The 60,948-nt window shown below is 33.2% G+C and overlaps 3 long non-coding RNA genes across 15 annotated transcripts; all 3 read left to right on the top strand.

Annotated features, from left to right (window-relative positions):
• Positions 1-4,752: 4,752 nt before the first annotated feature.
• On the top strand, positions 4,753-8,104 carry LOC141670778 (uncharacterized). 11 transcript variants are annotated; one of them, XR_012554744.1, is made up of 8 exons: positions 4,753-4,893; positions 5,340-5,429; positions 5,538-5,621; positions 5,741-5,834; positions 6,887-6,985; positions 7,183-7,443; positions 7,527-7,613; positions 7,847-8,104. It is a non-coding gene; the product is annotated as an uncharacterized LOC141670778 (long non-coding RNA). The 11 variants fall into 11 exon arrangements; XR_012554737.1 differs by having other exon boundaries at positions 5,729-5,834; XR_012554738.1 differs by having other exon boundaries at positions 5,729-5,834; positions 6,887-7,094.
• A 28,058-nt stretch (positions 8,105-36,162) lies between these two features.
• On the top strand, positions 36,163-40,365 carry LOC141670847 (uncharacterized). Of its 3 annotated transcripts, XR_012554778.1 has the most exons (9): positions 36,163-36,575; positions 36,702-36,793; positions 37,318-37,443; positions 37,520-37,694; positions 38,040-38,184; positions 38,304-38,416; positions 39,352-39,437; positions 39,537-39,713; positions 39,931-40,365. It is a non-coding gene; the product is annotated as an uncharacterized LOC141670847 (long non-coding RNA). The 3 variants fall into 3 exon arrangements; XR_012554777.1 differs by having other exon boundaries at positions 38,040-38,152; positions 39,537-40,365; XR_012554776.1 differs by having other exon boundaries at positions 39,537-40,365.
• Positions 40,366-51,538: 11,173 nt separating this feature from the next.
• Positions 51,539-53,198, top strand: LOC141671046 (uncharacterized). The gene is made up of 4 exons (XR_012554915.1): positions 51,539-51,670; positions 52,092-52,141; positions 52,262-52,333; positions 52,939-53,198. It is a non-coding gene; the product is annotated as an uncharacterized LOC141671046 (long non-coding RNA).
• Positions 53,199-60,948: the final 7,750 nt, after the last annotated feature.

The following is a 60,948-nucleotide window of genomic DNA, read 5'->3' as shown; positions in this document are numbered from 1 at the left end:
TTTCTTTTGTTTACAGTATGATGAATAATTTTTTATCTTATTTTTTGAAGTACGGTACACCAAAACATAACAACCAAATTTTTGGCATAATTCAATAAGTTTATCTTCCTCTTCCACGAACTTTTTAAAATTTCTTGTATCGTACAATCTTTTATCTTTTAGGTACCATCCTCTTGTTGGCCACATACATAACCTTTTTCCTATACAAATCCTCGTGGGTGATGATAAATCTTTTTGGTGATTTGGTCCTTTCGACGCCGTACTGGGACTCGTCTTGTAATGTAGCTATCATGGGGTGTTTGCAAAATAACACAAGGGGGTTTAAGCCCCATGGCGCCTCCGGCGTGAGAGTAACAACTTACTTTTGGATGATAAAGATATGTAATGAAAGGATGTTCTGTATGTGTATATGAGTGTGTGGTAGAGGGTACTCGTAAACCACTTTTTCTTTTTTTTGGACAATTTATAGACGAAGGACTAAGGTTTAGGGGTTGGTCCTTCAATTAGGACCACTCGTTGCTAGGAGCGGAGGACACACGACGCTCTTGAATGCTTGAAACGTGTCCAGATAGAGTTGTGTTAGAGCTTACCAAGGGTGCTCTGACATGTGTTTTGCTTATGCCAATTAATGGTTATTAATAGCTTTCATTGTCGTATGAAGTTCTCTGATGACTAGTGCTTCACGTGTCATGTCAAACGAGACTCTTTTTCTTATGGGCCGCAAGACTAGGCTGCTCCTGAATTGGGTTAGATTGAACCATGATTACATCTTGGCGGGACTGATTCATTTGGTGGGATTACCTTAGTTATATCCTATCACATGACCAATTCGACTACTTCTATATATCTTTCATCATTTTTTTTGCAGATATTTTTTCTTGCAAGGCTGGTTCAACTGGCTTATTCCTCACAATTTTTTCTTCATTAACTACAAGTCATATGATGAACTCATCACTTGTCATTTTACATAATGTGTAGCCTCTTCTAATATCGCAACTTTGTAATCAAACTTTAAGTTAAGTTAACCAAGAATTTTTTACACCAACATTTATCATTTACCTTTTCTTTATTATTTTTCATTTATTTTATAGCGAACATTAAAAAAATAATTTTAAATTAATTCAAACTTCTTTTATTTTCAAAGTGTCAAGCTCGCTATGTAATATTTGTAGCTAAACTGTTTTCACTTTAGCATCTAAAGAAGTGTTTATAATGTAGAATCATCTAAGCATTGATGACATGATCTTTTTTTCATACATGGTTCTTCTTACTTCTAATAGATCTCTTTGAGCTTGATTTAAATTTTTTTAATTTTCGGACACGCCAATTTTTTACCCACAAAACCCCACAAATTATTCTCTTTAAGGTTCACTTTCATTTGGATGCATCAATTCTTATTTGGATGAAAGATAAGAAATTTAGCTTCGAATACCATTTTATAGAAGAAATTATCTTGCTCAAATTCAGACAACTCAAAACCACGGAAAAAAACTATTTTTTATTTAATTAGTATTACATGGAAAATGACTTCATAACACAAATAATTTAGTACAAGATTTTAAATAAAAATATGTATACATTCACTTGAATGTTAAATAGGAATCTAATAGATTCACTAGAAAATTCTTTGAATAATTATAGAGATCACACACAACAAAATTAATACATTACAGGTAGAAAATAATATATGTGTTCAAAGAAAAATCTGATAACATACAGCCACACACTTCTATTATTTTGAGAGTGAAACTTTAATTTTTTTTTATTTTCAACACTTAGATCTTTTTAGTTTAACTTTAGTGCAATTGCCACCATTATTAACATATGAATAATTATTAATAATAAATTCTAAAGAGTGGAAAGAAAATTATAAATATTTTATTCTGTGTTTGTTTTCGAAAAATATTGCACTAAATATTGTTATTCTTTCAACATAATAACTTTACAAATGTTGAAAATTAAAATATTATAATAAAGGAACTGTCTAACATAATAATGTTACAAATGTTGACAATCAAATTATTATAATAGGAACTATGAAAAAATTATAATGTTTTAAATGTTAACAATTAGAATCCTATTATTTATTAGATGTTTGATTTCTCCTGCCTCCTCAACTTTAATTTGCCTTATCTAAATGCGAAGTGGTGGCTCTAGATCCCTTCCTTACTCCTAAAAAAAAGCTGTTGCTGCTGCTCAACTTCAGTTTATAATTTGTAGCGCCCATTACTATTGCTCGTCGACTGAATTAGCGAAATTTAATAGTCCAAAAACACAATAATTACAATTAAGACGGGAGCACAATTCTAGATGGATAGTAGTGATATCAAATCAAGTAATGCAAGCTTCTAAATGTAAATCCAGGAAAGATCCTATCCCAAGTCCACTCGTCTTCGTGGAGAACCTGAACCATAATGATCTTCTATGTTTACTCGCAGACCAACTGAAGCTGGAATGCATTGTTCATGTTTTGCACTGTATAACAGTATCCAAAATTCTTTGCCTACTGACACATTTGCACCAGCTTCTCCCTATTACATATTGAAAGGAGTTAAAAATTTCCTTACAAATTAATGCAATCATAAATGAAGGTTCAAGCACAAATGTTTGAGATTGTAACATGCGGTAATGAAATAAACACTAGTACAAAAAGATCTTTTTGCGTCGCACTTTTTGCGTCAGTTAAATATATAACTGAAGCTTAAACACTCTTCAAGCGTCGGTTGTAACTTTAACCGACGGCTTAACGCATTTGTGCATTATCTGTTGCGTCGGTCTTTCATACAACCGACGCTTTTAACAACCTGTAGCGTCGGGCTTTAAAAAGCCGACGCCTAAAACTCTATATAGCGTCGGTCTTTATAATGCCGATGTTGTAACTTTTACGTACAACATCAACATTTAAAATGTCGACGCTGTAGAAGTTTGGAATTAACTAACTAATTATTAAAAATAAACTAATTAATTATTACAAATAAACTAATAAATAATATTTATAAAAGGACACTTAATATTATACAATTAAAATTTAGTGACTCATCAGATTTTGAGTCATACTCCTTATCCACTAGTGATAAGGAGTATTATTGCTACACAGAGTTCTCTTGATATATTATATATATCTATGGTGGATACATTCAAATCCATCAGAAAGTTTTTAAAGACTTGTGTTTTTAATTACTTGTGTTTTGATTCATTTCAAGTTATTATTCCGCACTCTGCAAATCAATTCACACTGATATATATATTTAAGTTAGAACAATTTTTAAACCAAGAAAACGTTTCAAGAATTCCATTCAACCCCCCTTCTGTTATTCTTGTTGCATTGTTAGGGACTAACAACACTTGCTTCATAGTGCACTTGACAATGTCATGTCAAACAGGGTGATTGCATGCAAGACTGCAAAAAAAATGTGGAATGCATGGAAGTGAGATGTCAAGGAACCAATGCCATCAAAAAGAACAGGAAGACAATACTCACACAGGAGTATGAGCACTTTGACTCAAAATCTGATGAGTCACTAACTGATACATATGATAGATTCACAAAGCTGTTGAATGACCTGTCACTAGTGGATAAGGAGTATTATTAAAAAGACGAAATATTAAAATTTTGGTTGTTGGTCGTTCTATTATATTTAAAATAGGACACTTAATATTATACAATTCTTTTAAAATAGGACACTTAATATTATACAAGCCTATAACTCGTGCCATGCACATGTTATAATATTTGTAATTTCCATTATTTAATTATTTTGTAAAACTAAATAATAAAAAACAATATATATTATTAAGATTAAAGAAATTAAAACTTTTACGTATTATTTTGTATATAATATATTATTGAAAGATTCAAAATTTAAAATCTTAAAAGTCTTTCTTTTATGCCTGTAATAAAGTGGGAGTCTTGAATATTGTATGTGGATGATTTGCTATTATTTTTTAATGTTATTTTTTTTTTGATTTTTTCTTGATTTATTAAATATTTGGTTATAAAATAATTTGAATTAATAAAAATAGTTTGAAAGTGTTTGGTTCCCTACTAAGACATAATTTGAGTGCGATTAGAAATTAAGTTGGATAATAATTTATAGAGTTTGTAATCATATCATATACATGATTTAATTTTTCAGTTAATTAATATTTGCTTGAACTTTTTTAGGAATGTGTTAAGATATTTTTTAGGAAGCTCTTAATCAACCAACCAAATAAACCCATGTTTTGCTTATAATTGTATAGATTAATAAAATTAATTTGGAAGTGTTTTGTTCTCTACTAAGATATAAGTTGAGTAGGATTAGAAATTAAGTTGGATAATAATTGATAGAGTTTGTAGTTATATCATATACATGATTTAATTTTTTCAGTTAAATAATATTTGTTAGAACTTTTTTTGGAAGGTGTTAAGATATTTTTTAGGAAGTTGTTTACCAACCGACCAAACGAAACCATGTTTTTCTTATAATAGTATAATATAGATTTAAAAAAAAGACACCTAAAATTACTCGGCTATTAATTCTATAATATTTAAAATAGGACACTTATATTTAAAACAAGACACATATGTTCATATTATATTTGAAGTAGAAAGCAATTTAAAATAGAACACATATGTGCATATTATATTTGAAATAGAAAATAATATTTATTTGAAATAGAAAACAGTTTAAAATAGAACACATATATATTTGAAATAGAAAACAATTTTTATTTGTAATAGAAAAGAATTTAAAACTTTTCATATACAATTTAAATTAGAACAAAAATAGTACCACAGAAGACTCAAAAACACAACCTCTCGGCACTCATGGAGACACCACCGGCCCACATAGACGAACACTATTCGGCGGCGACAGAGACGGTCACTCATCAAAATCAAACCACTTTCAGGTAAATTTACACCACATAGTTGTATGTATCTACATATACAAGAAATTTAAACCAGAGAGTTGTATGTTTCTACATATACAATTTTATTGCAAACTGTTTGATAAAGGTCTCATAAGAAAAAAAAATCTGAATTAAAGAATCAAGGAAGAATATTGGTATGTGTCTTGCTGTATATTATTGGTATATTAGTTGTAAATAGGAAAAAAAACTGAACTAAAGATACAATATTGGTATGTGTCTTGCTGGGGCTTTTCTAGTATATTGGTATGTGTCTTGCTGGGGCTTTTGTAGTCGAGTGATGGAGGATGTGTTCGAGGTAGTCCTATATTTTGTTTGCGTTTCTTCGAGATTGGTTATCTTTTTTGGTTATAAAATTCTTGTCCTCTAGTTGTCTATTTTGTATTCTTTAATTACTTTGATTATCTATTTGTGGTTACTGTTGATAGTCCTTGCATCTGGACTTTGGTTGGCTCCCAAGGACTCTAAAGAGGTTTTGATTGCGCTTTCTCAAGCTTTAAGGAAATGTATATAGAAAGGTTACGATTTTTGCCTTTATAATTTTATTTTTATAGACAACTTCAATAAATTCTAGGCTGACATTTACTTTTTCATCTAAGTTGACATTTACTGTTCATAAATGACAGAGCTCTTGTAGGCCTTTTATATGTGAGATTCGGGGATGTGTTTTTAAGATATCATCCTTTTTTACAAAGTGAAGAACTATTCAGGTTTAAATTATAGTATGTTATGCTTGATTGCTATTGTATTGTGAAGTTGAGTATGTATATATATATATATATTTGTTTTTATTACCAAATGTCATATTTATTTTAAGGTTCAAACATAGTCAGGGCATCGAGCAAAGAGCAGCATTACTAGGAGGGGCAGTTTCGTACTCCCACTGCAAACAGTTCCTGATTTTCAGTGTAAAAAGTTATTAGGTAGGCCCTAAGAGTCTTGGATATTATTTTGAGAAAGATTACGGCAAAACAGTATGTTAGAAACCTCACTTTTTTTTGGTTGATATTGGTATGTATTTATATATATGTGTGTGTGGATCTACTAGGGTTACCAGGTTGATTTTATCATTGCAAAATAAGGACATTGGTTGATTGACCCTGCATTAATGGGAAACCAAAATGACCTACTACTTTCATAATTGATGTGGACTCTTTTTCCACTACATCTCTGCCAGCAAAGTTCTATTGATATTAACCTTGGATAGTTCTCTTTAGTTTTGCACTATGGTATACTAGCAACCCTACACCAAGGCATTAACTGCAAATCCCTTGTATGTCATGTAATGAATATAAACTACTAATTTTCTAAGTGGTCATATGTAAATTTAATAATCAGGTACAAGTAAATTTGTAAATGCAAATTACTATGCTAAGCAAATTTTAATAGTACTGGAACTAAAATATTTGGTGTTCACAAACAGAATTATGCAGAACCTGCTAAAATTGGACTTTATTAAAACCTTGCTAAATTGTCTGATTGTTGCTAGTGAGCCCGTTCATTGTATCTCAAAGTACTTCCTTTTACGGAGGATGTTCATGAGTTTCAGTTCTCGTCCTTTGGCAATTTACCGTCATCATTGCTTCCAAATGATGAACAGCGAGCGGCTGTTGATAATTTGTTAAAAATGCTTGAACTTGCACCAACTGGAAAGGAAGAGTGCTTGCAGCCTTAATTTACTCTAAATCCTGTACAAGTGGTCCTATAGTCCGAGCTTCAGCATTTGACTTCTTCCTTGACCAAGTTTGCGCATGCTTGTAAATATTGTTTAACTTATGTCATTTTACCCACCGTGCTATAATTTGTCTGTCTTCTACTTCAGTATGCATTTGACTATATGCTGAGTATAGACGATAATAATCCTAAAGGTTAGAAGCCTGTTAGTAGCATTGTTTCTCTTATAACCCCACTTTGTATTATGGTTTGTCTTTACATGATTTTCCATAGCTAAAATTTATTTGCTTGAACTTTTTAGTGGTTGTCCAAGACTGGAGGACTTACAGCGAGACCTAGCTTGATGAAGTATGATATTGAGGCTCTCCACTTCATCCAAGAGGATATCTGACCACTTCTGGTACTTAAGATCTTTTTTTAATTTGAACAAACATTTGGTTTGTGGACAATTTGGTGAACATTTTTTGAAAATTTGGTTATAAATATTTATGGACAACACCTGTCGGGACGTAAGTTATAATATGAATTTTAGTTTTGCATAATGTATTGTTCTAATTTCATAATAAATGTGAATAATGATGTATGCTTAATTCACAGGGCATATAAATTATACCTACGAGAAGGCGGATTAATGAATAATAGAAAAGAATTTCTCTGGCATCATTCTGAGGTTCAAGTATTACTTGTTTAGATGTTTGATCTTTTTTTTTTATTTGTTTATACATAACTTGAAAAATGATGTTGCTTTATGCCTAGAGTCCTCAACAAGGAGGCACCGAGTGTGGTATTTTCGTTATGAGGTACATGCAGAACATAATCATGCTTTCTCAAAAAAAATTCACCATAAATTGGAAAGTGGTAAGAAAAATAATCTCAACATTGTTTTACAAATATTGATCAAATAGAGATTTTTTTAATATTTTGTCTTTCATATTTTGAAGGGTCTTGAAGGAAGTTTACCGAAAAGGAAAATGAAGAAATACGAGAGCTTTGGGCACAATTTTTTACTTTAGAATGTTTCTAACAAGGTAATTTTTTTTTAAAATTTTTAGATCCTCCATTTGTGTTATAAGTACTTGATAGAAGCATATCACCATTTTATAATTAGATGTGTTGGTTGATTTTATTTGTTTACAATATGTGTGGAGAAGCATAAAAGCATTTCTTACCTTGCTATTTCAAACATTTAACTAAAATGTAGAATCTTCGTGTTGGTTATAATTTTCATGATTGTGAATTTATTATTTATTGAACATTTTAGAGAAAAATAAGAACGGATGGTCAGTCATTTAAAAGCATCTCTTGTTCGTGTCAAAAGACAAGATGTAGTTTTGCGATCTCGATTTACAGAAAGAAAAGGGGGACTTGAAGATTTTCAAGTATACTTGTTAGGGGAGACACATTATGTGTTATTTTATCTGTAAGGGAACCATAATAGAAAGAGTTGGATAGTATTTGTAATTCAATATATACTTTTCTTCCAAGATTGGTATATTTAAATTTTCTAAATTTATTATAATATATATTTTTTAACCTGGACAATTTAAGTTTTTGTTGTACTGTATTTTTGGGATATTAGTATTAATTGTATAGTGAAACAGGTTTATAGAAAATGCATAAAATATCAGCAGAAAACAGGAAAAAAATAATATTTTTCAGTGACAAAAAGCGTGTCGGCATTCTAGCTAACCGACGTTATTGATGAGAAGCAAGTGTGTCGGAATTTTTGCTAACTGATGCATTTGGTGAGAAGTAATAGCGTCAGTTAACAAACAGGTGAACCAGCGCAACAGGTGACAAGCAATAACGTCGTTATTGGATATAAGCGACGCAATTAATCAAACTAAAAGCGTCGGCATTTTCTCCAACCGACGCATTGCAAAGCGATAAATAGTGTCGATTATATATATAACATCGACGCTATAAGTCAACCTACAGCGTCAGTTGATTAACCTATGACCTGTGTCGTTTAACCGACACAATTAATATTTTATGTCGCTCGTTTAACCGACGTTGTAGGTCCATACCTATAGCGTCTCCCACACTTACTTCGCCACTTGACCGACACCTTAGTGCTGTTTTAACCAACGCTAAAAGTCCAGTATGCGGTAGTGAAACTATTAATCCAACAAGGACTAAAGGGGTCAAGAAACTTCATTAAAGCACCAGGCTTCTCTGGGAAACAATCCGACAAAATAGCTCGTTTTGTACACCTGAACGTGCTCCCATCTGGAAGAACCTATTAGTTCACCAACCACAATTCAAACACAAAATTATCCGAAACTGAAACAACATAAATATATAAAAATAATGAATAAAAACACTATATCAATATAGCCAACTTTAGAGGCTCAAAGAATCTGATGACTACTATTTTAATACAATAAAATCATTTCGTTTTTCAGCTAGGCATTACATCAAACACCTAATGTGCGCTGACAGCGGTGGCGGGATCTGTTAATAATGCTACTACTACTGCTGCTACCACTTCTATTGTAACGTATACTTCCACATCTGTATAACATACACATATACGCACTACTTAGAGAAAAGGGATTTACCTAAGGGAGCAGGGGAAGAGAGGGAGAGAGAGAGAAAAAGAGAGAGATGCAAGCATTGTCGGTACATGGCCAAAGATTGTTACAAACTATAAGATGGATACAAGGGAGAGAGAGGTGCAGAGATAGAGGCGGAGAAAAAGAGGGAGGCAATGGGAGGTTTTTTAAGAGGGAACGATTGTTTTGAGCATTTGATTTACTGGGCTTCAAAATTGGTCCTTAGGTTTTAGCTTTTAATTTAAAAAATTATTAATTAAATTAGTGATGGGTCCAAATTAATTTTCTTAATGAATAAAAAGAATGAAAATAAAAAGATTTAGTTTTAGGTCCTGATTTTACTTAAAAACTAAAGAGTTATTAGTTTAAATTGTTAAATCGGTAAGGGGTAAAAATGAGTTGAAAATAAAATTGTTTTAATTGCACATGACTAGTGTATGTAATCTTTTAAAAAATTATTACAAAATTATATATTTTTTTAGAAAACCTACTACTATGATTTTACTGGTACCATATCAGAATAATTTTATTTGGCTTGTCATTGTAAAAGTGAAGCATTAGTTAGACTCGTACAACTAACTAGTGTTTATTCATGAATTGGTGTTTTGATTTTTTAAAAAATATTCTTATCGATCCAACTGTATGGATGTCAAAAAATAAATATATTAGTGATATAACCAAAGTTTCAGATCAAAATATTTTTATTTGATATGCCACTTTAACAGTCAAATATCAGTTTAACTAGTATATCTAACTAGTGTTTATTCTTAAATTGATGTTTTGATTTTATGATTTCAAATTAACTTACTTTGTGGGAAAATTCCCTCCACTTTTATATTAGGGCTAAATTCGACTGAAAAAATTCGGTCGAATTAAGGGGCTAAATTTGACGGTTTTCATTTCGACCGTTTTAATTTCAACCGTATTTGATTAAAATTGGTTGTAAATACGACTATTTAAATACGACCGTTTGAATTCGACCGAGGCCGGTCAAATTTAGCCGTATCCAAAGAAATTGACCGTCTGCGGTCGAATTTAACCCTGGTCAAATTTAAACCAGTTGTATGTAACCTTGTTTTCTTTTAGTGTGTTGACATGATGGGAATTGTGGTGGTTGGTCTTGTTTACCAAAATGGTTTTTCCTATCAAATCGTTTGGGACCTTGACGGAAATAACTTTTATGTACTTGATAGAGTAGAGATATATACCATCCTCAACAACGTGGTCTTTCATACTAATAAGCTCGGTCTTTCATGCTTCTAATGAAATATTTTGGTAGGTACACAAACAAATTTTTTGGAAAGATTTATTTAAAAAAGCACTAAAGTGGCATATGTATCTATATTTGTAATAGTTTCTACTCCCATATAATTGTTGAAAATCATTACTAATACAAAAATATAACCTGTAGACTCACCATATATCCCACATAACCATATCATTAAGACAATAACTATGGTCCTTCCAAATCAAGTTTCTAATGGGAAATAATATTTTAATTCAGTTAAAGATATGGACCGTACCTAAAAAAATTGGACGTTATAGTTCCTTCGGTATATCGGCCAATGGTACAGTGATGTATCTGCAAATGATAGAAACCTCAAAATATACAACAAAATGACACCAAAATTATGGTCAATACCAATATACATGAAAAGTTTATATGTTAAATGCAAGTGATAAAAGGGACCTTTGTATGACTGTGATTTAAAGACAAGCATGTGACAAGTGTTCAACTTAGACTTTGACATCCCACCACAAAAAACACCTCAATTCACTATTGATAGAAAACTCCAGCCCATACATATAGAGAAGACCATATATTTTTATACTTAAACACAATAAAGAGAATATCAAATGTTGCACAAACATTCATGAACATTTATAATTATTAACATAAAATATGATTGTTTATTATGTCTTAAACAACATTCAACATTTATAACTCATATTCAAAATAAACAACTTTATCATGTCTCATGTTTCTTTATATCAAGACTTTATTAAGGGTTAGACTACAAGTTTACTGGACATGATACAAATGAAATGGATGGTGAGAAACAGGAAACACTGAATGTGGACATATTTTATGTATGAAGTTCCATCCTTTCTAACATCATTCTTACTATGCTACAAAGTTTGTGAGATTCAAAATCGTCGTCTCTTGCCCATTTTGAAATTAATTCACCTAAAGTTGACAAAAAAAATCTATTGCATTAGTACTTATCCATTAGGCATATCAAATGTAAAACAATAGATTAAGGAATATAATAACGGCAGAAAAATAATAGTGCGATTCACCTCTTTTCTAAAAACATATACCCATCAATAATCAATGAAATGGATATAAAAATCAATATAAAAACAAAAAAAAATGATATTCATACCCTATAAATACATATCTAAACACATTTTTTTTGCTAAATTGATATATATATATATATATATATGTGTGTATATATATATAAAGAGAGAACAAGTAATACACAAGGGGATTAACCCATGCTATGTGACATGCCACATAGAGAACTATCTATAAGCAATCTGCATAGGACAGATTGATAATAGAAAGCAAAAGAAGGTTACAAAAAACTAAGCCAATCATTAAAGTGCCTAATGCAATCTAATCTTAATACCCATGTAGAACCCAGGACCTTGGCTCGGACATCAGTTAACATGCAGCTCAACGGCGTTCGAGGACCAACGGATCCCTTGTTGTGTTTTCGAGCATTTCATTCCCTCCACAAGTGATACAAGCTACTTGAAGAGCTAGCAAACCCAGGAGTTGGTGGGGTTTAAAAGTAATGCTTCCCCAAGACTAGAGTGTTGTTGAATATGTGTGTCCAAGAGATGGAAGGTGCAATTTTAAAGAATGAGCATAAAGAACAAAACTACTATAGGTGCAGTTATTGAAAGGATGATCACATGTTTCAGTGCCACCAACACAGAGAAAGTAGCTAGGTATGATATGAATTTTGAAATTGGTCAATCTGTGCAATGTGGATATTCTACCAAGGCAAATGAGCCAAAGATGATATGCATATCGATTAACCCAGAGTTTGTTCTAAACCAAATGATACCAAGAGACCTTTGGAAGTTTGAATCTGGTTGTATCCCAAATATGCCATGATTTCACTCTTTGAATATCAATATTGTTCCAGAGAATTTTATCCTCTTTATTTAGATCAAAAGGTGAAAGATTGAAATTATTAATCATGTTCTGTAACCCCGGGTCAATATGATGAATTCTGTTGCTGGGGACTGGCAATACCCATGTAACACCCCCAGATCCGGGGTCGGGGATCCGGGTCGTCACGGTCTTTCTTTCCATAATATCACTTCACTTAATTAATAATAAATAACCTTATGATGTGACCCCACACTAACACACACCACAACCCGTTATAGTCTCAGAGATGAAATTGAAATAAGTACAAGTCTTTGAATCCACAATTTAAAAGTTATTACAACCCAAAATGATTACTTGATAATTTACAGTTAATTGCCATTATCTGCCACAAGTTATAATTATACATAATTTGATTCTCAAAAATAGAATGCCTGATCTACCAATAGATCTACCTCTGCAGCTATAGCAGCTACAACATCATCGGGAAGACGCGGGACGCTTCCCACGCGCTTGCGCTGGATCTGCTGGAGTCTGGCCATCTTTCCTAACTGTTGTTGTGTGATGAAGAAATAAATCAAGAGTGAGCCTTACAGCTCGCAAGATAATATATAGTGATAACAATAATATAAGTATCTAAAGGGATACTTACTAGAATCTTTTATCATGCGTAAGATAATTACTTACTAGATATAAGTAAAAATAAGGGATGAAGTTACCAAATACTTCACTATACTTATATCATTTAAAAAGCTGCTTGAACTACCACTGTTCAAAGTATAATGAGCTTTTACCAGTTCATCACATAGATGAGACTACAAGACAAGATTTGAATAGATTAAACCTTTGAAATATTATTAAAGGAAATGAAGTTATGATATACTTCATTAAGTTCTGATATATATTTATATATATATCCACATATATACATCTTCTTTATACATTTCCTGAAAACCTCTGTCATGTAAAGTATGAACAGAGTTTGAAACATCCAATAAATTTTGGGAAAGGAAAATTTTTTTGGCATAAACCAGGTATCTCGCTGATCAGGCAAAGATACCAATAAGTAACCTTTTCTACTAGTAGATGGACGAATTCCCCACTGGTCATCACCCTGGTCTCAATAGGACCTTATGCTGGACTGCCACTCAGCCACTTATGCATTTGATGGACTCCCACTGAGCCACTTACACTATCATGGACGCCCACTGAGCCCATATTGCTTATGCCGACTCAATAGATGGACTTACTTCCCGAACATTGGGTAAGTAATCAATTTATTTACCAAAACTGCAACCTTGTTGCGAATATAAAATACACCACAGAGCCGGATCCCCTAGATTTTTGAGCGAGTATTCAAGTCCCCTTAAAAAGGAAGATCTTAAATATAAAAATGAGTTTTGGGATCCGCTCTAACTTTTAAAAATCATTTTGAAGACTCGAAAACACTTTAAAGAGTGTTTGGAGTAAAGCTGATTTAATGAAGTAAATCAGTCCCCGGTATATTTAGAAAATGTCTGAATATTATTATTTAAATAATATTCCCATAAAGAATAATCATTATAAAAATAATTGAAGTAGAAGTATTAAAACTTATACTTGAAACGAGTATTAAATAACCAAAGATATACTTATACGAAAGTACTATCTTTATTTGAATAATCGAAAATAAGTTTGATTATTGACACCATATTCTTTAATAAAATAAAGAATATATTGCAGTAATAAGCGGAGTCATAATACCTCGAATGAATATTATAAATAACATTCATAAAATAAAGGAGTCACACATCCTCAAATGAATATCCAAGTAATATGCAATAATAATATAAAAGAGTCATAAGCCCTCGAATAATATTCGAAATAATATTCAATAAATAATATAAAGAGTCAAAAGCCCTCGAATGAATATTCAAATAATATTCATTTAATAAAATAAAGTTATCGAATTAACCTTATTCGATTAATAGTTTTGAAAACTATAACCATATATATATATATAAATATATATGTATATATATACATATATACAAAATCTACTCGGGATCCTCGACTCCCGGTTTTAGAAAATGTTTTCGCCTTTTGGGTCCTTATAATAAGGGTATATGCAAAATACTGCTATCCTCTAGCATATGTATTATCAACTGAACCAACAGATATATATATGGCAAGAATACGAAACAGGCATGCATATGTACCATATAACATGCTACAATATATCGCAAGAATCTGCTATAACAAATATGCATTTAACGCAAGATCATGCATATACACAAATACATCACAACAACAGTATAACGGATAGAAAACTTGCCTGAGCGACTTGGGGTGATAAAAGGCTCGGCACGAGTCTGGTAACCTATAAACAACAAGTAAGTTGGAATTAAACCAAAGTCACTTGTAAATCTATACTTTAACTAACTTAGACTCTAACGCTTGTTTTGCGCTTACTGACTCGCTTAAGTCACTCGGGTACCCTCGGCTCCACCATTTTTAATAATTTAACCTTTACGAGTTTTAAGGCGATTCCTTTGCGAGTGTCTTACCAACTGCCTAACACACTTACCATAAATGTTTCATACATTAATTAACCCTTTTTGGTCTTTAACCTATGTTTCAAAGTAAGGCGAGGGGAAAAGTTTCGTTCGCGAAACGCCGTTACATGAAACGGTCGTTTCTCCTAAATCGTGCATCGGAATCGAACGAACTACATATCAAAACGAAGCTCGTAACACAAACTATCTAAACATGGCAATGGTCATAATCTAGCAGGGGGTTCTCGGGTCCTAATGTTATGCACCAAAGCAGTCCAAAGAAAATCGGACGTTACGACGGCTATATTTACGCGATTTCCTAATTTTAAACCATTCAAAACCAACCCAATTCAACCTCAAATCCAACATAAAACCAACATCCATCCTTATCACATCATAACAACCCCAACCAATTCAATTTTAACATTCATAATTATGCCTAAGCTTAACTTTAACCATACTTAAGTTCTTTTAATCAAAACAACAACATTTACCATTCCATTTCAATACCATTTCAATCCCGAACTCTAAATCACAAACATCAAGCTACAATATCACCCTACTAATCAAAATCATCTTATAATACATAGGAATCTAGGGTTTGGAGATGATATACCTTCCTTGAAGTGGTGGGAGGAGCTAGGAAGCCTTAAGAAGCCTTGAGAAGTCTTAGGAATGCTTGGATCTTCAAGGAAAACAAGAAAAATTTCAAGTTAAAAACTTGAAAACACTATTCATTGTCTTCTTCTTTGATTAAATGAAGAAGATTGAGAAGGAATTGATGGCTTAAACTCATGATATAGCCCTAACTAAGCATGAAGATGATTAGGGAATTAACTCACCAATTTAGGAAGCTTGGATCTTTGATTTTGAATTTTCTTGCATTTTGCAATAGTAAAAAGCCGAGAGCTCTCAAGAACAATGCCTTGGTTTCTTTTTGATTTTGATGAAGAATGAATTTGCTTGGCTTGGTTGATTTGTTTTTGTGTTTGATTTAGTTAATTACCTTGTTGCCCTTGATTTTGTGTGGTTAAAAAGCCACCACATCCCCTTCCTTCCCATGTCATGCCCATGTCATGTGGTGATGTCATCCTTCCCTCCTTGTCCTCTTCTCATTGGTTGGGTGACATCACTCTCTCTAATCCCTTTGATTAACTCCCTAATTATTTGCCTAATGATCGCTGACCTGTTATACGGTTCGCTTAACTTTCATTCTCGTTTATTGTTTGAAGGATCATACCCGGGATCTTATTACTTAGGTTCCCTTAACCTTTCTCAATACATTATATTCCTTTTTATGATCCTCTATTATAATCCTTTAATATAAATCATTTTTATCCTGTTACCTTATACTCAATTCTCTCCGTATCTAGTGGATTTCCGGGAAAAACCAAAGTGTTCGGAATTGGATTCTGACGATCTTTACATACACTCATATACCGTATAGAGTACTAATAAAATCTCATAATATCCATAACAGAACCCCTACATAGTGTGGCATGAAAAGTTTTCTCATTCAGCAAAAACACTATTCACAAGGGTTACAAAAAGTTGAAAATTTTGGGGGTTATTACAGTCTCCCCTCCTTAAAAGGATTCCGTCCCGGAATCAAACCGAAAACAAATGGGGGTACTTTTCTAGCATTGTGCTCTCTAGTTCCCAAGTTGATTCTTCCACATTATGATTCTGCCATAGTACTCTGACTAGCTTGATTACTTTGTTCCGAAGCACCTGCTCCTTCTTATCTATAATCCTTACTGGCTTCTCCACGTAAGTTAGATCTGGCTGCATATCCACCTGCTCGTACTCCACAATGTGTCTGGCATCCCGATGATACTTCCTTAGCATTGACACATGGAACACATTATGAACTTGTTGCAAATTAGGGGGTAAGGCTAGCTCGTAAGCTAACTTTCCAATCCGTCATAATATCTCAAAAGGTCCAATGTATCTTGGGCTTAGTTTTCCTTTCTTTCCGAACCTCATTAATCCCTTCCAAGGGGATACTTTCAGCAGTACTAAGTCCCCTACTTCGTATTCCTTGTCCTTTCGGGCTAGGTCTGCATATTTTTTCTGTCTGTCTTGGGCTGCTACAAGTCGCTCTCTGATAAGATCCACTATATCTTTGGTCCTTTGGACCACTTCGGGTCCGAGCATCTTCCGCTCTCCTACTTCATCCTAGTATAAGGGAGATCGACACCTTCTTCCGTACAGGGCCTCATAAGGCGGCATTCCGATGCTAGCATGAAAGCTATTGTTATAAGAAAACTCGATCAACGGCAAGTGATCATCCCAACTCCCTTTAAAGTCTATTGCACAGACTCTCAACATATCCTATAGTGTCTGGATGGTCCTTTCACTCTGCCCATCCATCTGGGGATGGTACGCGGTACTCATATTTAACTTGGTCCCCGCACATTCCTGAAAGCTCCTCCAAAATCTGGAGTTGAACCTGGGGTCTCGGTCTGAGACAATGGACGCTGGGACTCCATGTCGCGTCACTATTTCCTTAAGGTAAATGTCCACCAGTCTATCGACTGTGTATCTCTCATTAATAGGAATGAAATGAGCTAACTTTGTCAGTCGGTCTATAATTACCCATATGGCGTCATGATTGGCCTTCGTCCTTGGCAAGCCTACAACAAAATCCATCGCTATCTGTTCCCATTTCCATTCGGGAATCTCCAGGGGTCGTAAGAGTCCACTGGGTCTCTGGTGCTCTGCCTTTACTCTTTGGCAAGTCAAACATTTGTTTACCCATTCTGCTACGTCCCTCTTCATGTTGGGCCACCAGTAATATTCCTTCAAATCCCTATACATCTTGGTACTTCCCGGGTGAATGGAATACCTTGAACTATGGCTTTCATCCAATATCTCATCTTTAAGCTCTTGAACATTCGGAACCCAAATCCGGTAGGAGTACCTCATTATCCCTTTATCATCTTTCTCAGTATGGATCTCCTCTCCAGTCATTGACTCTCTACCTTCATTCATTATTTTCTCCTGGCACAATCTGATCTTTTCCAATAACTCTGGCTGCATTGAGATCTCAAAAAGCTTTTCAGTTCCGGTTCCGGTTACCTTTACTTCTATTTCCATTTTCTCAAAATCCCTTATCAATTCTTCCGAAGTCGTTATCATTCTGAGTCTTTCCTTTCTACTAAGGGCATCAGCCACCACATTGGCTTTCCCTGGATGATAAAGAATCTCACAATCATAGTCCTTGATTAGTTCTAACCATCTCCTCTGGCGCATGTTGAGCTCTTTCTGCGTAAATATGTACTTGAGGCTCTTATGGTCTGTGAAAATCTCGCACTTCTCTCCATACAAGTAGTGCCTCCAAATTTTTAAGGCAAATACTATTGCCGCGAGCTCAAGGTCATGAGTAGGATATCTAACCTTGTATTCCTTCAATTGCCTCGACGCATACGCAATCACTTTACCAATCCTTTGTGCGACGCATCACTATATATCACAAAATCTCCTTTTCCGTCCGGCAATGCCAATACCGGAGCCGTTATCAACCTTTTCTTTAATTCCTGAAAACTGTTCTCGCATTTCTCCGTCCATTCAAACTTCTCTGTCTTACGAGTAAGTCGTGTCAAAGGGGCTGCGATCTTCGCAAAGTCCTGTACAAATCTACGATAGTAGCCAGCCAATCCTATAAAACTCCTTAGCTCTGTGGGTGTGGTTGGCCTTTCCCAATTTGAGACCGCCTCTATCTTGGAGGGGTCGACCAATACTCCTTCTTTATTGATCACATGTCCTAAAAACTGTACTTCATTCCGCCAGAATTCACACTTCGAGAATTTGGCATATAACTGTTCCTCTCTGAGTATTCCTAGAGCTATCCTCAAATGCTCTGCATGTTCTGTCTCAGTCCTTGAGTAGATCAAAATATCATCGATAAAAACTATCACACATTTGTCCAAGTACTTCTTAAATACTCTATTCATTAAATCCATGAAAGCCGCTGGGGCGTTGGTTAATCCAAAGGACATTACCAAGAACTCATAATGCCCATACCTGGTACGGAACGCTGTCTTGGAAATATCTTCGGGTTTAATCTTTAGTTGGTGATATCCAGTTCTCAGGTCGATCTTGAAAAAATAAACAGCATCCTTTAGCTGGTCGAACAGATCATCTATTCTAGGTAATGGGTACCTGTTCTTTATGGTTAGCTTGTTCAACTCTCGATAGTCTATGCACAGCCTCATGCTCCCATCTTTCTTCTTAACAAATAAAACTGGTGCTCCCCATGGAGACACACTGGGTCTTATCATACCCTTATCCAAGAGTTCCTGCAATTGGATAGCTAATTCCTTCATTTCTAACGGGGCTAACCAGTAAGGTGCTTTTGAAACTGGCGCCGTCCCTGGGGCCAACTCAATAGCAAATTCAATCACTCTATCGGGTGGTAATCCCGGAAGGTCTTGTGGGAATACATCTTCAAATTCGTTGACTACTGGAATATCTTGTAAGTTAGGCACCTCCTTCTGCGTGTCCACCACATAGGCTAGGTAGGCCTCACTTCCTTTTCGTAGCATCCTTTTGGCATGGGCCATGGTCAAAAATTTCTGCGTCTGCCTCTTTCCTCTAAATATAACTTCTTTCTTCCCTGGGACATTTAACTTAACTTTCTTCCCTTTACAGTCTATCTGAGCATCATTGCTAGATAGCCAGTCCATTCTCAAAATTACATCAAACTCCTCTAATTTAAAAGGAATCAGATCAACACTAAGGGGTCGTTTGGTTCGCGGGATGGTATAGGGTTGGAATGAGGAATCGGGTTAAACTGGTATGGGTTTGGAATTTAATACTTGATATATCTTGTTTGGTTCAAAAATAGAATGGGAATGATACCCTTACATTGTGTTCAGTTAATAAAGTCGTGGGAATCAAGAAATAAAAATGATCTAGACAAACATAGCACATTGTTAAGAGAACTATAGCCTTATCGGAATTTAAAGGGACGTTAAATTCAAGTTGTCGAATTCATTTGTCACCCAAAAAGAAATCTACATTTCCCACACTAATGTGGTGATAAAAAGAAGTAGATTCGACAAGAGCAGAACACTAAATATCAGAAAGTAAAAGATATAAGATTATAAAGCTAAAGTTGATCACAAAATTAAGATAGGTTATAAGCTTATGGAAATGGATACTGACTACTGGGTGTATGACTCAATCTACATGCATTAATGTTTAAGAAGACAAATGAATCTGACAAAATAACAATGAAAGGATTGTAAGCAAACATACAAAAAAAACAGACTTCGCCAAAGCCAAAAGTAAAATGAAATCTCGAATAAAATCAATTGAATCCAACAAAGGTAAAGAAGCATACAGATATAAACAGTAAACACTAAAGGAGATTCACATAGACATCATAAAGGTGAAGGTGAGGTCAACATTGTCTCCTCCATTTTTTCAGAAACCAAACAGAAACATGGGTCAGCACAAGTTTCTATAAAGAAATTAATGAGAGAAATACAAGTTAATTGCAAAAAGAACACAAACAATCAAAGTACTGTTTATCCTCACTACCCACAACAATACACAGTCTTTTCCCAAATGTTCAAAATACAAATTAGAGGACCAGGTTTAACACTATCTATCTTCACAATTTCTGAATAATCATGCAGCATCTTACAAAATAAACAAAAAAATGTAAACAAAAAGAGCAAATAGAGTGAACCTACTTAGTATTTTGACAGCCAAACTTCCAAAAAACATCATAACAAACAGAAGCAAAAAAACAACAACTGATTTGTCTGAAATGAGCATTACAATCCAATTCATAATTAAAATTGAAATACAACTAAAGTACTGGTTTCAAAAGAAAATCAAAATCCAAGATGCTAAGTATTAAATTCAAATGAAAATAAAAAATCCAACTTAACGATTACGACTAATTATGTCAAGCACCACTTCTTTCTTCCAGGCATCATTTGGACTTGAAAAGAAAACATCCATCTGGTTTGGATTTGACGAAAACAAACTTGCAGCTCTAATTGCTTCAGCTTGGGTAATACCAGGTAAACTAGCAATCTCAGTTAATAACCTTTTTTTTTGCTCGACAACCTCTGTTTCACATTCCTGAGTGGCATACATTGTTTTCGCAATCGTTGCCAAATGACTGCTCATATCCTTCATAAAACCTGTAAATTCACTAGCCATTTGATTGGATGTTAAATCTATAGAACGAGTAGGTTTCTTTTTCTCACAGCTTTTTGGAACCTTTTCTTTCTTAATTTTTTTGGCAGGGGCTTGTAATGGAGAATCGTCGTCACTATAATCAATGTCCAGATTCACAGTCTCCTCGAGATTATGTATAGAGTCCTCTGGCAATTCAGATGCAGTACCGTTGGCTCTATCAACACCAAAAATTAGATCTAACCTATCAATATAAGGGAAAGGAGTCCTCCACAATCCTCCAGCTTTGGGATGATTCTAAAAAATACGTGCATTAGTAACAATGATATAAATATTTCAATGATTAATAAATTAAGTGGCATTTCATTTACCTTGCAAAAATCATCATAAGCTTGTCTCTCACAAACAATCATTTTTGTTTGATCATCCCACTGAAATCCAGAAGTTCTATTTACCATTTCACAAATAACAGCATACTTATGTTTGAACCATTTAACTTTTGATTCAATGTGGGGAATAGCTTTCAAAGCACAACCAGGAAATTTGATGTTCAACATAAGCTCCAAGTGATTCAGATAGCCATTTTTAAAGCCTCCTTCTCCTTTCCATTGTTGGTCAGTACTCATATCCAGCAAACAATTAATTAAAGCTTCTTCTTCCTTTTTTTTCCAAAAATGCTTGTTCCTCCCCCTTCCACTATTTGAACTCTGACTGCTTGCATCCATCCTAAATAAAACTGAGACATGATATATAACAAAATATACATATTAAGGGCCAATAAATTATCAAAAAAAAATACTTTTATTAAACTCCAAAAGATAAAATTTTCAAAAATAATGCAACCCTAAGTAGCTCTCCAAATGTACAAATGACTGAAGTATATAACAAAGATAATGCATCCCTAACTAGCTCTCCAAGTATTAAATAGAGTTTGTGCTAAGTCATTTCTGAAAGTAGTCCATGCATTAGATGACTGAACAAGGGTAATGTATTCAATTTCTTCATCACTACTATCTCCCTCACTATCGTTATGTCTATCACTATCAGTGTCATCTGAATCATCATCAACCTCAAGATTTGTGGGCATGTGTTTGCGAATCAAATTATGTAATAAAGCACACGCCGTTACTATACGAGCTTGGGTTCGGATTGGAAAAAAGGAAGGGCTTCTTAAAATTCCCCATCTTCCCTTCAATAAGCCAAAACTTCTTTCAATTACATTCCTTGCTTTGGAGTGTCTCATATTAAAATATTCCTCTGCACTTGCTGGTTGTCGATCTTCCCATACTTTCAAGTGGTAATGGTGCCCCCTAAAAGGTGTAAGAAACCCCTCACAATTTGTGTAACCCGCATCTGCTAAATAGTAACAACCTGAATAAAATAAAAAGAATAAATTTTTAGTATGAATCTTGATAGACTCACTAGATTTATTATTTTAGTTATTTTTATTACCTTGAGGCACCTTCAGACCGTTAGGCCTAGATATTGCATCTCGTAGAACACGACCATCATGTGCGGAACCTTCCCATCCAGGTAAGACAAATATAAATTCCATATTTGGTGTACATACACCTACGACATTCATTGCAAGATTGCCTTTTCGTGTTCGATATCGTCCCTTCTCCTCATTTTTTACATGAGCGCTAACAAAGGTACCATCTAGAGCTCCTAAGCAATTCTACAAAATTAAAATGTAATCTTTTATACCCACATACAAATCATTAAAGTTAATTATTTAATTAAATAAGTAAATTATATATTCCAACATGTACCTTGAAGGATTTCCATCTATTTGACTTGCAATCCTTTGTTATTGGGGCAGGCTTTTTCAGCGAATGTTGATGTAGCTTAAGAACCGCAAGAAGGTACAAATTAAATTGTCTGCTCACACTTTCTCCGCTTCTAAGAAAATATGTTCCAACTGTCCTATTTTTTTTGTGATGAGCCAATGTGTACAAAAATATAGCCACTATATCCTCTAAACTCATATTCCGAGTACTTCTCAATCCCCCAATATCTCTAACCATCTCACAAAGTACAAAAAAAGTTTATCTGTTCATACGTAATTGGCTTTTACAAGCAACATCACTATATGTGATCAATTCATTCAGATTTTCTAGTCTGTGACGTTTTTTATCTCTACTTTGATGTATTCTATGCATAGACACACCAATTGTACGCAATACCAAATACATGATTATCATATTATTAATAATAACTAATAAAGTCATAAGTAGTTCATTTTGTCTTCTCCTCCTCTTCTTTAACAATGATAGTCCAGATTCATCCATTTCTGTATAAAATTACTCACAAATTTATAAATCAAACTTACATAAAAAAATACATAAGTGATAAGATAGAATACATACATAATACTTATAAAAATATATGCACATAACAATTACATATATATACATACATCTGAGTTACGATTCATATATATGTATATACATTCTTGATTCTTGATTATTGAATTATATATGCCTTCTTGATTATTGATAAAGGCAAAATTATCAGATTACTGGAGAAATTAGAAATTAACGTACCTGAAGCAGAAGATGGGAAGAAGAAATTGAGGCTGCGAGAAGAAGAAGGCCGCGGGAAGATGTGAGTAGAGCCCGGGAAATAAAAAGCGAGGGTAAAAAGTGACGTGTGTGATAAATGATTCCTGAAGGTTTGATATGGCCCATACCCACCTTTGTACATGGGTTTCTAAACCCTATACGTCATGGGTTAGAGAAATAGTTTTTAAAATTAAAAATACTCAACCAAACACAAGGTATGGGTTTTATCCATTCCAACCCCATACCTTATACCCAATACTGTTGAACCAAACACCCCCTAAAAGATTGCTCCCCTATGCCTATCTCACAGGCGGGGTGAATCTGGTTAACAGGAATAATATCATGATTGGCTATTTCTACTTGCAAGGGTTCTATCAAGGGTTCAGCCTTAAGTCTTAACTTACGCGCAAAGTCCTTTGATATAAAAGATTTAGTTGCTCCCGAATCAAATAAAACATTTGCACTGACTGAATTTAGAGAAAGGGTACCTGCTATCACATCTGAATCTTTCATAGCATCCTGGACTGTCATGTTGAAAGTCCTCGCGGTAGGTGGCTTATTAGAAGCAGCCCTGCTTGCTCCCGAAGCTGCTGGTTTGTTCATTGGGCATTCCCTCTTCCAATGACCTGGGCGTCCACACTGATGACAAGTGGTGGTTGGAATGACGGCAGGGGTTGATGATGGGCACTTAGTTGAATAGTGGCCTTCCCGACCGCACTTAAAGCAGGTTACTGGCTTTCCTTTACACTCCCCAGTATGATTCCTTCCACATATATTACAGGCTGGCAATGGGGGTCGAGACTGGTTGGAATAGGACATTCTTGATTTCTGGCCGCCCTGGCTCACACTCACACTCATTGGCCACTTAAACCCAGTGTTCCTTCCTGGTAGGGACACTGCTCCTCGATTAAATCTAGTTGGGAAGCTCCTTCCTGCGGAACCTCCACCCATGCTCATACTTTTCCTCTTTATTCCTTTATTCTCTCTTTCCTTCTGCATCTGTTCACTTCCGACTTCTACAATCGTTGCCTTTTGCACCAGAGTGGCATAGTCCGTAAGCTCAAGGATTGCCACCCTATTCTGAATCCACAGTTTCAGTCCCTGCTGAAACCTCCTAGCTTTCTTTTCCGCGGTGCTCACAAACTCCGGCACAAACCTTGATAACTTAGTAAATTTCGCTTCGTACTCTGCTATAGACAAGTTATTCTGCTTTAGCTCCAAGAACTTGAGCTCCATCTGGTTTTCCATAAACCTCGGGAAATACTTTCCCAGAAATAACTGACTAAATCTCTCCCAGGTTATAATAGCATCTGCCTCCATGTGTTTCATGGCCTCCCACCAGTAGTTAGCTTCTCCATTCAGAAGGTAGGTAGCAAATACAGTTTTCTGTGCCTCATCGGTACTCAAGATCTCAAAGGATTTTTCCATTTCCTTTAACCATGCCCTTGCCTCAACTGGGTCGGCTGATCCGTGGAACTCAGGGGGCTTAAGGGACTTAAAAGCCCTGAAAGAGTTTGCCACATTATTATTATTTCCTTGAGGGGGTGGGTTGGGTTGACGTTCCAAATTCTGCCTCAGGAGTTGCATGAACTGGCCCATACGATCCATGCCTGGGTTTGGTACTGGTTGCTCAACCTCGGTTTCTCCTTCTTCAGCCTCTATCTCAAATCCCTCAACATCATATGTTTCCTCTTCCTCTTCATACAGGGAGTCATCCTGTTCCACATAATCCTCATCTTCCTCTTCACTGTGTTCCTGGTTCCTATCATCCTGGTTATGGCTTCCCTGGTCCTCAGATCGAGGGTTCGCCCTAGTTCCAATCTTTCTTGGCGGCATGATTCTGATAATAAAAAAAATTATTGGGAAATTCAACGTTAGGTCACAATCATATACAACATTGTGCCTTGCACAACTTCATAATGGGGAGAACGTATATCGCAATTCTATTATTTTAAGAAAGTTCTAATACGAAGTGCAGTAATAATAATGATAAAAACAGTGATCCCGTCACTATGGAACTGAACCGAAAGGAAACAAATATATACATAATGCGAGAAATACATAGTTTGATCTGGTCAAAAGTACAACAGTGCTACAGTCATCTGTCCCAAAAGTGATACACAAGAGTCTATCTGTCTAGTCAGAAAAAAGGATGCTATATATAAGTTAACTATCCCGGAAAATTGGCTCTTACTAAGGCCTCGACTAACTAGACAACTAGACTATTCCATCGTCAATCCTGAATCACACACCGGAGCGGGTCAGCTCCCATACCCTTTCCATCGCACGACGGAAGATATAGTCGGCCTTCCACCTGGAGATCCTACCATGCCTGTCCCCCTGGAGCGATCTGAGCCTCGCTCGGGATGTTTGCTCTATCCCCGTAAGCTCCCTCCTCAAGGATCGGGGTATAGAAGCCCTAGTCTCATAAGCTCGGGTACGCCTACCCGCCCTCTCTGCATCCAACTCCCTCCTGGCCTCATCTAGTCGGCCCTCGGCAACAGCCACTCGGGTCCTCAGAATATCCTGAACATATCCATGAGCTAACGAAGACTGCCTGTGGGCAGGGTCAAGAGGTGGTGAATTCGGAGCCGCTGAGGGTGCCTCTTCGGTCTGCCTAGGCTCGGAAGTATGGGTCTCTGAGCTGTCATCATCGGGAATCCAGGATAGTGGTGGAGGGGTAGGGGCTCTGACCACCGGAAGTGTGGGTAATGGGGTACCAGCATACACTACCATAGGTCCAACACGCTCCTCAGCTACTGGGACCTCATCCGGGTCCTCCTCATCTGGAATATCAATAACCTCTATCTCTGACTCCTCTGAGGGGTCCTCCTCATCTGAAATAGCAATGACCTCCCTCTCTGACTCCTCTGAGGGGTCCTCCTCATCCTCCTCCATCTCAGGCTCCTCCTGATCCTCAACATCTAGCAGTGCCTCATCATGTTCTCGCTCGAACATCTCAGGGTACTCTATCTCAGGCGCCTACACATTAAACGAGCTAAGTTACTATCATGATACTTATAAGGGTTCCCGTAAGGGTTTTAACTGTCAGCACTACTTTAAGTAGTCCGACCATGAACTTGGCAAGAGTTCTTATTATCTTTGTGAGTTTGTTATTATATCGTCGCATCATCTCTGAGGTTTATAACGCTTGGCTCTGATACCATTTCTGTAACACCCCCAGATCCGGGGTCGGGGATCCGGGTCGTCACGGTCTTTCTTTCCATAATATCACTTCACTTAATTAATAATAAATAACCTTATGCTGTGACCCCACACTAACACACACCACAACCCGTTATAGTCTCAGAGATGAAATTGAAATAAGTACAAGTCTTTGAATCCACAATTTAAAAGTTATTACAACCCAAAATGATTACTTGATAATTTACAGTTAATTGCCATTATCTGCCACAAGTTATAATTATACATAATTTGATTCCCAAAAATAGAATGCCTGATCTACCAATAGATCTACATCTGCAGCTATAGCAGCTACAACATGATCGGGAAGACGCGGGACGCTTCCCACCTGCTGGAGTCTGGCCATCTTTCCTAACTGTTGTTGTGTGATGAAGAAATAAAGCAAGAGTGAGCCTTACAGATCGCAAGATAATATATAGTGATAACAATAATATAAGTATCTAAAGGGATACTTACTAGAATTTTTTATCATGCGTAAGATAATTACTTACTAGATATAAGTAAAAACAAGGGATGAAGTTACCAAATACTTCACTATACTTATATCATTTAAAAAGCTGCTTGAACTACCACTGTTCAAAGTATAATGAGCTTTTACCAGTTCATCACATAGATGAGACTACAAGACAAGATTTGAATAGATTAAACCTTTGAAATATTATTAAAGGAAATGAAGTTATGATATACTTCATTAAGTTCTGATATATATATATATATATATCCACATATATACATCTTCCTTATACATGTCCTGAAAACCTCTGTCATGTAAAGTGTGAACAGAGTTTGAAACATCCAATAAATTTTGGGAAAGGAAAAGAATTTTGGCATAAACCAGGTATCTCGCTGATCAGGCAAAGATACCAATAAGTAACCTTTTCTACTAGTAGATGGACGAATTCCCCACTGGTCATCACCCTGGTCTCAATAGGACCTTATGCTGGACTGCCGCTCAGCCACTTATGCATTTGATGGACTCCCACTGAGCCACTTACACTATCATGGACGCCCACTGAGCCCATGTTGCTTATGCCGACTCAATAGATGGACTTACTTCCCGAACGTTGGGTAAGTAATCAATTTATTTACCAAAACTGCAACCTTGTTGCGAATATAAAATACACCACAGAGCCGGATCCCCTAGATTTTTGAGCGAGTATTCAAGTCCCCTTAAAAAGGAAGATCTTAAATATAAAAATGAGTTTTGGGATCCGCTCTAACTTTTAAAAATCATTTTGAAGACTCGAAAACACTTTAAAGAGTGTTTGGAGTAAAGCTGATTTAATGAAGTAAATCAGTCCCCAGTATATTTAGAAAATGTCTGAATATTATTATTTAAATAATATTCCCATAAAGAATAATCTTTATAAAAATAATTGAAGTAGAAGTATTAAAACTTATACTTGAAACGAGTATTAAATAACCAAAGATATACTTATACGAAAGTACTATCTTTATTTGAATAATCGAAAATAAGTTTGATTATTGACACCATATTCTTTAATAAAATAAAGAATATATTGTAGTAATAAGCGGAGTCATAATACCTCGAATGAATATTATAAATAACATTCATAAAATAAAGGAGTCACACATCCTCAAATGAATATCCAAGTAATATCCAATAATAATATAAAAGAGTCATAAGCCCTCGAATAATATTCGAAATAATATTCAATAAATAATATAAAGAGTCATAAGCCCTCGAATGAATATTCAAATAATATTCATTTAATAAAATAAAGTTATCAAATAAACCTTATTCGAGTAATAGTTTTGAAAACTATAACCATATATATATATAAATATATATGTATATATATACATATATACAAAATCTACTCGGGATCCTCGACTCCCGGTTTTAGAAAATGTTTTCACCTTTTGGGTCCTTATAATAAAGGTATATGCAAAATACTGCTATCCTCTAGTATAGGTATTATCAACTGAACCAACAGATATATATATGGCAAGAATACGAAACAGGCATGCATATGTACCATATAACATGCTACAATATACGCAAGAATCTGCTATAACAAATATACATTTAACGCAAGATCATGCATATACACAAATACATCACAACAACAGTATAACGGATAGAAAACTTGCCTGAGCGACTTGGGGTGATAAAAGGCTCGGGACGAGTCTGGTAACCTATAAACAACAAGTAAGTTGGAATTAAACCAAAGTCACTTGTAAATCTATACTTTAACTAATTTAGACTCTAACGCTTGTTTTGCGCTTACTGACTCGCTTAAGTCACTCGGGTACCCTCGGCTCCACCATTTTTAATAATTTAACCTTTACGAGTTTTAAGGCGATTCCTTCGCGAATGTCTTACCAACTGCCTAACACACTTACCATAAATGTTTCATACATTAATTAACCTTTTTTGGTCTTTAACCTATGTTTCAAAGTAAGGCGAGGGGAAAAGTTTCGTTCGCGAAACGCCGTTACATGAAACGGTCGTTTCTCCTAAACCGTGCATCGGAATCGAGCGAACTACATATCAAAACGAAGCTCGTAACACGAACTATCTAAACATGGAAATGGTCATAGTCTAGCAGGGGGTTCTCGGGTCCTAATGTTATGCACAAAAGCAGTCCAAAGAAAATTGGACGTTATGACGGCTATGTTTACGCGATTTCCCAATTTTAAACCATTCAAAACCAACCCAATTCAACCTCAAATCCAACATACAACCAACATCCATCCTTATCACATCATAACTACCCCAACCAATTCAATTTTAACATTCATACTTATGCCTAAGCTTAACTTTAACCATACTTAAGTTCTTTTAATCAAAACAACAACATTTACCATTCCATTTCAATACCATTTCAATCCCAAACTCTAAATCACAAACATCAAGCTACAATATCACCCTACTAATCAAAATCAACTTATAATACATAGGAATCTAGGGTTTGGAGATGATATACCTTCCTTGAAGTGGTGGGAGGAGCTAGGAAGCCTTGAGAAGTCTTAGGAATGCTTGGATCTTCAAGGAAAACAAGAAAAATTTCAAGTTAAAAACTTGAAAACACTATTCATTGTCTTCTTCTTTGATTAAATGAAGAAGATTGAGAAGGAATTGATGGATTAAACTCATGATATAACCCTAACTAAGCATGAAGATGATTAGGAAATTAACTCACCAATTTAGGAAGCTTGGATCTTTGATTTTGAATTTTCTTGCCTTTTGCAATAGTAAAAAGCCGAGAGCTCTCAAGAACAATGCCTTGGTTTCTTTTTGATTTTGATGAAGAATGAATTTGCTTGGCTTGGTTGATTTGTTTTTGTGTTTGATTTAGTTAATTACCTTGTTGCCCTTGATTTTGTGTGGTTAAAAAGCCACCACATCCCCTTCCTTCCCATGTCATGCCCATGTCATGTGGTGATGTCATCCTTCCCTCCTTGTCCTCTTCTCATTGGTTGGGTGACATCACTCTCTCTAATCCCTTTGATTAACTCCCTAATTATTTGCCTAATGACCGCTGATCTGTTATACGGTTCGCTTAACTTTCGTTCTCATTTATCGTTTGAAGGATCATACCCGGGATCTTATTACTTAGGTTCCCTTAAACTTTCTCAATACATTATATTCCTTTTTATGATCCTCTATTATAATCCTTTAATTTAAATCCTGTTTATCCTGTTACCTTATACTCAATTCTCTCCGTATCTAGTGGATTTCCGGGAAAAACCAAAGTGTTCGGAATTGGATTCTGACGATCTTTACATACACTCATATACCGTATAGAGTACTAATAAAATCTCATAATATCCATAACAGAACCCCTACATAGTGTGGCATGAAAAGTTTTCTCATTCAGCAAAAACACTATTAACAAGGGTTACAAAAAGTTGAAAATTTTGGGGGTTATTACAACCCAGGAACCTGAGTTCAGAAGTGCACTAACCTTGTCAATAGAGTTAAGACCCATTTGAGATATAATCAATTCACTATTTTTAATGTGAATCCCTCCAAACCCGGGTGAGAAGTTTGGGGTTCACAACACACACACATAATATAAACCTATTTATGAAATATTAAATACAATGACCCTTCTTTACACAATCACAGATCGCAACAGGTTAAGTATGAAAACAAGCCACAACCTTAACTTTTATTACATCGTACCAGATCTCAACTAATTTAACTTACAACTGATAATGAAATTATTTTCACAAGCTTACATAACTCAAAAAAAATATAAAGCTCCTGCTAGCTCGATCCAACTCAAACTAGAATCCTAGCTCACACACTAGACTGAGGATCTTTGCTACAAACCATTCCTTTTTAACTGTAGAATAACATAACAAATGCACAAGGTATATCATTCAATATGAAAAGAATTGCATTACGATAAGAATAACATTCTAACTGTAGAATAAATAATTCAATATGATAAGAAGTGTAATTCAATAAAGCAGAATCATAACTAACATTGATAATACATTTGTCTCAGAGCATAATGCAATTTTAGTGTATCACCAAGGTATATCAAGGTATGTATGAAGAATGGATTCAAGCCCATAGAAGAAACATGTAATAAATGAATAATGGTTCAATGGTTATAAAGGGTTTAGCTCTTTGATATTCCAACGCATTGTATAATATATATGTTTCTGTATGTTCAAGCAATTTTGTTTCATTGTTGTGATTTAATATCTGGGAAATCAACAATCGATAGTTTACACGGAATAAGGCTTACAACTCAAGTATCAAATTATATGATCAGGGTTAGGGTCAAGCAACTCAACTATCACATGTTAATATATGATATGTCTCGGATATATATTTAAATCATTCCCAATAAAAAATAAGAACTGATCAGGGTACTTAAAATATATCTCAAGAAAGTTTCAGAACACTTACCTTATCACAAATGATTCCTAACTTCACTTGCACTCGTGTAAGTGTTATTCTCAACAACCACTTGTCATCTTTTTCTATGCCTCGCTTCTACTCACTGATCACTTACTTTCTTTTCCTATGCTTCAGTTCAATTTACTGATCACTTGCTTTCTTTTTCTACGCCTCGTTTACTCTGTTAAGCATCACAAGTATCTATCAATACTCAATCTCATATTATTCTAATCGTCACATAGACCTCATAAGCTCTTATCTACCCTTCATTTCACCCAAATCCGATTTACGGATTGAAAGTTATGACCAAAACAGTCAAACAATAAATACATAGGCATATAACATATTAATCAGATAGCACCTAGCACATAGCATGCAAGGTATTCGATAAAAATAATTTTTCAAAGAAGGTTCGGGGTTAAAATGATTTTTCTCGTATTTAATACAAATTTTTAAATATTTTTCGGAATTAAAACGGGTACCAGTATCATTTTATAAATAAATAACAAGGTTCAAATACCCGAATCTGACTTTAAAATAATTTAATAATAATTATCGAGCCTTGAACATAATTTAGAAAAATATTTTAAAGCTTAAAACTACTTTTCGTAATTTTTAGATCAAAAGAATAATTAAATCCAATTAAATAATCAATTAAAATTATTTAATAAATAAATAAATAAAATGATAAATTAATATTTGATTTAATTTACCAAATAAATAATTAATTATTAACTAAGATTAATTAATTAAATAACTAAGATTTATTTCTGAATTTTTAAATAATTAAAATGAATTTTAGAATTAAAATAAATAATTAAAAATAGTTTTAAAAGTTTTTAAAACTACAGGGTTGAAAATGCAAGTTTTGAAACTTAGTGAAGGGGTTTTTTTGCAAAAATTGTAAACTTCCAAGACTAAAACTCACCATCACCAAAACCTTGAGGGCTGATTTGCAATTTTGCCAATCACCGCGGCCCAGGTCACCGCAGATGATGACGAGAATGATTTCCCAATCAAACAAGGACCATAAGGTGCAAATTTCTTCTTCAGTCCACCAGGAGTCGACTCGCATTTTTATTTCACGCAAAGGATCGACCAAATGGCCGGAAAATTCTATCAAACATCATTGCCGCCGTCGAGCTCTTTAACTTCGGCGAGGCTCCATAATCATTTTTACTTCAAACTCATGTCAATCAATTCCTTTTGATACGATCTACACATTGGTACCAACCAATTCGACTAATAACCCTCAAATTTAAAACGCCTAATTTTCAATTAAGAACATTCATACTATAAAAACCCTAATTTCTTATTTCCAGAATCAAGCACAAATTTGAACAAGTTATTGAGCTCCAAATTTAACATATGATATACCAAATTGACCAGAATTTCATGATCTACAACATACAATCATCAAATCACATAAACAACTTCAAAATCAGAAAGTCCCAATTTAATCATAAATAAATTCAAATTTAATAAAATAATTAGTAAATAACCTGTTAAATCAGCAGTAGTATGAATTATGAAACTTGATTCTACTTGCCACGAGCTTCGATTCAACTACTTGCACGCCCAAATTGAAGTTCAATAACGCCTTCTAATCCTTGTTTGATTATGAAGAACACGGTGAATTTTAGGGTTTTTCTCTTAAAATCATATAATTTAACTGATTATTTGTGTTTATCTGTACCACATAAGATAATATATTGGCTATTTATATTTACGGAATATTGGTACCCCGTTGCAATATATCGGATATAAAAATTTAATACTTAATCCCTAAGTATTAATAAAACTAATCCAATTCGGTACCGATTTTAGGATAATTATCAAAACCAGGCTTTTTGTACATACAGTCTTGGTGTCAGTGCTTTGGTTACACGAATTGCGAAAAGATAATATAATAGTTTAATAAAAATATCATGTTTCTTGAAAATACGGGTTTTATCAATTTACCGAAATAAAAATTTTATCGTAAAATTTGCGTCGGAAATCCACAGATAAAACTGTATCCCGGATCGAAAAAGTTAAAACATGAAAAATGCTCGGAATAATCAAATTAGTTTAGAAATGAGTTTTCCATAGACTTTCGGGTAGTATAAACGTAAAAACGATTGAAGTTGGACGATTCCTGATTATTCAAGATAATTTATAATTAATCTGAAAAGTAATTTATTAAATCCGTAAATCCTTTATAAAATAATATAAGAACATATAAATTAGTAGAAAAATATCAAAATTATCTATACTTTATTTTGGACATATAAAAATTAAAATTCACAAATTATATCACATATAAACATATAACACATATACCAATTAAGAGGTAATTCACCAAAAATTCACATAATAATCACATTATGTTTATTTATTGACAAAAATAAATATACGTTATATCCGGATATTACAATTAGTGGCCAAACAAGTGTTCTGCCATCACGATCAAACTAGAGGGAAGTTCTAAGACCATTCCCAATATTATATGAAATAAACTGAAAAGCCAGTGATCTAAGATTGAGAATCTTTCTCCATATCCAAGGATAGTCAGTGGGGATATGCATAGACCGGAAGTGGTGTCTTTTGAGGGCTGTTTTATTTATCCAAGATAACTAGCGAGAACCAGAGTTACCGATCACCTTACAGAGTAGTGAGAGGGTAAGGGCTTGATTCCAGTCTCTAGGGTTTTTTAAATTCAACCCTCCTTCCTGATGAGGCAGACATCCTTTCTCCCAACTGACCTTAGCTCCACCTACTTTATCAAAATCACCTTTCCATATAGACCTGATAAAAATCCGTTATATAAGCTTATGAACTGCACCCGAAAGAATAAAGTGTGTAGACTAGAGAATAGAACAACTCTGATCAATTTAGCTCTTCATGCAAAAGAGAGTAATAAGTTTCTCCAAGTATGAACTCGATCTGTGAGTTTAAAGATTAATGGCATACAATAATTGATGCTGAGCTTAGTAGTAATCAAAGGAACACCCAAAAACTTGACAGGGAATTGGCCATGGGGGATATTAAACCGATCATCAAACCAAGATGTCACCTCATTTGAACAGTTACTAAAGAAAACAATGCTTTTATAAACACTGGGTTTCAAGAAACTGAGATCGGAAAATATAGTCAAATAATTCATGACATGCACTAGTACAAAAAGGTCCTTCTGCGTCGCACTTTTTGCATCGGTTGAATACAGGACCGATGCTTAAACACTCTTCAAGCGTCGATTATAATTTTAACCGACGCCTTAAGGCATTTGTGCATATCTGTTGCGTCGGTCTTTCATTCAACTGACGCTTTTGACAATCTGTAGTGTCGGGGTTTAAAACGCCGACGCCTAAAACTCTATATAGCGTCGGTCTTTATAATGCACATTGTAGCTTCAGCGCTGTAGGTTTAATTTAAAACGTCGGCTTGTAAATGCCGATGCTACAAATTTGGTGTAAACCGTCGACTTTTAAATGCCGACGCTGTAGACTAGGTTTAAAGTGTCGTCTTCTAAATGCTGACGCTTTAGGATTTGTTTTAGGGTCGGTATTAAAATGTCGACACTATAGATTGTGATATTTTTTTAAATAATTTTAACCAAAATTTTAAATAATAAAATTTTAAGTATAGTTATAAATATGAAATTAGTTTAAAAAAATTGTGGATGGGAAATTACTAAAAGCAATAAAAAATAGTAGGAAATTAATATCTATAATATACTAAATTCTAAATTCTTTTAAAAGATAAACAAAATTAAATAAATTAACTAATAATTTAAATGTTAATAATTAGTATATTTGAAATGTTATTTTCTAATTTTTTAAAATAATTGAAATTTTAATTTTATATAAATAAATACACATGCATTAACAATATAGTACATTAATACAAATACTCCCACAAATCCATAATACTTGTCTTTTTTGAAAAAATCTTCCATATTAAATTTTTTTAACATGAACCATAATTTTCATCTCTACCTACATTAATTATATGTTATATTAATTTAAAAAATAAATACAAAATTACTACAAATCGAGTATAATATACAAAAAATATTAATATTTATTGAATAAGCAAAATAAATAACAATAATGATAATTAATTATATAATTGTATAAAAATATATATGTACAAGTATTGTGCGATAATTAATCTCCAAGGGAGTATTTTTTTTAAAAATATTTTGAAAAGCAAAAATTAAAAATAACTAACTTATTACAAAGAAACTAATAAATAATATTTGTAAAAACATCATCGTCTATATATATATATATATTAGAGGTGTATATTTAATTATTTATAATTAGTGTCGGCTTTTGAAATATAAATTATTATATTTTTAGAAATATAATTAGTAATTATGTAATTGAATAATTAAAAATTATTTGTTATTTGATATTTTTATAAATTAATGAAAAAACTAAATTAATTATTTGAAAAATATTGGTATATAAATAGTACAAGTACTATCTTAAAAAGAGGCTACAAGTATTTTTAATATTTATAAATATATTTATTTGGTACTACCTTGTGAAAAAACACAGTATGGTACTCATTAACAATAATAACACTCTCCCTCTCTTGTTTATCTTCACCCCATTAATATCATCTCTGAGAGTTAATCTCCTCTCTGTTCTTCATAAGCTTTTTGTATCAGTTTGTGGCTCCGAAATCAATTCCCTGTTATTAACTCTCTCTGTTTGGCCCATTATCTTTCTCTCCCTCTTTTTCGCTATATCTCTCTCGTACACACCCATTCTTCTCTTAGGTTCAACAATATATTTTGTGGCTTCAATCAGCAAATCAAATGGGGCTTATTCAAATAATGCTTCATATTGTATCAGTTAGGTTGAATTAGGGACAAATTTGGGTTTAAATTGAGGATTCAGCTTCACTAAATTACGGTTATCGCAGACTGGATTCTGGAGCAGTTAGGTGTATTGGATATTTTTTAACGATTTCAATTAGGTAACAATGAGCTACTCAAGTTTTGTTTCAGGATTTTTTTGTGTACTTCTTCTACTTCTTATAAATTGTGATTATGTTGTATAATTTTTTCAATTTATTTGCTTTGCATATATATTCGGCAACAAGGTTAAGTTTTGGATCTTTTTATTGTACGCTGGCCATCTGCAGCAGTTGCACCAAAGCTTGAACAACTTCCGGTGTAGGAGGCTGAAACTCAGGTTCAGGCTCAAAATTATATTAATTTAATCATCTTTGATACAAGAAAATTAATCCACCTAGGCTAGAATTACCTAAATTTATAGCATGGATTTAGTAGAATTTTGTTAGGTTGTACTATGGTACTTGTAAAAAATATAGACCAAGACACAGAGGGCAGTGATGCTGGAAATATGGAGAAGAAGATTACAAAAAACTTTTAATAGCTGTGTATTTTTGTGATGTACTATAATTTCTAGGTTGAGAATCACTTTCCTACTAGTTGACCTCTTTTATGCCAGTCAGCTGTAATCCCCCACATAGATAACATTTCCAATACTCATTAGATGTACATTTGTTTAGCGTGTTTGGTAAATACTAGATGACTATAGTTTCTCTGCATTAGCCATAACTAGTTACTCACTGGACTCTTAAAATAATAGTTTGCATTTATAGCATTACAAATTCCATATTTAGGTGATGTGATAAGATTTCAAGAGAACCGATTGGATGAATTTGATCTGAAGGTTTGTTCTCTTATTGACAGTGAAAAACAAAGACAATTCTGAAGCTAAGAACTTATTGCCTCAGAGAATTTTACATACCGAGCAGTGTTGGAAGCAGTTGGTTTTTGTCTTACAAATAAGTATTCTGGAGGACTACCAGGAAAGAGGTCAGAAATGATCTAGAATGAAAAGACTGTATGATTCGTTATGCTATGTTATATTTGAACTAATTATAATATTCAGGTATTGTGGTGGAAATGAGTACATTGATGAACTAGAAATTCTCTGTCAAGAGAGGGCACTAGCTGCGCTTCACCTAGATGGGGAGAAGTGGGGCGTGAACGTTAAGCCATTATCAAGTTCACCAGAAAATTTTGAAGTTTACGCTTCAATTCTTAGGCCACATGATCGCCAAATGGTATGCTATAAATATATCTTTTCTGTTTAATTTCAATTTTACGGTCTTAGTGCAGCATCGGTATTAATGTAATTCTCCTTAATAAGGGACTGGACTTGCCCTATGGGGGACACTTGTCCCATGGGTTCATGACTCCTAAGAGATGTGTATCAGGAACATCTGTTTATTTTAAATCTATGCTTTATCGGCTTAATAAATCCATAGGTGATACATTTTACTATGATTTTTAAAGCAACAATAGTAGATATGTTATATGTATTGGTAGGGAAGGTGCTAAAGTTGCATGTGTTGATATATGTACCTGATAAAGTTTTCTAATTTAAATTAATTTTTCATTTCTTGTAGGTCTTGTTGATTACGACATGCTTGAGAAAACAGCTAATCTCTTTAGACCAAAGCTCATTATTGCCGGTGTCAATGCTTATCCTCGAGATTTTGACTATCCTCGTATGAGGAAGGTACAATATATTGGCTGCTTGTCGAAAAGCATGTGAGATGGTTCCTCTAATTTTTTGTGTTTAAATTTTTTATAATTGGTATCTATTTATGCTTGCTTTTGTGTTCTGATCATGTGTCCATCACTACATCATATGGTAAAAAATATTGCAGATGATGTGGGTGCCTTTCTTATGATGAATATAGCTCATATAAGTGGACTCGTTGCTTCTGTTGTTGCTGATACATTTGAGTATTGTGATATTGTATCAACTACGACACATAAGGTGTGTACACAGGTTTAACACTTTTTGTGATAATTTTCCCGCTGGTCATTACTTATTAGGTCATATTGTGTGATTGTTATCAACTCCCTATACACTACAGTTACAAAAGCCTAGTAAATATGTGCTATATGATTGTGTCTATTAATGTACTTTACCTTCAGTTTGAATAATTTTAATACCTTGAAAGTAACGTATTCCTTTTAATTGTTTTCATGATGATATATTTCCTTAGTTGCCAAAGCCATTATGATATCTACCTAGTATGAGTATATACTTAGCAGTATCACTATACTAATTTATATGTCAATGAAAGGGACATTTTTCAAACAACTGAGTGGCCTTAAACTTGGGAACCCTGGTTGATGAGAGGTAATTAGCATTATATTTACTTAGCCAGAAGAATAAGAAGTATAATATTATAGAGTGTGGACTATTTTTTTCAAAATCAAGAAGTATGTATTGCAAATACATTAAAATAATTAAGCTTATGTTGCTTTTATTTAGTTTTACTTCTGGGGACAAGTATATTCTTACTTCTGTGATATTTGTATTTTGTTGCTTATTACAATAGTTTGGTCTTCGTTAAAAGTATTTCAAGAAACTAAAAGATAGTTGTATTGAAGATACATTTATACATGTCTTAGTTTGGATTGTATTGGAGGCCTCTGTTATTTTTAATTTTCCTGTTCTTCCCCTTGTTAGAGTTTTGTGTATACACAAGCTTACAAACTATCCTGAACAGTATTTGAGAGGCCCTAGAGCAGGCATGATTTTTTTCAAAAAAGACCCTGTTCTTGTTTTTTATTTAGAATCTGCTATCAACAATACTGATTTCCCAGGTTTTCAGGTAGTTAGGCTGAGTTCCAGCTCTATAACCATGAATGTCATTACATAATTATATTATTCCAGTTAATGTTAGTGAATAATTTTTACAGGGTGGTCCTCATAACCACACAATTGGGGACTTGCAGTCTGCCTGAAGTATGCGCAGACCCCGGAATTCAAGGCTTACCAAAATCAGGTATTAATGTCCAAATTAAGGACAGAAAGGATTGAGAAAATCTTTACTATAGCAGATTACTTGTTTTGCACTATATATAATTGAAAGTAATTTGTTCAGGAATATGACCTAATGTGGTGAATTATTCAAGTCATTCAGAAGAGATAATATCCCAGAATGAGGTTTCCCGTACATCTCTTATTCACTTTTGGAGTCTCTGGAAAGAAAACATTGAAAAGCTATTTGAGTATCTTGGTTCTCTTGAATCCCAAGAGTTGAGTAATTTTCCCGATCATGGTGAGTTCTGTTTTAACTATTTTGAAGCACGGAGGAAGGTAAGTTATTTGAACACCACCTTCATAGTGCTATTCCCTAATGCTGATTGGTTGAGAAATGCGAGAACTCTTCATAATGTTAGAAATTCATAATGTTAGAAATTCATACATGTTAATTGCATTAACTTCATTCATAATGTTAGAAATTCGATACATGTTATTTTTGGTATATGCTGCAGTGTTACTGGAAATCTGAAATACTTTCTGTTGGAATGAAGTTAATGCAAACTCTTGAAGCCCTTTTGAATCTGTAAACCAAAAATGGCTCGTCTATGTTTCAATGAAACATGTTAGTTGATTTTTTCCTCTCTAGCTCTCCATTTTCTCAAGTATCAAGCATTATTCCGACGGAGCATATTATAACATGGTCAAGCATTTAAAAGCATCTCATGTTCTTGTCAAAACACAAGATATAGTTTTGCGATCTCAATTTGCAGAAAGAAAATAGGGACTTGAAGATTTTGAAGTATTTATTAAGGAGATACAATATGTGTTATCTTTTATCTGTAAGAGAACCTTAATAGAAAGAGTTGGATGGTATTTTTAATTCAATAGTTACTTTTCTTTCAATTACATTGTATAATTAAATTTTTTAAATTTATTGTAATATATTATTTTTGAGTTATACAATTTAATTTTCAGTTGTACTGTATTTTTGGGACGTTAGTATATTTGTATAATGAAACAAGTTAATAGAAAATATATAAAATTTCAAAAGAAAATAGGGAAAAATTTAATTTTTTACTGTCAAAAAGCATCGGCATTTTACTAACCGATGCTAGTGATGAGAAGCAATAGCGCCGGTTAAATAACATAACGTATATCGTGAACACCTGATGCATCGGCATTTTAGTGAACCGATGCAATAGGTGAGAACCAGCAGCGTCGACATTTCAGTTGACCGACGCAATTAATCAAACCAAGAGCGTCAGCATTTTGCGGACCGACGCAATTAATCAAACCAAGAGCGTCGGCATTTTATTGAAACAACGTTATAAGTCAACCTATAGCGTCGGTTGTATATATAACACCAACGTTATAAGTCAACCTATAGCGTCGGCTATTTATAAAACACTGACGTTATAAGTCAAATTATAGCGTCAGTTCTATACATAACACCGACGTTATAAGTCAACCTATAGTGTCGGTTGATGACCCTATGACGTGTGTCTCTTAAGAGACACAAGTAATGTTTGTGTGTCGCACGTCTAACGGACGCTGTAGGTCCATACCTATAGCGTCTCACATACTTACTTCGCCACTTGACCGACGCCTTAGTACTGTTTTGACCGACGCTAAAAGTCCAGTTTGTACTAGTGATGGCTAATAGATTGCTTGTCACATTTGGAGAAAAGAAGTGCATGGTCAACATAGAATAAGTGAGAAATCTGTAATTCTTTACACTTCCAATGATGTTTGAAGTTATTAGGTCTCTGATCTAGAAAGCATGACAACACATTCATATATGAGGCCTTTTCCACCTCTGAAATAGCCATTCAAAACACCATTGATTTTATAGAGTATATGGGCGTGGTTATGCAGCTTTCAACCTACTTCAAAAACTGATTAAGGAACTACATTTTAATCATAATTGCTATATTGAAGTCCCATCTGATGGAATCAAAGGCCTTGTGAAGATCAATTTTAATTGCACATTTAGGGGTACCTGTGTCCCTATTATATCCCCTGAACAATTCTTGAGCCATTAGAATATTATCGGTAATGCTTCTGCCATCTATAAAAGCAGATTGAGCCAAGTCTATAATCTTGGGCATGAGAATTTTCATTCTGGAGGCAAGGATTTTTGCTGTGCACTTATAAGCAATTGAGCACAAACACTACAAACAAACAAGGGTAAATTTGACCGACTAAATATGAATGCGGGAAAATTTGACCGCGGGCAAATTTGACCGCGGGCAAATTTGACCACGAGCGGTCATATTTACAGTCAACTTTAACTTTTAACTGGTCAGACTCAATTTTGACTGAAGCTAGTCAAATTTAAAGTCAAACATTCATCTACAACTAGTCAAGGCTTAATTTTGACCAAAAGAAGTCAAATTTATATTCGGTCAAATTTAGTCAGTCATATTTAAATTTTAGGCCCGAACGAAATGAGAGGGAAACTTCCCTCCAATGGAATAAAATTTGATGGGTACAAATTTGACCGAACTCGGTCATATTTAGGCGGGGTCAAATTAATATTTTTGGCGGTGAAATTACCGCCATAGTTAAACGAAAATATCGAAAAATAAATTTGAACGACGACGCTCAAATTTATAAATATGATGGCCCGTGGTCAATTTTAAATTTAATTTTTTTTGTTTATTAATTTGAATAAATAATAAATAATTTATTAAATTCAAAAACAAATATTTTGGGCACCCAAATAACAAAAAAAACGTATAGAAAATTATTTTAGTAACCGGTCAAGTTTAATTTAAAGAAGATAAATAAATATTGACTTTATATTTATTCAACAAAAAAATCAATAGTTACTTACTTTCAAATTTATGAATATTTTATGTGTTTAGGATGAGAACAGAGTGTATCCTTTAAAAAATTAGTGGCATAAAAATAATATGTGTGTAAAATTTATATCAACAATACGTTATATTGTTTGAATGTTTGTGTAAAATATAAGAATTAATTTTTGTATTTAGGGGTTAGACCGTTAATATCTAGGGTTATTAGTTTAATGATATTCAAATTATAATTTAAATGATCCAACCGAACATATGATAACTTTCTTTGTTTTCATAGTCCATGCCAAAAATCATCCAACTATAGACATTGCATCTTAACTATTTTAACAAAATAATGTATTTACAACATTACAATAAATATTTATGTATTTATTTAACATTTTCTGTTTATAAATTTTAATAAATTTTAAATAATTCATTAATTTTTAGGAAAAATATAAGGTACCCAAATCACATAAACAACATAAGCAATCCATACTCGATGGTATTTATAAATTTGATTGTTGTAGTTATTATTTATGAAATTCTACACGATGAGTGAATAAATGTTTTTCGCTACCTTGATTTAATTTTTATGTATTATAAAATATTTATCAAATTTCTGAACAATTTGCTGATATGTTTAGATATATGTTGTGAGTCAGCTAATAATAAATATGCAAAGCTAAATAAAGATATTAACAAATAAAGAACACACAAGAATTTTAGCAAGGTTCGACCCGTATTCCTGATAAGAAACACACAAGATTTTTATGTAAAAGAATATATTATTAATCAATGAAATGTTATGATCATTATTGGATGCCATAACAATAACAGACAAATACATATTTATATGAATGCACGAAGACAAAGACATAGCCGCACTGAGGGTTTTATCTCGTAAATTGATCACCGAATTTATTAAATATGTCACAATCTCAAAACAAATAATAACTGTAATCCCGACAACCTAAATATGATTGATAGAATCTAATAATTCTACAAACATATAATTCTTTAAAATAGAGAAAATGACCGTAATTATCGATACTGTATTAAACCGAGGGTGGAAGCGTACCTCAATCCAGAATCCATGAGGCGATAATTGTGACGGTACCCAAATATGTATTATGTTCTTGATTAGTGTCTTTCTCTTAACTAGGTACTCCTTAGAGTTTCTCAAAAGCTCTCTGTGATGGGTAGAATATAAGTCGTGTAACCTACTTGATATATTCGGGACTATAACCCTGTTTATATACCACCTAACTAAATCCCCATTATAATTTAATTGGGTCTGATATTAGATATCTACTTATTAGGTCCATACAATAAATTAAAATTTAATTGTGTTTCTTATTTGATCACTTAATTTAACCCAATATATTAAATAACAAGTATAATTTTCAATGATTACAAAATTGTATTTTTACAGTGTACTTCGTGGATCAATCTTAAAAGAAAGTATACTCAAAATATATACAAACTAAGTTAACATTCAAATTTAATTATAATTTTCGGTTTTGATTCGGTTTTGCTCAACCCGAGTCCTTACAAAACTAATTTATAATAATTTTTCTTCAAAACCGCAAATTTTGTTTATCATCAGCTTGCTAATAAGACAATAAAATAAGTTATAAATTTGCTAACAGTGTGATCATCAAAATTATAACATTATCAATTTATAAACTTATTAACAAGAAAAATCTAGTAAATGTACACCTTCGTGGAATGAAGATAAATGTTTGACAAATTTGTCTATGATATATTTGTATCGGATGTTACAATAGATTGATTATTAATCACGTGAAGTACTAAAAATTTCCAGATTTATTTTACTTGACTTTATAATAATTTCATTTTAAGTATTATTATAATGATATTTAGTTAAAGAATATCAAAAATAGATAATTTTAATTATTATATAATTTAATTATTATAAATTTTTTTATTGAATTTTTGTAAATTGGATCGAATTACAAAATTTTTGTTCCCTGTTGTCATCCAATTGGTTTCCCCCCATTTATTCCCCCTTTCTATTTCACTTCTCCGTGAATAAGACACAAACTTAAATGGCCGCCTCTTGGTCATCTCTCTTTAACCTATGCTTCCTTCCCTCCGTTAAAAATCAATTAATCAGTGTCTAAACCCTAAAGATGGCCAATATACAAACGGATTTATAGTCCTTTCATCTCTATTTCAAGTGTTCTTGGCTGATTGTTTGGTGCCTCCCTCAGCTTTTTGACCCCCCAACCAAGGACCCAAAGACCCCAACCCAACACAACTATTATCAGAATCGTCTATGAAACTCCTCCGTCTGTCATCCTGCCTATTATTCGATTCGTTGTAAGTCTCCTCTAATCTTGTTTCCTGCCTATTTACGGTAAATAAATTCCGTATGTTTCAAACTGCAGATTTTATCTACCAGTCAAGAGAAGAATTAAGTATGGTATATATGAATTGTAATTGGTTTTTGATATGTTAAGGTTTCACATTGCTCATTCTTAATATGTCGATAAATTATGATAAATTATTATAAATTATGAGCCTGCCTTTGTAAAACTATGTGAGCATGCCTTTGTAAAATATGTGGATAATATGTCAAACTAATATATAGTCTTTTTTTGTTAGCTGTTATGTCGATACTAAGTAGTACTCTACCTTTTTTTTAATTTCATATTAAGGTTGAATTTATGTCTAATTTTTTTTATCTTAACATGTTCTGTAAATTACTTTTGATTTTTGTTGTTTTTTGTTCATATATGCAGGTTGGTAGGTGTAGTTTTTTGTTAATTCTATTTGTGATTCTTATGGCATTGGGGTCTAGTAGCAGCTGGATTGGTGGTAGTAGAGGGGGAAGAGGTGGACGCGGAAGAGGTGGCCATTACAGCATTCCCGAATCGAGATGACCCAAAGCAGTAGGAGTTATGCCATATGCGGCATGCGACAACCATTGTTTTTGATGCCAATGTCATAGCATTGAAAAAAAAAGTAATTTTGGTTGTACCTTTCTCATCTTAATTCATATAATTTTCTATGGCATCTTTGTTTTCAGTTATAGTTATACAAATTACCTAAACTATAGAAATAAATTTGATTCTATATTTATATTATATTTTTCGAGTGGGAAACGGTTCTTGTAAAAAAAATAATATCACTTAGTGAGGAGGAAGCACAAAAATAACAAATATAAATTTATTTGGTCCATGAACCACAACCTATAGCTAAGTTTCTGTTACAGGATTTTCAAAGTTATGGCATGTGATAATATAGCCTCTGTTAGATAAGTGGATGGTTTACAAGTGAACGGTAAAGTGGTATATATACTGATACGTGCACACCACATATGAGGCCAAGACTCACATATTTGTAAATGGTAGGCTAATCTACTAGCTCAACAAGATTTTTTAACTTTTAACCTTCCTCTGGGATCGAAGCTGTTTCTAATGTTGTGGTATGTACAATGAAATTTTATATTCACAAAAAGACAGTATTCAATTATTGTAATTGATTCAGTTGATGCCTAAATTTTATTAAAAATAATACATAAATATACTGCAGCTAGCCATAACTTGAAGCTAAGGAACTAGGGATTTATTTTTAGTCATTTCTAAACTTTGACAACAAACTTTACCATTTATTCCTGAATAGAATATCATTTAGACTTACATAAACATAACTAAATGGACATGTTATTTTCCAGCTAGAACATGTTGTGTTCTTTTATAATGTGTCCCATGTGTTAATTCATATATTTAGTATTAATGACTAAATATGAATTGTGCAAGTTTGTAGTTTAAATCAAGAAATGCTTGATATGTACAGAGTAAAATGTTTAAAGATGGTGTTTGACCTCGGGTTCCTGGAACTTCTCATATTTTGGTTATTTTAGTTTGTTTACAGCATGTGAATGTAAATTGCAATTTGTATAGATAATTGATACAAATTATATGTTGTATTACAACGTACTAGAATTGAAAAGGCTCCTTTGTATGATAACGACTTCGAAGACCACGATGAAGATGTCGAAGATCAGGATGCTGAGAATTACTCCCTCCATTAGCGCACTCCCTGCTCTAGCTACTACTAGTAGGTTGACTTTTCCGCCGAATGAACTTCTAATATCTACTAATATCAACTCTTAGAAAATTATTTTGGGATATAACAACCAATTTCTCCTCGGTAGCTAACTTTTTGGGACAAAAACTTTGGTGATATGTCTCCTTTTGGGTTAACTTTTTGGGATAGAACAATTAATCTCCCAGCCTAGCTTAACTTGTTGAGCTATTAGACGTCAAATATTTGACAATATATTGGCATGTATAACCTTTTGGATGGTTTAAGTAAGTTATTCGGATGTCGCAATTTAAACTTATATTTATATTGTTTGATTTTTTGTTTATTTTCGGAGATTGTGGATGGTATATAGAGGTTATGGATATAATGGTTCACAGGGCCGTTTTTTTAAAAAAATAATTGTATGTTAAATTTGGCTGCTTTTCGTTGCATTTAGCATACCAATATTTCATGTAATAATTCTATATGACCTATATTAGTCATATTTGCTCTTTAAATTTGATCGAAATCAGTCACTTTTATAAATTCGACTAACATAAACGGAGTCATATTTATAATTTTGACCAAAAAATAACCTGGTCAAATTAATAAAAGTGACTGATGATAAGTCGGTCAAATTCATAAATTTGACTGCTAGCAGTGGTATTTTTAACAAGAGGCGGAAAATTCAATTTTTTACAAAAAATTTGAAGTCAAAGGTCAAAATATAAAAATGACCGGCTGAAGTCAATTTTAGACGGTCAAATTTAGTTGGTCAAATTTGAACGGTCACATTTAGTCCGTAAAATTTAATTAAATTTGACCGATTTCGCTAAATTTGACCAGCGTAAAAAAGACCGCACTACAAGAAATTTGCAATCAGACAACGCTTGACAAACAACGGTTAAGACAAAAATCGTCGTCCTAAAAAATCATACAACGGTGAATTTATTTTATTGAAAAAACAGTTGTGTGAGCTCCAGAACAAACAACGGATATTCATCTTTTTTAAACTGTTGTACAAGTTGTATCCTCTCATCGAGTCAGACAACAGTTTTTTAAATATAGTGTTGTTGTAGATCTTTAACACAACTATTACAAACCGTTGTTACTATGTTCACGTATAAGGATATAAGACAACGGTTTTGACATTACATTGTGTAATTGAGACAACGGTTTTTTAGAAAGGTTGTCCTCTAAACCATCAAACAACGGAATGAAACCGTTGTCTGAGGAATTTCAATGGGTACCACGTATTGAGGTGGCAGCACGTGATATGTGGTAAATCATTCACAAGGATTGCTGACGTGGCGAAATGAGAGCCCTTCATTGATATAAGATTTGATATTGGCCGTTAGATCAAAAATAGCCGAATTCTTATACAACGGTTTTATGTTAAATCAAAAGTGTTGTCTTAGTTGGTCTCATACAAGCTTTTAGATATTACGTTGTGTAATTCACACAACAGTTTTTACAAGGGTTGTCTTAGAAAACTTCATACAACGGAAGAAAACAGTTGTCTGAAATAGTTATTTTATAATTTCAATGGGCACCACCTGATGAGGTGGCACCCCATGATTGGTTGTAAACATTTTACTCGGATTGCTGAAGTGTCTGAATGATAGCCCTTGATTGAAATGAGAGTAGATATTAGCCGTTAGATTGAAAAAAGCTGATATGCTCACACAACGGTTTTATAATAAAAAAGCGTTGTCTTATTTTATCTTTACACAATGGTGTTTCAAGGAAACCATTGTAAAAGTATTACTCTATAAATGAGATTTCCGGTTTACAAGATTAATTTCTAAAATAAATTTTTTCGACGATCCAACTGCATAGATGTTAAGATATATCAATTTTAGTCATATGAAAAAATTATTAAAAATTTGAAATTCATCTTGCACGTCAAGATTAGAAAAATCCAGTAAAACTACCCCTCCGAACAACGAAACTCGGTCCCGATTTACTAGATTAATTTTTAAATTGATATTTTCGAAGATCCGACCGTACGGATGTTAAGATATATCAATTTTAGTCATATGAAAAAATTATTAAAAAATTTGAAATTCATCTTGCATGTGAGGATTAGAAAAATCTGGTAAAATTACCCCTCCCGACAACTACACTCGTTCCCGATTTACAAGATTAATTTTTAAAATGATTTTTTCGACGATCCAACCGTACGGATGTTAAGATATATCAATTTTAGTCATATGAAAAAATTATTAAAAAATATGAACTTCATCTTGCATGTCAGGATTAGAAAAATCCGGTAAAAGTACCCCTCCCGACAACGAGACTCGTTCCCGATTTACAACATTAATTTTTAAAATGATTTTTTCGACGATCCAACCGTACGGATGTTAAGATATATCAATTTTAGTCATATGAAAAAATTATTAAAAAATATGAACTTCATCTTGCATGTCAGGATTAGAAAAATCCGGTAAAAGTACCCCTCCCGACAAAGAGACTCGTTCCCGATTCACATGATTAATTTTTAAAATGATTTTTTCGACGATCCAACCGTACGGATGTTAAGATATATCAATTTTAGTCTTATGAAAAAATTATTAAAAAATATGAACTTCATCTTGCATGTCAGGATTAGAAAAATCAGGTAAAAGTATCACTCCCCACAACGAGACTCGTTCCCGATTTACTAGATTAATTTTTAAATTGATTTTTTCGACGATCCAACCATACGGATGTCAGGATATATAAATTTTAGTTATATGAAAAAATTATTAAAAAATACGAACTTCATCTTGCATGTCAGGATTAGAAAAATCCGGTAAAAGTACCCCTCCCGACAACGAGACTCGTTCCCGATTTCCAAGATTAATTTTTAAAATAATTTTTTCGACGATCCAACCGTACGGATGTTAAGATATATCAATTTTAGTCATTTGAAAAAATTATTAAAAAATATGAACTTCATCTTGCATGTCAGGATTAGAAAAATCCGGTAAAAGTACCCCTCCCGACAACGAGACTCGTTCCCGATTTACAACATTAATTTTTAAAATGATTTTTTCGACGATCCAACCGTACGGATGTTAAGATATATCAATTTTAGTCATATGAAAAAATCATTAAAAAATATGAACTTCATCTTGCATGTCAGGATTAGAAAAATCCGGTAAAAGTACCCCTCCCGACAAAGAGACTCGTTCCCGATTTACAAGATTAATTTTTAAAATGATTTTTTCGACGATCCAACCGTACGGATGTTAAGATATATCAATTTTAGTCTTATGAAAAAATTATTAAAAAATATGAACTTCATCTTACATGTCAGGATTAGAAAAATTCGGTAAAAATATCACTCCCCACAACGAGACTCGTTCCCGATTTACTAGATTAATTTTTAAATTGATTTTTTCGACGATCCAACCGTACGGATGTTAAGATATATCAATTTTAGTTATATAAAAAAATTATTAAAAAATACGAACTTCATCTTGCATGTCAGGATTAGAAAAATCCGGTAAAAGTACCCCTCCCGACAACGAGACTCGTTCCCGATTTACAAGATTAATTTTTAAAATAATTTTTTCGACGATCCAACCGTACGGATGTTAAGATATATCAATTTTAGTCATATGAAAAAATTATTAAAAAATTTGAACTTCATCTTGCATGTCAGGATTAGAAAAATCCGGTAAAAGTACACCTCCCGACAACGAGACTCGTTCCGGATTTACAAGATTAATTTTTAAAATGATTTTTTCGACGATCCAACCGTACGGATGTTAAGATTTATCAAATTTAGTCATATGAAAAAAATATAAAAATAATAAAAATATTTTGACACTAATCATTATAAAAATAAATAAATAATTTGAAATTGAAACTAATTTTGATTTTATTCTTAATCATTTTCCCCCTTCACAAAATTTTGTTTCCCCCGTTTACTTCTAAATCTGATAAAATATCTCCCCCTTTTACTTTCAATCTCAGACCTCATCTTACTTATATCTTCATCTCTCCGATTAGGTCTCCAGCTTGAGTCTCCAGCTTTATTCTTGATTGATAATTTTTCATTCCGTCTTGGTTAACTCTTTCTCTCTCTCTCTCTCTCTCTCTCTCTCTCTCTTCTCTCTCTTCAATTGAAACAAAGTGGTTTAGGGATGTCTCTTACTTGATTATTCGCCGGGTTTAGTTCCATTTTTTTGGATTCACAATCCAAGGTATAGATGAGATGCTCCGTATTTTGTAGGGCTTGACAACTCAATCTGTTCGCTCTAACTCTAAACCATGTCTCAACATTTCCCCCAAATTTAATAAACAAAACCCTAGCTGCTTCTTCTACTCCCTTTTTCAATTCCTCTACTCTCCGTAAATCATTTACATCTCTCTCCGTTTCTTCTCGCTCCTCTCGTAGCTTAATCGTCAAGGCTGTAAGTTTTTCTTATTTTTATATATTTATTACATTTGTGATTGTTGTAGTTTATAGTTGACCATACAAGTGTTGGTGTTAATTAATTGGGCAGATTTATGTTTAATTTTTTTTCCGATTTGTGTGTTGTTTAGAGTGAGCTTCCTCTGGTTGGAAATGTAGCTCCGGATTTCGGAGATGAAGCTGTTTTCAATCAGGAATTCGTCAATATAAGTAACTAGATATAAGAGTTTTTGTACCATTTACAAATTTTCGGCTAGAGTTGATTACTCTCGATATTACTAGTTTTTATAAATTGAGCGTCTCTTTGTACTTAGAGTTGTTCTAATTGAGCACGATGCCTTTTTTTGGCTGATTAATACATTATTATTGTCTTATAACACTTTTGTTTTGATGTCTTGTTTAATTGAGATGTATGTTATGAGAGCATACAATGAGAGCATGCAGAATATGATGAGAGTTCAATCCACCAATTGTATCGTCCTTTGTTGAAGTTCAAGTTGGAAATATGGGTGAAGATGCAAGGTTGATGATACGGGGAGGTGTTCACGGACCAGGAGAGCCCTCTGGCATAATTTTGAGTGCCACTTTGTCTGTTTGGATTCCTGTCCAACTGCAACAATTGTTTGATTTGTTGCAGAGGTACAGATGCTCAGCTTATGCCTTCTGTTGCTAAGATTTCTAATTTGAAGTCTTTGGGAGAAAAGAATAAATAGTATTTAATCCCTTCTTCAGGTTTGTTTTGTACCATTTTGTTATCTTCTAATTTAATACTCACCTCACTGGCTTATATTGGTTTTTTTGCAGAAGTACACACAGCTCTATCAGCAGCATTATACTCGGATAAGAATGCTCCCCTTCTTGTCAGAACCAATTTCATATTGCAACTCTTCCTTATCTTCATTATACAGAGAACTCTGTCATATTAGAGAAAAAGCATTAGCCTCCAAGTCAAATTAGCTCTCTGCAACAATATTTTACCACACTTTCTTAAAGGTTTCATGTTCTTTCTTGTTTTTTTACTTCTATCTCCTAATTGTTTATCTTCTCTGCCCTCATTTTTTGATTCACCCTGTTGCAATTATGTTAGTCACACATGTTTTCCTGCTTATTACATAAATGACAACAAACAACTTAGGTAGTACAAATGCTCCAACCCAGTTGTAAATTATTGCAACTTATATGTTATTTTGAAAAAAGATGTTAGCTGGTAATATACATTTGGGGCTGAAAATAAATGCAGTATTAAAAAATATTATATCATTTCCATGGATGAAACAAATACATATGCTGGTGGTAGCTGTTTATTCCGAAATTGAAATATGAAATTTGTCTAACTTTACATTTCTTTCCTAAGTTTCACAATAGTCTAACTTTATTGTTTATGTAATATATCATTTTTCAATTTTAATTTTAGGTGATAAGGACATGGGGTGTTTAAAACAAAATGCATAAGATGTTCGTGAAGTAAGTTCATTTTCTGGCATTAAACAGGAATTTTTCAAATTTCTTTTTATTGTTTGTCCTATAGTTGGTACTAAATGCTCAGATTCGTGCGATAGCTAACTTCTTTTTGCTCATTTGCAGGCTCGTGACTATTTATCTAAGTTGGGTGATCTGAGCCAGACTCAAATATTTGCAAGAATTGAGAACATAAAAGTGAGTTAAAAATATTGATGCCAGTTCTATACAATTATCTAGTATATTGATTATTGATTTTCTTCCTCCTGTAGTTTTGCTAAATAGGGATCTCTACATTATTTTCTTTCTGATTTAGGGTTTGACTCATTTTGATGAAATCCTGCAAGAGGCATATAGTGTTATCCTTTCCCGTGGAAATCTCAGTATAGACCTTCCACCTGAGAAGGTCACTTCTCAGAGTAATAATTTATATGATACTAAAATTAAATTTAGATTAGCTTCATTCAGGGTGAAGACACATGTACCAATAATTGCCCACATCACACACACAGTATACAAGCCAATGGAGGTAATCCTTTATCAAAACTTCTTATTGTTGGACTTATAGAAGCTGAGGGTGATAGATGGGTTAAACAGAGGAAAATCCTCAGTCTTGCCTTTCATATGGAGAAGTTAAAGGTCATTCCTCATACTAATTGTCATGTTCATCTTCATATTACATAGATGTACTTAGTTTTAGCCTTGTTGGTATAAGACCATAAAGATTATTTAGTATTGTAAGTCTGTAAAAACTATGCATGTACCGAAACTGTCGGGTATTAATTTTTTATGTTTGGAAACAGAATCTGTTGCCAGCCTTTTACATGGAGTTCTTTTGAGATCATGCACATATGAGAAGATATGGTTTCTGTACAGGAGCAATGTGAGCTGGATGTATGGCCTAATTTACAAACTTTAACAAGTGATTGCAAGCTGCACCATCAGTGTGCATACCTGGCATGAGGTCATTTACTCATGTTATCCTGCCTTGATCAAAATTGATGAAGAATTCTCTTAATCTTTGGAGAAAGCAAGGGAAGATTTTTTATACTAAATAGTTTTGTATCCCGATTAATATTGGTATAATTTTTTAGTTATAGTTGTAACTTTTGTTGATGACTTTTGTATATTTAATATTAGTTTCAATTGTAAAATAACTATTGTATTACGACAAATACAATTTTATTTATAAATTATTGGTTTCTTTTATTTTATATAATGTGCTTAATCTTGTAAACAATTAGGTAAAAATCACTCAAAAATGATTAAAACCGTTGTATGTCTCATTGCACAAAAAGATTTTTGCAAATAAACAGTTGTATGTGATAATATGGGATAATTGTTTTTGAGTAAACATATGGTTGAATAATTAACTGGACAATACTTTAAGAAGGAAACCATTGTTTGAGGAAGACTATAACAAATCTTTGATAAATATAGAAACTGTTATCTGACAAACTTGCTAGTAAATGGTTGTCTGTAACAAAGTAGAATAAAGGTTTTATTTATAAAATTGTTGTTGTTAAGTTTTCAAACAACTGTTTATATTATATTAACCGTTGTCCCTTCTATTTTTTAAGTAGTGCAAACTATTGTTGAACAATTATCCAGACAATATTTCAATAGAGAAACCGTTGTTTGAAGAGGACTGTAACAAAGGTTTAAAAAATTAAAAACTGTTGTTTGACAAGCCTGCTAGAAACCATTGTGTCTATTATACTAGAATAAAAGTTTTATTCATAAAACTGTTGTTGTTAAGTTTTTAGACAATGGTCATGTTAAACCACCCGTTGTCTCTTTTGTATTATAACATGTGTTATAAAACTGTTATGAAGTCTTCTTCTAACAAGTGTATAAACAACCGTTGTCTGGTATTCGATCACACGAGTGTTGGATAGACAACGGAAACTCTACGTGCCACACAACGGCAAAAAAACAGTTGTATGATTGCAAATATGTTGTACTGCCGACACATTTCGGTCATATTTAACTAAATACGACCGCCAGCGGTCAAATTTAGTTAAATACGACCGGAAATTTCGGTCATATTTAGCCGTTTTTCCTCTAGTGAAAGATATTGGTCATGAAGTTTTTGGGATCAGAGCTATAGATGTTGAATTAATGTCAGGCGCATCACTGATGTACTGAAAAAAATGCTTGATAGCCTCACAGAAATTGAATCCATCAGGGCCAGGAGCCTTATTCTTTTTCATAGCTTTCAAGGATTTGAGGATTAATTCAGTTTTGACTCTTTCCGTGATCATGGCAGCTTGGTGAGATGTAATGGAATTACACTGAATGTCATCTAGGTCACAAGTCATGTGAGCAGATGCATTACCAATTAAATTTTCAAAAAAATTGATAGCTACCTGTGCAACATTTTCCTGACCGAAAACCACTGTCCAGAGTTATCTTCAATGGCAAGAATTTTATTGTCATTCTAGTTAGCCTTGGTCTTATTAAAGAAGAAGCTGTTGTTACCTAACTGATAAGTTTTGTTGTAAATTAAGCTGCCTGCTCCTGGTAAAGTAAATGAGCATTTGTAGGAGAAAAACTTAAAGCATCTTGAACTGGCTGCAAATCTTGTCTTGCTCGCTGAACATTGTGGTTGACATTTCCATTAGCTTTATTTAATTTGATGAGCTCTTGTTTGACTAATTTTAGCTTTTTACGTAAAATACCCATAGGGTCACCGTACCAAGGAGTTTGCCATGCCTGAGTTACAGCATTTGTAAAACCTTCAATATCACTCATAAAGGTGACGTATTGAAACTGTTTGCTGATCTTTTCCTATTCGAGAGGGATTTGTAAAAGCATGGGGCAATGATCCATAATGCCCCTATTTTTTATATGCACTGTACCTTCAGTAAATTTTAAGAACCAGACACCATTCCCCAGCATTCTGTCCAGTCTTGTAAATTGTGTGCACAAGTCTGTTTTTTAAAAATATTCCAATTCAAAACGCCTTTGGTAAATTGAAAAACAGATATTGTAAAAATATAGTCTTTTGTAAATTATGTGCAGAGGTCTTTTTTTTACTGAAGGTACAGTTCATAAAAATATAGTAAATTTACAAGGATAAATAATTACAAATATTGAAAAACATATATATACATTCCAATTTAAGGCCAAAAACTAATTCAAAGAGTGCATTAGCATTAATTTAGCAAACTACCAAACAATGTACTTGAAAGTCAAGAAGACTGAGAAAAGATTTAATATACATATATAAAGGAGAACGCATACTCTTCACTTTCACCGCAAACAGCCGCACTTCCATGTGAATCTGAAAAAAACAACCATCACAATAGAAAACAAGCAAAACTATGTGTGTGTAAATCATAACATGTATATCTTTAGACCCAGACACAAATCAAAATAAACAAATCTTGAGTAAATCAAGCAAAGATCTTAAAGCATATGTAATATTAGAACCTGATTGTTGTGTCTGAGGCTGGTATTGGACAATCTGATTTTGTTGTTCTGAAGAATCTTCACTGTTGTGCTCACCATCATGTGAGCGATGTGGAGTGTTTTATGAAGGCATTTTGTGTGTGTTATCTATGTATTGGTTATGATTAGTGTGTGTAAGAAACACAAAAGTGTGTGTAGATGGAGAGCTAGAGGAGGCGGCTAACAATGTAGGTTGCCCTAACCCTTAGTAATTTATTTTAGGTGTTTAACACAAATGGCTTGTATACTATGCTATTTAGCTACTTATAAATTTTTATTGGGCTTTTTTTAAAAATATTCAAATTCAAAAATATTTTTGTAAAATTATTATTTTTTTGTAAAATATTGCAAAATTATTATTTTTTTTGTAAAAAATTCAGTTTTTTCAATTTTTTGTGGAAACACTCTTTTTGTGCAACTTGATTGCAACTTCATAAAACCTCTAATATCATCAAAGAACTCAAGTACTTGATTTTGTGTGACCACGTTTTTTAAAATATTTTCAAAATAAAGTAAATTGAAAAAAGTAGATGTTTTTTGAAATTTCTCTTTCTTTGTTCCCTTTGTTCTAATCATTTCTTTTTTATATTAGGTTAAGAAAAAGTAGAATATTTTGTACATAATCAAACAACTAGTTTAACATTAACTTTTAATAATAATAATAAGAACAAAAACAAGATTTCAAAATGGTGGTGGTTGGTCTTGTTTACCAAAATGGTTTTTCCTATCAAATCGTTTGGGACCTTGACCGAAATAACTTTTATGTATTTGATAGAGTAGAGATATATACAATCCTCAACAACATGGTCTTTCATACTAATAAGCTCGCTCTTTCATGCTTCTAATGAAATATTTTGGTAGGTACACAAACAATTTTTTTGGAAAGATTTATTTAAAAAAACACTAAAGTGGCATATGTATCTATATTTGTAATAGTTTCTACTCTCATATAATAGTTGAAAATCATTACTAATACAAAAATATAACTGTAGGCTCACCATATATCCCACATAACCATATCATTAAGACAATAATTATAGTCCTTTCCAAATCAAGTTTCTAATGGGAAATAATATTTTAATTCAGTTAAAGATATGGACTATACCTAAAAAAATTGGACGTTATAGTTCCTTCCCTATATCGGCCAATGGTACAGTGATGTATGTGCAAATGATAGAAACCTCAAAATATACAACAAAATGACACCAAAATTATGGTCAATACCAATATACATGAAAAGTTTATATGTTAATGCAAGTGATAAAAGGACCTTTGAATGACAGTGATTTAAAGACACGAATGTGACAAGTGTTCAACTTAGACTTTGACATCCCACCACAAAGAACACCTCAATTCACTGTTGATAGAGAACTCCAGCCCATACATATGGAGAAGACCATATATTTTTATATTTCAACACAATAAAGAGAAGATCAAATGTTGCACAAACATTCATGAACATTTATAATTATTAACATAAAATATAATTGTTTATTATATCTTGAACAACATTCAACATTTATAACTCATATTCAAAATAAATAACTTTATCATGTCTACAAGTTTACTGGACATGATACACATGAAATGGATGGTGAGAAACAGGAAACACTGAATGTGGACATATTTTATGTATGAAGTTCCATCCTTTTTAACAACATTCTTACTATGCTACAAAGTTTCTGAGATTCAAAATGGTCGTCTCTTGCCCATTTTGAAATTAATTCACCTAAAGTTGACAAAAAAAATCTATTGCATTAGTACTTATCCATTAGGCATATCAAATGTAAAACAATAGATTAATTAATATAATAAGGGCAGAAAAATAATAGTGAGATTCACCTCTTTTCTAAAAACATATACCCATCAATAATCAATGAAATGGATATAAAAATCAATATAAAAACAAAAAAAATGATATTCATACCCTATAAATACATATCTAAACACATTTTTTTTTGCTGAATTGATATATATATATATATATATATATATATATATATAAAGAGAGAACAAGTAATATACAAAGGGATTAACCCATGCTATGTGACATGCCACATAGAGAACTATCTATAAGCAATCTGCATAGGACAGATTGACAATAGAAAGTAAAAGAAGGTTATAAAAAACTAAGCCAATCATTAATGTGCCTAATGCAATCTAATCTTAATACCCATGTAGAACCCAGGACCTTGTCTCGGACATGAGTTAACATGCAGCTGAACCACGTTCAAGGACCAACTGATCCCTTGTTGTGTTTTCGAGCATTTCATTCCCTCCACAAGTGATACAAGCTACTTGAAGAGCTAGCAAACCCAGGAGTTGGTGGGGTTTAAAAGTGATGCTTCCCCAAGACTACATTGTTGTTGAATATGTTTGTCCAAGAGATGGAAGGTGCAATTTCAAAGAATGAGCATAAAGAACAAAACTACTGTAGGTGCAGTTATTGAAAGGATGATCACATGTTTCACTGCCACCAACACAGAGAAAGTAGCTAGGTATGATATGAATTTTGAAATTGGCCAATCTGTGCAATGTGGATATTCTACCAAGGAAAATTAGCCAAAGATGATATGCATATCGATTAACCCAGAGTTTGTTCCAAACCAAATGATACCAAGAGACCTTTGGAAGTTTGAATCTAGTTGTATCCCAAATATGCCATGATTTCACTCTTTGAATATCAATATTGTTCCAGAGAATTTCATCCTCTTTATTTAGATCAAAAGGTGAAAAATTGAAATTATTAATCCTGTTCTGTAACCCCGGGTCAATATGATGAATTCTGTTGCTGGGGACTGACAATACCCAGGAATCTGAGTTCAGAAGTGGACTAACCTTGTCAATAGAGTTAAGACCCATTTGAGATATAATCAATTCACTATTTTTAATGTGAATCCCACCAAACCCGGGTAAGAATTTTAGGGTTCACAACACACACACACATAATATAAACCTATTTATGAAATATTAAATACAATGACCCTTCTTTACACAACCACGCATAGCAACAGGTTAAGTATGAAAACAAGCCACAACCTTAACTTTTATTACATCATACCAGATCTCAACTAATTTAACTTACAACTGATAATGAAATTATTTTCACAAGATTACATAACTCAAAAAAAAATATAAAGCTTCTGCTAGCTCGATCCAACTCAAACTGGAATCCTAGCTCGCACACATCTTTGCTACAAACCATTCATTTTTAACTGTAGAATAACATAACAAATGCGCAAGGTATATCATTCAATATGAAAAGAATTGCATTATGATAAGAATAACATTCTAACTGTAGAATAAATAATTCAATAAGATAAGAATTGTAATTTTCGACAAGGTATATCAAGGTATGTATAAAGCAGAATCATAACTAACATTGATAATACATTTGTCTCAGAGCATAATGCAATTTTAGTGTACCACCAAGGTATATCAAGGTATGTATGAAGAATGGATTCAAGCCCATAGAAGAAACAGGTAATAAATGAATAATGGTTCAATGGTTATAAAGGGTTTAGCTATTTGATGTTACAACATATTGTAGAATATATATGTCTATGTATGTTCAAGCAATTTTGTTTCATTGTTGTGGTTTAATATCTGGGAAATCAACAATCGATAGTTTACAAGGAATAAGGCTTACAACTCAAGTATCAAATTATATGATCAGGGTTAGGGTCAAGCAACTCAACTATCACATGCTAACATATGATATGTCTCAGATATATATATTTAAAGCATTTGCAATAAAAAATAAGAACTGATCAGGGTACTTAAAATATATCTCAAGAAAGTTTCAGAACACTTACCTTATGACGAATGATTCCTAACTTCACTTGCACTCGTGTAACGGTTATACTCAACAACCACTTGTCATCTTTTTCTATGCCTCGCTTCACTTGCTTTCTTTTCCTATGCTTCAGTTCAATTTACTGATCACTTACTTTCTTTTACTACGCCTCGTTTACTCTGTTAAGCATCACAAGTATCTATCAATACTGAATCTCATATTATTCTAATCGTCACATAGACGTCATAAGCTCTTATCTACCCTTCATTTCACCCAAATCCGATTTACGGATTGAAAGTTATGACCAAAACAGTCAAACAATAAATACATAGGCATATAACACATTAATCAGATAACACCTAGCACATAGCATGCAAGGTATTCGATAAAAATAATTTTTCAAAGAAGGTTCAGGGTTAAAATGATTTTTCTGGTATTTAATACGAATTTTTGAATATTTTTCGGAATTAAAACGGGTACCAGTATCATTTTATAAATAAATAACAAGGTTCAAATACCCGAATCTGACTTTAAAATAATTTAATAATAATTATCGAGCCTTGAACATAATTTAGAAAAATATTTTAAAGCTTAAAACTACTTTTCGTAATTTTTAGATCAAAAGAATAATTAAATCCAATTAAATAATCAATTAAAATTATTTAATAAATAAATAAATAAAATGATAAATTAATATCTGATTTAATTTACCAAATAAATAATTAATTAACTAAGATTAATTAATTAAATAACTAAGATTTATTTCTGAATTTTTAAATAATTAAAATGAATTTTAGAATTAAAATAAATAATTAAAAATAGTTTTAAAAGTTTTTAAAACTACAGGGTTGAAAATGCAAGTTTTGAAACTTAGTGAAGGGGTTTTTTTGCAAAAATTGTAAACTTCCAAGACTAAAACTCACCATCACCAAAACCTTGAGGGCTGATTGGCAATTTTGCCAATCACCGCGGCCCAGGTCACCGCAGATAATGACGAGAATGATTTCCCAACCAAACAAGGACCATAAGGTGCAAATTTCTTCTTCAGTCCACCAGGAGTCGACTCACATTTTTATTTCACGCAAAGGATCGACCAAATGGCCGGAAAATTCTATCAAACATCATTGCCGCCGTCGAGCTCTTTAACTTCGGCGAGACTCCAGAATCATTTTTACTTCAAACTCATGTCAATCAATTCCTTTTGATACGATCTACACATTGGTACCAACCAATTCGACTAATAACCCTCAAATTTAAAACGCCTAATTTTCAATTAAGAACATTCATACTATAAAAACCCTAATTTCTTATTTCCAGAATCAAGAACAAATTTGAACAAGTTATTGAGCTCCAAATTTAACATATGATATACCAAATTGACCAGAATTTCATGATCTACAACATACAATCATCAAATCACATAAACAACTTCAAAATCAGAAAGTCCCAATTTAATCATAAATAAATTCAAATTTAATAAAATAATTAGTAAATAACCTGTTAAATCAGCAGTAGTATGGATTATGAAACTTGATTCTACTTGCCACGAGCTTCGATTCAACTA

The sequence above is a fragment of the Apium graveolens genome, chromosome 7, assembly GCF_009905375.1.
Source record: "Apium graveolens cultivar Ventura chromosome 7, ASM990537v1, whole genome shotgun sequence".
In the NCBI taxonomy this organism is placed as follows: Eukaryota; Viridiplantae; Streptophyta; class Magnoliopsida; order Apiales; family Apiaceae; genus Apium; species Apium graveolens.
The sequence above is the reverse complement of the archived record's forward strand: the minus strand, read 5'-3'. Positions and strand labels throughout refer to the sequence as shown.